The 72089-nt window shown below is 42.3% G+C and overlaps 1 protein-coding gene across 1 annotated transcript; it reads right to left on the reverse strand.

The window, feature by feature from the left end:
- Positions 1-7648: 7648 nt before the first annotated feature.
- LOC145399659 (uncharacterized) lies at positions 7649-34988 on the reverse strand. Its single transcript, XM_080272199.1, has 2 exons — positions 34821-34988; positions 7649-10737 (listed from the first exon to the last, which is right to left on the reverse strand). The coding sequence occupies exons 1-2, from the start codon at positions 34919-34921 to the stop codon at positions 9183-9185; spliced, it is 1656 nt and encodes a 551-aa protein (XP_080128325.1). The 5' UTR covers positions 34922-34988; the 3' UTR covers positions 7649-9182.
- Between the last annotated feature and the right edge of the window lie 37101 nt (positions 34989-72089).

A 72089-nucleotide genomic window follows, 5' to 3' on the forward strand; every position in this document is an offset into this window, starting at 1 on the left:
AAATGAGGATATAAAGGATCATTGTGGTGTGGATTTCGTTCATTTTCGTTTTTAAAGGCTCCAACATGCTTGCATGTGTCGGCCCTGGTCACCTAATGGCGGCTCTCCACGCTGAACGATCCATTGCAGCCTCCCTGTTCAGTCCCTTAACCCTAAGGTCACACTTAATGACCTCGTCCCATGTCTTTCTCGGTCTACCCCTCATAACCCCACCCCCAATATTAACACTTCTCACCTTCCCCACCCAATTATCATCCCCCATCCTCTCCACATGTCCAAACCACTTCAATCTACCTCTCCTCATCACAACACCAATACACTCCAGTCCCATCCTACCTCTCAACTCTTCCATTGTAAACCCAGCCCCTCCAGGCCTTGGACGCAGGGACGTACTGCACATCCACCTAATCATTGTCATTTCTGTACGTCTGAGCTGGCGAACATCTTCCTCCCTCACTGCCCAGGTCTCACTGCCATACAGCATTACACTCCTAACACATGCTGCATACAAAGACCCCTTAGCACGTAGGGAGAGCCCTCTCAATGTCAGGAGAGGCAAGAGCTCCCTGAACTTCTTCCAACCACTTCTCACCCTAGCCACAGAACTAGCTCCAGCCCCACCTCAAGCACACAACATGTCTCCCAAATAACAAAACTCTTCCACACACTCAAGAGATTCACCTGCAAGTGGATGTCATAGGAAGCGTTAGGAGGAACACACTGAGGTGGTTTGGCCATGTGGAGAGGATGGAGGGTGAGAGACTGACGAGGAGTGTATGTGAGTGAGGTGGAGGGGGGGGAGAGGGAGGGGGAGGCCGAGGATGAGATGGAGGGATGGAGTGGAGAGGTATGTGAGAGAGGGGGGTGTGAGTTGGAAGCAGGGCAGTGAAATGGCAGGGGACAGGGTGCGTGGAGGCGATTTGTTTGGCCACCCCATGCGGAATTGGGGCGTTTAGCAATAGATAGATAGATTATTATTATTATTATTATACTGTGGTAGGTGGGGGAAGGAACATGTACACACTGCTTGCTAATATGAGGGTAGCATTCACATATATAAATGAAGACATGCTGAGAAAGATAATATCATTCATCAGACCAACTCTGGAGTATGCATCAGTAGTCTGGAATCCACATCTCAAAGAACACATAGGTAAGACTGAAAAGGTACAAAGGACTGCTACAAGATGGGCACCAAGTTTAAGGGACCTAAGCTATGAAGAAAGACTCGAAAAATTAAACCTACCAACAGTGCAGGAGAGAAGGAAAAGAGGAGACATGATTATGTTATAAAAATGAATCACAGGAAATGAAAAAAATAGACATAAATGAGTATAACCTATGGGGAAGCAACATTAAGAGGACAATGCAGAAAACTGTACAAAAAGAGGTGAAAAAGACATAAGGAAATTCAGGTTCCAAAACAGCAGCTGATCAGTGGAATGCACTACCGAATGAAATAGTGTGTGCCATCACAATTCATAAATTTAGAGATATGTATGATAAAAATGGTTCAAAACATGGGACAGTACAAGCTGGACTCATTCTTGCAAAAATACAATTAGGTAAGAACACACACCAATACACATAGCAGACAAGCTGTGGTGGGGGAGGGTGGGGGTATGGAGAGGGAGATAACCAGGGGGGAGGGGAGGGCAGGGGAAGAGGGAGGGAGACATGCCTGGCAGTGTTGAGTGTGGTGGGTGATGGAGGAGGGGCAGGGTGGGGAGAAATGAGGGGATGGAGGGAGGGCGGGAGGACTGGGAGAGCATCGTTTCAAACCTAGGGGAAGGCAGGGTGTCGGACTAATGTGACAGACATTCAAAATGCTCAGCTTCTGGGAATGTTCCCCTATTTCCTGTGTTCGGTCTAGCGAAACACTGGTTATCGATGCGCTGGATAAAGAGGTATGGGTGTAGTACTGTATAAAAAAGTCAATTAGTAAATCCTGCATAAGTCGAACTATATGGGGCTCTAGGGTAGTTTGACTTACCAAATTTTCTGACTAACTGGAAATAATTGCATAAAAACATATATTACCCCCTCAATTGTCAGAAATTATAAGTGATTACTGTACTTGTTTATTAACACTAAACTATCTATCTATCTATTGCCAGACGCCTCAATCCCGTTTGGGGTGGCCACAAACAAATTGCCTCCAAGTCGCCCTGTCCCCCGCCATTTCACTGCCCTGCTCCCAACTCACCCCCCTCTCTCATATACCTCTCCACCCCATCCCTCCATCTCATCCTCGGCCTCCCCCTCCCTCTTCCCCCCTCCACCTCACTCACATACACTCTCTTCGTCAGTCTTTCACCCTCCATCCTCTCCACATGGCCAAACCACCTCAGTGTGTTCCTCATAACGCTTCCTATCACATCCACATCCACACCACAACGCTCCTTTATATCCTCATTCGTCAGCCTGTCTCTCCACGTGACTCCACAGGCTCCTCTTAAATAACTCATTTCCACTGCTCTCACTCTTGACTTGTGTCCTTCCAACAATGTCCAAGCTTCACTTCCGTACGTTAGAGTTGGTATCACAATACAGTAATCACTCCAATATCCGGATTAATAGAGCCATAGGTAGGTCCGGATATTGGTTCTGTCCGGATATTGGGCCCCAGCTTATGGACTTGTACTTATGGACCCTAACTCAGAGAAACACCTATACAACTCCCTCTGGACATGCATAGCACCTATTTAAGACCCAAATCACACCAATAAGGCACATAAATGACTGAAATAAATGCAAAAGAAACATAGAATGAGCGTTTAGAAGTAGGTTCATACAGTAATAAACATTCTGGTGACTGGCTCCTGGACTGGTACTTATGGACCCTAACCTAGCCTAACTCAGAAAAACACCTTCCTACTGCACATGCATAGCTCCTAACACCCTATTCACACCAATAAAGGACATTAAAGAGTGAAATGAGGTAAGTATAGTATGGAAAAAAGTACAGTATGAAATATTCTTATGTCCGGATAGTGGGGATGTTCGGATATTGGGTGTCCGGATATTAGAGTGATTACTGTACTGTCATGTAGTAACTTTTTCACTTCCATGCTCACTTCCCTGTTTCTTATCACTGCTTTCAAGGAACCAGCAACCTTTCTTCCCTGCTGTACCCTTTCCAGCACTTCACCCTCCAAACCTCCATCCTTACTCATCACACTACCCAAATACTTAAACGTACTCACATTTTCCAATTCCTCACCATCTAACCTCGCTGTACATTCACTAACTTCACCTCTCTCAAAGACCATCACTTTACTCTTCCCTACATTCACCTTTAGGTTCCGTTTCTTACACACTCTCTCAAACTCATCCACCAAGCCTTGCAGCTCCCCTTCGTCTTCACTCAACAACACAGTATCATCTGCAAACAATAGTACAGGGAGTTTCCAAACACTATCCTCTCTCACCAGGGCCACTCCAACATCCACTACCCTACCTTGTACCTCTTTTATTACCCCATCCATGTACAGACTGAACAACCATGGAGACTAAAGAAGCATTTATAAAGCAATACTGTAAAAATAAACAATAAAAACAATTCGGTGCAAGTCATAGGCTAGGATAGGATAGGTTGCATAGATGGTGGGGTGCAAGTCACTTAATTATGTTAAGTTCTGCAACTATTTACTTCACTTTACACTAACATTTGGAATATAATAAACTAAAATGCAGCACTTGGAATATAAGAAACTAAAACATAACCCTAAGAAACTAATATGTAACTCTCTGAATAAATACTAAGTCACACCTTGGTCAGAAATCGACATTTCAAAATGTCCGCCTTCTGAAGGGTCGACTTATCGAGGTTTTATTGTACCCCTGTTTACACTGTCTGGGCCACCTGAGTCTCTTTACCCCTAATTAAGTCTAATTGCCCCAGGTGAGTAGAATAGCCCCATCTAATGGTGTGTGTGTGTATATTTATATATATATCATCAGCCGTTTGAGTGTCCACTGCAGGACCGGCCTATCCCAACCGAAGTGGGGACAATACAGCCAATGTATCTACCAAGTGGCATAGGCTGTCTGGTAGAGATTGTATGTAGGGTAAGAAGTGCTTGTAAGTGTAACTGTAATGTTGGAATGGCTTTGGATATGTGTGTAGTCCGTGAACCAAGTGTAATTGGCCCGTGCAAGCCGACTGGGTGCAAGCATACTTTATATTATGCGACACTAGTTTGACCACAGCACCCCTTATGTCCGCCAAGCAGTACGTGGCCAGAAGAACGCTCCCAAAGGTTATTACCCTGGTGGGGCGCAAACCCTCGTTCTTCAGTGTATGAAAATGCACACTTTTACCACTGTACCACAGAGGCACCATATATATATATATATATATATGAGCCTCTGTGGTACAGTGGTAGAGTGTGCGTTTTGTACATGGGTGAACCAGGGTTCGCGCCCCTCCAGGGTAATAAACTTTGGGAGTGTTCACCCGGCCACATACTGCATTGGCAGACAAAATGGGTGCTGTGGTTGAACCAGTATCGCTTACTATATAGTATGCTTGCACCCAGTCGGCTTGTGCAGGCCGATTACACTTGGTTCATGGACTACACACACATCCAGAGCCACTCCAACACTACAATTACACTTACAAGCACTTCTCACCCTACATACAATCTATACCAGACAGCCTAAGCCACTTGGTAGAGATACATTGGCTGTATCATTCTGACTTCAGTCGGGATAGGCTGGTCCTGCAGTGGATACTCAAAAAGCTGATGATGATGATGATGATGATAAATATATATATATATATATATATATATATATATATATATATATATTCAATAATTCATTCATTCATCATCCAATCCTACGTTGCCCCATGAGAAGCATAGGAGCCCAGGGCTAGGCAAGTTGGTTCTGACATTTAAGATGAGAGTGACCAGCCTCACTCATCCCTGAGTGGCATTACATGAGCAATAAACCTCAACCACCCCTTGGATATAAACCTACACAGGCTCAATCCGACTGGAGCGCCGTAATTACCCACTAAACCACCAGGCGCCAAAATTTGGTTATATGGTTACCACCCAGCATAGTAAATGGTTTCCTGGTGTACAGGAAACCATTTGGCTTGCCACTCTTTTATATATATATATATATATATATATATACACATATTTTTCAAAAAAGTCTCATGGAGATTTTAGTATTTCCTCTCTAAGTACAGTACAGTAACCTCTCAACTAATGTGAGTTTAAACAGCGCATTTTCGTTTTAACATGAGCAAATATTTAAGGAGATATGTTTAACTAACAAGGGTTTCTCGATTTAACGCGACTTTACACATACATCATGTTTTCAATTAGCCGCGTGCGCCTTGGACAGTCCTGAGCTGAGACTGTCTCTGGGAGGGTTTAATTTATTCAGTTGCAAAGATATATATATATATATATATATATATACTGTATCTGTTTCATTATGGTAAATTAAGTCTTTACATATCAGGACAGCAGAGCAAGGAGGGGGAGCGGTGGGAAGTGGGGGAACGGGTGAGGAGGGACAGCAGCAAACGACGAGTGATGCGTAGATGAAGTGATGCTGTGTTGTTATTGTTTGTGACCTACTGACTGTAATGAAAATGTTGTTTTTACTGTATTGTTTCTATGACCTACTAATGCATTAATAATGTTGATGAATTTTCACAATGCCGTGAAAGAAGCAAAATTGAAAGAAAATCCAAGTAAAAAGCGAAAACTGTACTGTATGTACAGTATTTGGGGAGAAGTGAACAACGTTTCGGCCCAACTAGGGCTCAAATGTTGTTTACTTCTCCCCAAATACTGTACAGTTTTTGTTTTCTACATGGATTTGTTTCAAATTACAGTAAGACCTCACTATAACGGACTAATTGGGGCCGAAACCATTCCGAAAATTGCGAAATTCCGATAAAAGTGACATCCGGACTCTCCCCTGCTAACCCGGACTTTTTCCGATTTATCAGACATTAGTCCAGATTGCATGAATGGTTTTTAAACTGTTTTGACTACCATTGCGCTACTGTACTGTGTTATAACTTGACTACATTAATCAAATGGTATAATATATATAATAATACTGTACTGTACACTGATAAACATGTCTTTTATTTACCAATTGTGGTGAACATAGCTGAAGTGGTTAGGCAGTCCGGACTGCTTCTGGCTCTATCGGACATTTTCTGATATACAGGAATTTAGTCCGGTAGATCCTGGAGTCCGATAAAAGTGAATTCCGGTCTATTGAAGACCGTTATATCGAGGTTTTACTGTAATATTGTTGCTTTTAAGTTTGGAGTAGCATAACTTCCCAAATGGGTTTTCCCAGAGTCCAGGAACGTAACCCCCAATATTACCATTGTTTCTTATGGGAAAATTATGTGTAAATAACGCATTTTTAGGTAACGTGACCTCTCCAGGAACATAACCCTCACGTTATTTGAGAAGTTACTGTATAAGTAAAGCTAAATGATACAAATACAGTATTGAGTACATGAGAGAGTGAGAAAGAGGTATGAGAACAAAGTAACCTGGAGGTGGTTCTGTCATGGTTAACCCCTGCCAATGAGGTTCCCAGAAGGAAGCAAGGCATCAGATGATGTTCTAAAGCCATTACAGTACTACAGTGACAATGAACATCCCAAATTAGTTAATATATATAAGGTTTTACAGAATTCCCCAATTATCTTAAAGTGCTAAATTTGTGATATATAATTAACAGCATTATAAGAGTAACAGATCATTTTTGGATCATGCAATACTTTGTGCTCTCCATTAGAAAGACACGTGACACTAAACATGGTCTGACTAATGTGATAGCAGCTAAAGTTTAAGGTATACCAGCAAAGATGGTGTAAGATGCTCAGATGACAACTGTGTTCTGAGGTCTGGTGACATAACAGATACTGTTGTCTACTATGATGTGCATATGGTGACAAATGTCCCAAATGCAGTAAGCCCTCTTCAATAAATTTGCATCAGCACTGACTTACTGCTTTTTTCTTTCCTGAGTACCTTTACCATGTGCTTCATATATGAGGACTTGCTCTGAATCCTATTACAATATTAATGCACAGTCAAAGTTAGTGATACATTTTCAAGAAATGTTAGTTTTCCTTCCAGACCAGTGGGTTTATTGTAATCAAATCACGCTGATGGCTGACTGGTTATTGTACAGGCATCTTATGAAGCCACAATAGTGGCATGCCTGTCAGCCGGACTCCATGTTTTACAGTAGAATTGTGCATATACTGTACACAAGTACAATGGCAAAACAGCTCATATTCAATCATCTGTATAATACTACAAGGCAAGATCAACAAAACACAGAATTCTGCTCTCATGTAAGACCATTACTAACTTTGATACGGACACTGTCTGCGTATCATAGATACAAACATGTCTGGTGGTGGTTCTCTCAGACATTCCCTGTTTAGGGGAGATATGGGATTGGTGATGACAAGGCACTGGATATGATGGTGATAATAATGAGGCTACAAAATACACAGAGTCTTATCTTCTGATATTTCCCACACTTTGTAAGGGAAATTAAAAATCTACAAAGATCACTGGTAAATGTTTGCTCAATGTATTGGAAGTTCAATAATACAGTGCAAGTACTTACATAAACCGGGTATACTGTTTGTGTACTACACAATATACCTGAGCCTTCACCTCTGTATGCGGGTTCCATGTTATCATTTTCTTATTTACACTGGGTAGGGAAAGATTTTGAGAGGTATTGTAATATTATCAATAACACTGCTACCCTTCTACAAATATGTATATGGGACATGATGTTTGCATCTGAACAAGACTCTGAGCAGTGGGAAACACATGGCAAGGATTCATAAATGAATCAACACTGTTTTATATATAATTTTAGCCTTCCAAGTGTTCCATATAAAGTAAACAGAAGGGATGTAATGCTACGAATAAAATGATTTATCATCCACCCCTGAATATGAGACTGGACTGTTTACATGAACTGATCAAACAATGTTATCCCATGTGCTGTACCAACGTCTGAGAGAATATCCAGTACAGTACCAGTACTTCCATTGTACTGTACATATTCCCTATGTCTATAACTGTTCGATCTACTAATATTTACCATTACCAACAGCTGTTCTTTGTCAGACACTAGTGACAGGGAGCTTAAAATTGGTGCTAGATGGGCGGAAGTGAGTCAACGGGGAAAATCCCTAAGCATGCTTACAATACCTTGTTTTCCCTGCAAGTTACAAACATATGTGTGAGTGATTTCCAGACCTGACTCATTTCCCACACACCATATCCTTGTATTCAAAGGGAGCTGAATATAGCATATACATCCTTTTGCAACTGGGAGGATATTATGACACTGGCCGGGCATTTCTATAAGTATCCTGACACATTTCTGATCAATTACCTGTACTGCACTGTTTAGTCAAACGAATGTTGAAATTTGAAACAATAAGGTTTACAAAAACCATTTTAACATTTTATTTCACTGTTACAGTACTGTACAGTGGTAATGTTTTTGTGATCAGGGTTTTGAAGTCTGTTATTCATTGGATAACTATTGGCATAAGAGGGGGATACAAGTTTTTAATGCATATTTACAGTACCAGTAATCAGCTTACTGAATGACGGCACTATGCACTAGATATAAATACTTCGACAACATAAAACATTTAACTCTTACATTAACTAGCATACATAAATACTTTTTAAAATATCCATTAAGTTGAAATGCATTCAGTAATCAAAGGTCTAAAGTCTCTACAGACATCATAATAACTGCTCTTGCAGAGCTTTTAAGTCTTTCCAGTATACTGACTACTGACATACTGCCACTCCTTAATACCACTGAACCATTACAATTCTAAATTTAGTGGACAAATATAGTGCTTACAGTATATCATAACAGCTCATCTAAATTTCATTGTCAGGTGTAACATTTAATAGATACTGTAGCTAATGTTTAACTCAGTTATGTGTCGTTAACAATCTTGCAGTCACAACCTACCATCTCAACAACTTTCGAAAATGCTTCAAGGTACTCAATCCCAACACCTCGCCCAGCTTCATAATAGCACTGCTGCTTTTTAAACAAAACAGCAGGCAGCATGAGATGACTTGACTGCATTACATCTGGAACTGTTGTAACTACTTATATCCAAATCAACATCATCTGTTGTTGTGGTGGCGGGTGACTCTGGTGCCACCACCGAGTATAACACAATCTGGTCGTGCCACCCTGGCTTCTTGCACAGCTTTGCTTGTCACTTTGGTGTTAGTGACATCCAGGAGGCGTAGGGATGGTACTAGTTGGATGATCTGCTGCAAACCATGGTCAGATATAGCACAGCCAGCTACTACAAGGGTGTGGAGGTGTGGTGTATTCTTCCCAAATGCACGGATCATTGTATCTGACAGGAACTCATCAGGAGGCTGGTAGGCCTGACACTGAAGACCCTCATCACTGTCACTGTCTTCCATATCTTGACTGTATGGGCCAAATTCCTCCTCTTCAGCCTCTACTTCATCATCTTCATTTTCCTGGTTTCTTTTGTGTTCACTGTCTTTCTTCCCCTCACTCACCATCTCAGCTTCAACTGCTTGAACTAGTTTGTTCTCCACAGGGTCTCTTGCTTCCTGTATGTAATGTTTTTGTCTCTTTGCTGTTGGGTCAGCTCTGTGATTTGAGAGTGGCCTCTTCTTTGCTGCAGCCATTGCAGTCTCATCAGAACTTTCAGCAGAGTCTTCATTTTCACTGTCAACAAAGTCATCTTCATCATTTTCTTCTTGTATGGGTCTCCCATCTTTGTCAATGAAGTAATGCCTATCCTCGTCCTCCTGCTCTTCCTTCTGCTGATGAGCCACAGGTGCATTCCTTACCCACTGGAGCCCCATTCCATCCAGCTCCTCATCATTCACCTGTCGCCACTGAGGTCCATTAGGTCCTACATTAATGACCACCACCTGCTGCTTTTCCTCCTGCCATCTGGGATCTGGCATGATGAGATTGCGACCTCTTAGGGGGTCCTCTGTGGGTCGCTTGACTGGACCCAGGGGACCAAGGTACAACGCTCGTAGCTTCCCATTTTGCACAACTGAAAGCACCTCATTATCCTGCAAACTTGTCCCTCTCATGTCAAGCTCCTCTAGATTTTGGAACCCAAACCTAAAGCTGAGGGCAATATAAGCCATGGCACTACCAACTTTCGGCAAGTTTCTCAGCACTAGTTTTTTCAGGGAATCAACCTTACTAAGCACCATGATATCATAATCTTCTACCCATCCACATTTTGATATTACCAAGCATTCTAGGTTAGGGAGAATTTTATGAGTTTTTTTGAAATATGAACCATCTCTGAAAGGTGATGGAAGATTTACAAATTCACAGTCAATCAAAGAAAACTTGCAAAGTTTCTGAAGAGGTGAAAAGTCTGAAACCTTGAGTTTACTGGCATCAACGTAAGTTTCACTTAGGGTAAATTCTTCAAGATTTGGGCATTTCTCACCTATAAGCTTCAAGACATTTTCACTAAGGAGGGGTGTTTTCCACTTTGGGGTCCTTGCATACTTCTTTTTGTGGCCTCGCAGAACCAGCCTCCGTGTTGTTGTTCGCAAGAAGCAAAGACAACGTTTCAACTGTTGCAATGACAATACACCATCACTAAGGTCCACATCAACCCAAAGTGACTTGTCACTGGCAACTTTGCTGAACCGCTCACAAGTTCTGAAAGTGAAATAATACATCATGTAATTATGCAGATGGTACATGGGTGGCTACCAATGACCCTATGTGGTATTATCACGGGAGTGAAATGTAGCTATAAGCTTGGTACAGTACCTGGCTACACAATCATCACTCTTACACAGGAAACTCAGCCAGCAGTCAAAGTCCAAGCTGAGACACATATTGTTATAAGGCATATTACACATCTGAAGCAGATATTTCTTCTTACAGTTTCCAGCATCTGTATGGAAGTAAGTAGCTGATTTTAACACTTGGACTAGCTTCCAGTCAACAGAACACATCAGCTGTATCAACGCCAACCTCAACATGGGAATTCCTCTTCTATCTATATCTATCCATCTATCCCTATTTGTCTCTACCAATATCTATATCTATCTATCTATATATGCTGATGACTTTATGTCTATTTATCAGTATCTATAATTATCTCTGTCTATCTATACATGCAGATGACTTGGGCATTATTCTCATCAGTTAAGGAAGCTGCCTACCACCTCTTCTTTTGCAGTTTATTCTGCATACAGCTCACTTAGAGCCACTTTTGTGCTGTTTATGTAACATGTTTTGGAAATGAAAAGGTATAAACAGCATACAAGAGCACAGCAAGGTGTAATAAGCAAAGTAAATCACTAAGGAAACATTGCTAGGAAGCCTCTTTAACCCCTAACTGCCAGGTGTTGGTATAGACCGACAGTAAATAGGCACCATGTTCCCGCCATGTGTTGGTAGGAACCACAATTGTTTTCGTGCCACAGTTTGAAGTGGCCACCACTTGATCTTGTCACCAAAAGGTAAGGAGAGAGTCCCGCCAGCCGAGCCAACCATACTTCAGTCGTCTCTGTGAGGTTGCCAGGTGTAAGATGATATTTTCTTACATCTCATCTGATTCCGTTCCTGCCTCACAAGGACTTTTACGTCATCCACTCCTGCCAAGCATATTTCCAAGGATACTAAGAATGAGCTCAGTGATAGTGCCATAGGGTGTGCCTTGGACATCACTGTGTCTAGAACTTATCAAGCTGAGAGCAAAGCCACTGTCAGTGCCGCGGGCACACACGAACACATCCTGTTCTGGCGCCGAAAACTAATTCTCTTCCTAACGTCATTACTCATCAACGCAACAACCTACAGACCTGGGGACACTTTCATTCACAAGAAGATGAATTGGTGAATAATATGGTCTTTAAATTTCCCCCCTAAATGCTACACTTCCTGAGATATTAAGGTCTGAAAACAAGCAATTTTCGGGAGATTGCCCATCCTAAGAGGACGGCCATGGTAATACAGCCCGGCGTGGAGGGGTTAACGAGTAAGATTATGAGCCTTCAGTTGACAGCTGAGAATGAAAAGGTAGTGAAGGAAAGATTTAGGAAATGGAGATGGAATGGGGCACAAGGGTTTGAGAGTAAATGCAGATAAAATGAATGCAATATGATACTGTAACTGGGGCTGGTGGCAGTACTGTCAAAGCAGAGGATGTGTGGCGATGTGCAGTTTGCCACAAGTGTGTGGGAGGTAACTCCATCATAAGCAGTGTTTATCATAAATCGGTGCATAAGAGATGTAGAGGTGTTAGAGGAAGGCTGTGAAATTGATGCTGATTTTGTGTGCATGGTGTGTCGGGGAGAGCATGCAGAGGAGAAGGTTGTGAAATTGATGCCGATTTTGTGTGCATGGTGTGTTGGGGAGAGCATGCAGGGGAAGAGAAGTGGGAAAAGATTATTCTTGCTGGAAAGTCTCGAGTGTGTGGAGAATTTTGTTTTTTTGGGGACACCATATGTGCTAGAGGTGGGGCTGGAGCTAGCTCAGTGGCAAGGGTAAAGAGTTTTTAGTTGGAAATAGTTCAGAGAGTTGTTGCCCCTCCTGACATTGAGAGGGCTCCATCTCCTTGCTAAGTTCTTTTATGTGGCATGAGTTAGGAGTGTAATGCTGTATGTTAGTAAGACTTGGGCAGTAAAGAAAGAGGATATTTGCGGGCTCAAATATGCACGGATGAGAATGGTTATATGGATGAACAGTGCATCCTTAAATAACAAGCCTGGATTGTGAATGATGGGTTGAGAAGAGGAATGGGACATTAATGTATTAGTGTTGTGATAAGAAGGGATAGATTGAGATGGTTTGGGTGTTCAAAGGATGGAGGATGACAACTGCATACAAGTGGTGAGACGTGTGAATGCTGAGGGCTGAGTTACAACAGGTGGACCAAAAGAGACAGGGGATGAGATCATGGAGTACATGTATGGCTTCTGGGATAGGGAAATGAATTGTGAAGCTGCTAGAGACCAAGTAAGTGACCAAGGCCAACACATACAAGCAAGCTGGAGCCTTTATAAATATGTGCACACCTGACAAACAAATAGGACAGTATGGGACACTACAAGCACAAATTAACACCTAGATTTCAGAGTCTTTTTTGGATGTACATATTCACTTTAATGAGGGCAAAAAATTAACAAGGTATAGTTACAATTCCTTGTCATTACATGGAAAACATGCAAAGAAAAAGATTTTGTGCTACAAAGAAGGCCTTGATGCAAAAATTTGTCGTTACAAACATTCATTTGCTATGAATTTCTTCACATGCTACACATAATGGATCAGTCAGTTTTAAGGTAACTTGAAATACAGCTGCTAAAGCTAATTACTAGAAAGTAAAATAAATTTTACTTCATTCATTGTCCAGCACAGCTGTGTGGCAGATTTTGCTACTTCATATCCAATCTAAAGTGAGTGGTTGCTGCAGGATTTCATACTGCCTGTTTTAGGTAGTATATCCTTATTAACTGACACAAATTTGACAGATTATTAATAAAATCCCCATCTTTAATAGTTTACAAATCTATAGACTTGAACTAAGTAATCATGGACTGTTCTGGAGACAACACTCAGCCAGCATGGCTTGCCCAACATGCCTACCTGACACAGTAGTCCCTCATTTATTCGGATGTTGGTCCTTGGTTCTATTAAACCATTATCCGAATTTACTTGCTATTATCTGGATGCAAAAGTCCCCGAGAACTATAGCTGGCCAGCTGACATGTTCACACATTCGGCATTGTGGCCGTTGTGCTCGAGCCGTGAGCGTAAAGTAGGCCATAACCAACAACCAGAGCTAAAATGTCTGTCCGCCCCTGTACTGGATGGTCAAAGTCGCACATTCGTCTGATCACTCCCAACGAATCTCTAGCACCCGAGTAATACGACTGTAACCCATAAGCAGTGTCAAAACATCCGTACGCATCCCCATTCGCTGTCCAAAGTTACACAACCACCAGGCTAAGTCTTTCCTAACTGCCCCTGAGATTGTAACACAGACCACAAGTCACGCGGACATGTTCGGTGACAGTGGCCGCCCACCTCTCTACCGAACGTTGAAAGTTCCCCGGTCACCGTGAGTTGTGTTTCCACACGACCATTCGGCATCTAACAGACTGCAAGCCATGAGTAAATGTATGATAAAAGTGCCCGTCCGCCTTGTGACAGAATGGGGAGAATCCTGCCCACGGCCTCACTACTCCCACCCTCCTGTCCCTCCTCCATACCCTCCTGGCTCCCCCCTCACTCCATCAGTCCCTACCCTCCTCCGAGGTGATAACACTGACTCATGAGTTTTTAAATTTTATGATTTATTCGACTACTATTGGTCATATCGAAATTCCGCAAAATCCAAGAGAAAGCTCATGAAATTCTGCACCTGGACATATGCTTACCTCTTGGAAGGTGCTGGCAAAATTTTGCACTAGGATGGTGGGAAGTTATATGAAGTAAGTTTTACTCCTGAACACTTTATTCACTCCACTTCTATACTTTTACTTATCAGTTTTATGTGTTTGTATTAGCTTAAATTATAGTACAAATACTGTACCAGCAAAGATGATGGTATACCATTTATACCAATATAACCAATATCCGTTGGCATATTTGGCCGAGGAATGTTTTTTGAGCCCCAGGAGCAATCACTCGTCACAGATAACTGATTTTCAAACCGTCTCCAAGTTTTTTGTGGATTTTTGTTTATGCATTGTGTTCTTGATGATTAGCATTAATATGGATAATCCTATGTGAGTTTTGATGTCTGAATATGGAAGAATGACTGGAACAAGTAACAAAATTAGGAGGGGTACTGTACATATAGTAGTGTATAGGTTGGGTGTTCTTTGGCTATCAATGTACAGCAGGTATGCACAGTAAGCGAGTTTATGAGCGGCAGAGGAGATCACTTACTAGGAATTAGCGTACTGTGAAAACATAAACTTATGGGAAAAATTACATATGGGCGGCACCCCCTTCATCAGTAACCCATGAGACTCCTTTCAGACCTAAGTATTGTACTGTACAGGGAAATTATCTAAGACCTATTACCTAAGATAAAGTAAACCAACAAGATTGTGGCTTTACTTAATCAAGGATATGGCTTAACTAAACCAACAAGAATATGGCTGCTCACCTTAACCTAAGAGGACAACAGGCTTGATGGACGTAAGAAGGGGATCCAAGGCAGGGTGAGGCACCTAGCGTGCTCCTCCAGCACTACCTGCCACATCACCCAACACACCACCTTCCTCACCACTCTCGTCACCAGCACTTTTCGACACTTTCACTAGCTAATGCACTCACTTCGTTCATAAACCTTTCAGTCTATTTCTGACACCTCAGACATCGCATCATCCTCTTGATCCTCCCCAGGAAATGGCTCTTCTGATGATGAAAGGAGTGATTCCTCACTTTCTTGAGGCTGCAGGTAATGGGTGATGAGAGTTTACTTCCTTCTGTTAACCTCCTGGTTGTGCCTGTCTGTGTAGTAGCCGAAGCTTCTGTCCAGTGAAGTCATCACTTCCTCCACTCGCAACTGAAAGTGTTCGATGTCCTTGAATTCTTCCTTGATTTTATCGAGGGCACACAGTACCCAGCTGATCTCCATCATCGACAAGTCTCCATTCTCCATCACTGGTGGTGCTGGCTGTTCTGCAGCGGTCTCCTGCTCTGCGTTGGCCTTGGGGTAACCCCGGATTTGGGCAACTCTTCGCTGCCGTCTCACCTATTACGAGTTCAATTCGTGTACTATTAAAAAATACACTAAACGTCAATAAAAAATAGGTCCTCACGTACAATGAAATTTGTGTACTGTGAGCTCACGTTCTTTGTGTACCTATTGTTTTTTTTTTTTCACTGTTTTCTTGGTGTTTAGCATTGCTTTGGATATTCCTGTGTGTGTTTTGATGTCTAAATATGGCAGACTGACCTGAAAACAGTGCCAAAATTAGGAAGGGTACTGTATATACAGCAGTGTATAGGTGGGGTGTTTTTTGGTTTTCAGTGTTTTTTTTTTTCCTTCGTTTTCTTGGTGTTGAAAATTATTTTGGATAATCAAATGTATGTTTAGATGTCAAAGTATGGCAGAATGACTGGAAAACACTGCAAAAATAAGGAGGGGTACTGTACATACAGCGGTGTTTAGGTAGGGTGTTTTTTGGTTTTCAGTGTTTTTTTTTGCATGGTTTTCTTGGTGTTTAGCATTACTTTGGATATTCCTAAGTGTGTTCTGATGTCTAAATATGCCTGAATGACCAGAAAACACTGCCAAACTAAGCACAGGTATAGGTTGGAGGTTGGGTATAGGTAGGGGAACAGTGTTCATTATCCGGATGTTGCCATTACCCGGATATGCCACTGGCTCTACTATATCTGGATAAATGAGGGATTACTTTTTATTAAAATTCCTCTTATTTTCCACAATCTGAACCTTCTCAGATTTGTGTTCTCTTATTTTCAGATGAAAATCTATGAGGTAAAACATTGCCTTAAATGCTTCTATTCCTATAAAGAGGCATTCAACACTTCATCTCCATTGTTTTTAATATGCACTACTGGATTCAGTGTGGTGTGTTGTTGTCTGGTGCTCATGTGCATCCAATCTATTGTGATCCCCACTCTACCATTTACAACTGAAGCCTGGACCTTGCTGAAACGACACAAATCAAGAGTGTGAGCTATGGAAATGACTTATCTGAGTGAAGCATGTAGAGTTATCCAGTGAGACTAACAGACAAATGAGGAAATAAGTCTTATGGTTATGATGTGGATGTACTAAAATGCGTTAGGAGAAATACTCTGAGACGGTTTGGCCATGTGGAGAGGTTAGAGAATAAGACTGACAAGAAGAGTGCACAAGGTCTGTTCAGAAAGAATCTGCCCTTAGGTTCTAAAAAAATATATGCAATGGTCCTTCATTTACTCAAACGTGCAGTATCCGGATGTGTTCATCATCCAGACGCTGGACCTTGGATCTATTAACCCGTGGATTGCAAGCCACAGCTCAGGCTGTGCTGGCCGTGCATCACCACTAACTGCTCTACCCCAAGTAAACTTACGCATGGTGCTTGGCAAAGACGGAGAGAGATTTTTTTCTTTTCACCAGATGATGCCCTGGATCTTCTAGTTCATTATAAACAAAATAAATTTTTTTTTAAATTCATTTTTTCTCTGCTCCCCTACGTAAACTTACGCATGGCCCTACGCAAAGACAGAGAGAGGGAGAGATTGTTTTTTTCACCAGATGATGCCCTGGATGTTTATCTTCAAATTAAAAAAAAAAAAAAAAAAAAAAAAAAAAAAAAAATCTTCAATTTCTGCACACCACGGGGCGAGATAAAAAAAAGGTAATTGAGCAATCCATGGGTTAAACCATTATCTGAATTTACTTGCTATTATCTGGACATAAAAGTCCCAGAGAACTTTGGCCGGCCAGCTGACATGTTCAAACATTCAGTATTGTGACCGTTGGGTTTGAGCCGTGAGCGGGATGTAGACCATAACCTACAACCAGAGCTAAAAGGTGTCTGCCCCTGTACTGAATGGTTAAAGTCGTGTGCTTGTCTGATCACTCCCAATGAACCTCCAGCACCCGAATAAAACAACTGTATCCCACAAGAGGTGCCAAAATGTCAGTATGCATCCCCACCCAATGTCCAAAGTCACATGGCCACCAAGTCTTTCCTAACTGCCCCTGAGATTGTAACACAGACCGCAAGCCACGAGTACATGTTCGGTGACAGCAGCGGTCCGTCTCTCTACCGAACATCGCAAGTCTCCCGGTCACCGTGAATTGTGTTTCCGCATTGCCACTTGACGTATAACAGACTGCAAGCCATGAGCAAATGTATAGTAAAAGCACCCACCTGCTTCATGACAGAAAGCGGAGCATCCTGCCCACAGCCTCGCTTCTCCCCCTCTCCTGTCCCTCCTCCATACCCTCCCGACTCCCCCCTCACTCCCTACCCTCCTCTGTGGTGATAACACTGACTTGTGAGTTTTTACAGTTTTTGAATTTATTCGGCTATTGCTGGTAGTATTGAAATTCTGCAAAATCCATGAGAAAGCTCATGAAATTCTGCATCTAGACATATGCTTAACTCTTGGAAGGATCTGGCAAAAGTGTGCACTAGGATGGTGGGAAGTTATATGAAGGTAAGTTTTACTCCTGAACACTTTATTCTCATTGTAATTCTGTACTTTTACTCATCAGTTTTATGTGTTTTTATCAGCTTATCTTATAGTACAAACACCAATGAGGCTGATGATATACCACTTATATAAATATAACCAATTTCCGTTGGCATATTTGGCTGTGTAATTTTTTTTTTACCCCCAGAAGCAATTGGTCACAGGTAACTGATTTTCAAATAGTCTTCAGTTTTTTTGTGGATTTCTGTTGTTTATGCATTGGTTTCCTGATTTTTGGTATTAATATGGATAATCTTATGCATGTTTTTATGTCTAAATATGGCAGATTGACTTGAAAACAGTGCCAATATTAGGAGAGGTACTGTACATAGTGTACAGGTAGGGTGTTTTATGGTTTTCAGTGTTCTTTTTTTTTCATGGTTTTCTTAGTGCTGAAAATGATTTTGGACAATCCTATGTATGTTTTAATGTCAAAATATGGCAGAATGACTGGAAAACACTGCTGAAATAAGGAGGTGTACTGTGCATACAGTAGTGTATAGGCAGGACGTTTTTTGGTTTTCTGTGGTTTTTCTGCATGGTTTTCTTGGTGTTTAACATTACTCTGGATATTCCTGTGTGTGTTTTGATGTCTAAATATGCCTGAACAACTAGAAAACACTGACAAATTAGGCATAGGTACTATACAAATGGGTTAGGTATAGGTTGGAGGTTGGGTATAGGTAGGGTCTGGGTATGGTAGGGGAATAGTGTTCATTATCCAGATGTTGCCACTACCCAGACATGCATTTGGCACTATTATGCTTGGATAAATGAGGGATTACTGTGTAGCTAACCTGTTGAGCTAAGACACTAATCCCCCCTCAAAGGTCTCTCTCATTTGACACATGTAGCCCAGTGTTCTTTCCATGCCTTGAAACATTTTACAAAGTCAGTTTTCAGTATCCCCTGCAAGTACTTCGTCGCATTCATGGTCTCTTCTCTCATCTCAGATTGGGAACCCTTCAGTGGAGTTTTGAGCTTGGGGAATAACCAAAACTTGCACAGAACTATGTCTGGTAAGCAAGGAGCCTGCCGAACCTGCAGGATGCTGTGCTTGGCCAAAAATTCCTGAATCAGTTGAGAAGAATGGGCAAGGGCATTGTCATGGTGCAGCTTTCCAAACTGCCACTTTCCAAAGCTCTGGTATCTTCCACTGAACTGCATAAAGAAGACAAAGGATAATGTCGAGGTAGTAATGTTTGTTGACAGTCTGAACTTCTGGTGCATATTCATAAAGTACACCATCATCATGGTAAAAAAAAAAAAAAAAAAAAAAAAAAAAAAAAAAAAAGTCAACATGCGAGTGCACTCCACTTTGCTGCGAAATGCTTCCACTGGGACGACTGTGCTTTGGTTTCTCGGTCATATCCGTACACCCAAGTCTCAAATCCAGTGCTAACAGTCTTCAGAAAGTTTGGATTACGATCTGCACACTCCAACATGTCTTGAGCAAGGTTCATTCGAGAGAAGTGATCATGATGAATGCAACAAAGGACCTGAAGGAGATACTTCTGAAAAATGTTTCAGGCAGTGGAAAGAACACTGGGCTAGCCTATGTGTCATGTCAGAAGAGACCTACTTTGAGGGGGATTAGTGTCCTTGCTCAACAGGTTAGCTATTTATTTTTTTACAGCCTAAGGTCAGATACTTTCCGAATAGACCTCATATGTGAGTGAGGTGGATGGACAGACTGAGAATGAGATGGATGGATGAGGTGGAGAGGTATATGAGGGATGAGGGTGAGCTGGAGAGGGCAGCCAGATCACAGAGGGCAAGGTGACATGAAGGCAATTTATGGCTACCTCTTACAAGATTAAGGTGTCTGTCAATAGACAGACAGATGGATAGGTAAGGACAATAACAGCTCTCCTTATCTGAAAGATTGCAGAATGGATTAAATTCACTGACGAATCAAACAACACTTCACCACACTAAACAACACACCCATCACAACAAAGACCCCACATTACCTTCCTCACACCGCCCCATCACACTCCTCTGCACCCCCTCTAAAGTCACTGAATGACTGGTACTACAACTAGTCACACCTCACATTCCCCTAGTCCAATCACAACATGGTTTTAGGCCACTACACTCCACAAACACCCCTCTTACAGACCTTACATAGAGAGTTTTCGATGGCATGAATTCAGCTAGGCCACCACACAGAACACTCCTATTCACACTAGACATCAGCAAAGCTTTTGATGTCATCCCCTGCCACAACCTCACAAACAAAATACTCAACACAAACATGCACAATACAGTAACACAAAAAGATGGCTGGCAAACTACTTAGCAGGCAGATGTGCACACGTAACATTTGCCGGTCAGACTTCTAACGCCAGAAACTTTACAAATGGTATCCCCCAAGGATCTGTTTTGTCCCCTACACTGTTTAACCTATACATGCATGACATACCCACACCCCACACACCACAGATACACATAGCTTCCTATGCAGATGATTTAACACTTACTTATACGCACCAAAACGCAAACACAGCTGCACACATCCTCGAGCCTTACCTCAACACACTACATGAATGATTCACCACAAACAGGCTCAAAATAGCCTCAGTCAAATCTACAGTGACCCTTTTCACAAACTGGACAGCAGAACACAGTCACATCCCACACCTCACTCCCGTAACACACACATACACACATAAAATCCTTGGTGTAACATACAATACATCAGTGTTATTTAAACAACACATCACAAACATTAAAAACAAAATAATACCAAGACTCAATGCCTTGAGGTCACTTGCCCATACAACATTTGGACACAACAAAGAAACCACCACCATAGTACACAAACAATACATATGTTCAGTGATGAATTATGCAAGCCCTGCCTGGGCTCCTAACCTCACCAAAACACACTACAACACTATACAGACCATACAGAACAACACCCTAAAAATAATCACAGGCTGCACAGCCACTAAACCCACAGACCATCTACATCAAGAAACCAAAGTCCTCAAAGTCAAGGATCACCTAGACATGAGAGGCACCCAGATTCTTGCTGAAGCCTCCACAAACCCACAGCATCCACTACATTACATGGTAGCACATCCACCCACATCAAGGAACATCAAAACAACACCCAGCACATGATATCATACACAAATACAGTACTGTCATCTCTTCCCCCTCAGACCAGCTTCCAGAAACATATCCACACTCAAATCACACGCCGCTCCATTCAGTCACTAAAAGACAACACATAGCTACATGCACGGCCTCCTGACATCCACCCTTCTGAATCCTATCTCCCTCGTGAGGACAGGGTCCACCTGGCCTGGCTGATGTGGGCACCATCTAGCCCTCTTAGGCTACCAGAAAAGGCTGGATGACTCCGTTGCTGATGCCTGTCCAGGATGTAACACAGCACCCCATACTATTAAGCACATAATGGAAGTCTGCATTGCACACAATCACCTATGCCAACAACACAATGTACACTCCTTTAGAGCTCTGTGGGAAAGCCCGGTCTTGGCCATGGCCTTCCTAAGGTACTCGGGGCTGTTCGGCCAGACTGCTTAGGGAACAACTACTACTACACACCCATCACCTACATAAAAAGGCACATTACAAGATTCAACAAAATTATATTTAACACAGACAAACACCACATATGATAAGGGAACAGATGACACTACAACCCAAACTTTACACCAGAGATTGCTCGCCTCCTAAGACAATGTGACAGACTTAAACATAACTTCTCTCTTCTTCATACTCAAGACATCATCACAAGGCTCCAAGAACTAAACAAACGAGATCAACAACACAAATTAGTACAATAAGAATGGAAAACTGGAAGGCCTTTATATCAACACGCTCATTCCAAAGACACCTCTTGGCTCTACAAAACTCCAAAAAGTAACACTACATCAAATACACACACCTCCAAAACCCTTGCTGCTATCACCTCCAACACTCAACACACCCCTTCCTACAGAGAACAAGCAAACATACTTGTGAACCACTGCACAAAAATAAGGTACTTAATGTCAACACAGTCTATTAAAAGGGGGGGGGGGGGGGGCAGTTATTTCTACTCGATCACAACGCAGCTCCCTAAACTCCTGAACAGACACATCATATTATCAAGAAAACAAAGAACCGTACAAGCGTGGGGAAAGATCTACAACTGAAACATTTAGGACCTCAAGGCATCCAGGCCCTCACAAATATCAGCAACTACCAATATGCACACAGTAGTATTCCTAATATTTGGAAACCTGGAACAATCAAATACTTAAACCATACAAAAACCCAACACTCCCCTCCCACAGAAACCCATTAACACTAATTAGTATACTATCCTAAATAAATGAACACCTCATTCTCAACAAAGTCACACCCCATGTTCCCCTTGCTTCTACACAACACAGATTTAGAGCACTGCACCCTATAAACAACTTGCTGACTAATCTCACACAATGAGCATGGAACAGCATCAACTCCATGACACCCACTCGGCATACACTTCTCACAACAACAGACATTAGTAAAGCCTTTGATGCCATCCCTTAGTGCAAACTAATCACTACAATACAAGACACCAATATGGAGAACACCTCCAAATGCTTGCCTGTCAACTATTTATCTGGTAGACAAGCCCAAGACAAATCATCACAAACATGAAATTTTCCTAATGGAGTTCCACAAGGCTCCATTCTCTCACCCACACTCCAACCTATGCATGCATGATATTCTCACACCCAATCCACCCACAAACATTGCTACAGATACAGATGACATCGCCAAAATGACCACACACCACACTGTGGACACAGCTTGCACGTTGCAACAGAACTACCTCAACACATTGCAGACCTGGGTTGTGGACACCAAGCTGACATGTGCCCATCAAAATCCACCCCCACACTCATCACCAGCAGTAATGTGAACACAGGCGCTACCCCATCACACTTAAACAATGTATGTGTGCCACATCCCACCTCTGTTAAGATTCTTGGAGTGAAATATAATACTGGATTAACCTTCACGGACCATGTACAAGGCATCAAGGGCAGCACACCCCCAGATTCAATGCAGCCAAGGTGATTACAGGGCCAGATTTTGGGCAACAAAAAGAAACACTCCTAGTATACTACAAACAATACATAATATCAGTGACGTTCTATGCCTCCCCATCCTGACTAATACTACAACACCTTGCAAACCATTCAGAACGATGCTCTATGCATCACCACTGGCTGCACCAGAACCACTCCCACCCTTACACTTTGAAACTAAAGCCGTCCCTGTCTGAGACTACCTTGATATAAGAGGCTCACAATTCTATGTAGTAGCCAGTGAAAAGGCACAACACCCATCATTACATGACAGACACAAAACACACTTAAGCACAAAACAATCACCAAACATTATCAAACCCTTTTCAGCAATATTCCACCTCTATTATAATTCAACACCAGCAACAAAGAAACACCTACATACTCACTTCACATGCAAGGCAATATGACACCTTGATCAGAACACAGTATTACAAGCCCCACCTCCAGACATTCAACCATCGAATATGTCCTTCAACAGAATGGATCAAGTTCATTTAGCCAGGCTTAGAGCAGGACACCACCCAACCCTCCTCAGCCACCAGCTGACTTGGGTTGGGTGCAATCACAGATGACAAGAGCCCAGCTTGAAGATTTGACTCACACAATATAACACACATAATGAAGCACTGCACTGCACATGCCACATCATGATACAGACATGTCATCAATGGTGCAGGGTAGCTGTGGAACAACCTCTTATGGGGAGTTGCTTCCCTGTGGTTGACAGGTCTACTCGATCAGATAGGCTGGGGTTAAGCAACAAGAACAACTACAACACCCAATTCTGAGGGGTTGTGTGTTTTGATAGATTAGATCTGGTTAAGTTGGGTTAGGTTAGGCTGGGTCTGGTTAAGCTAGGTTAGGTTAGGTTAGGTTAAGTTAGGCTAGTACATTTATGTTAAGAAATTCATTTTTTTTTTTCTTTTTTCTTTAGAACTCTGTGTGTGTGTATTTACCTAGTTGCAATACACAGGAAATGAGATATGCTTGTGGGGTCTCATCTCTGTTTCTCAGTAAGTCAAATTTTGCTTTGAACTCGTTAATAAAAAGACTGGATGATCTCTTTGACCAGGGTATTCCACAGGTCTATGCATCTATATGGAAAACTATATTTCTTGATACACTTCAAGCAACTTGTCTTTTTCAGGTTCAATCCATGTCCTCTTGTTACTCTCCCATCCCATGCAAACAGATCTATTCTGTCAATTTTATCTACTCCCATCATGGCCCTGAACACTGCAATCATGTCACCCCTCTCTCTCCTTTCTTCTAAGGAAGGCAGATCCAGCTTTTCCAGCCTCTCTCTGCATGACAGATCTACCAGGCTAAGGACCATCTTGGTTGCTGTTCTTTGCGTTCTCGTGATCTTGTTTCTATCTTTCTTTTTGTTTGGGGACCACACTACTGCCGCATATTCCAACCTGGGGTGGACCATGGCCACCATAAATTTTTTCATCATCTCCTCATCCATGTAATGAAATGCCACTCTTATGTTAGTCAAGAGATTGTATGTCTATCTTGTTAATGTGTTATTCAGGTGACAAACTACCCTGGACCAGCACTCCCAAGTCTTTCTCTTCTCTTGCTTTTGTGATTGGTTCATTACCCATCAAATAATTCAGTGATGGCCTCCTGGCACTTTTACCCATATCCAATACCAGTATTTTACCCCCCCCCCCACATCTGGCTCCAATCATGAATCCTATCCAGGTCCTCCTGCAGCATTTTACAGACTTCCTCAAATTCTACTCTCTTCAAGATCTTTGCATTATCAGCAAACAGACTTGCATAACTGTTCATTCCATCTACCACATCGTTTACGTAACTCAGGAACATTACTGGCGCTAACACCAAGCCCTGTGGGACTCCACTTGTTACTTCCCTCCATCCAGAGATCTTGTCCTTTATTACTGAACTCATTTGTCTGTCTTTCCAGAAGTCTCTCATCCATTCTAGGAGGTTTCCCTTCAGTCCTGCTATGTGCTCCAATTTAAACATTAATTGCTTGTTGGGTACCTTGTCAAAGGCTTTCTCCAAATCTCAATACACACAATCCACCCAACTCTCTCTCTCCTGTAGCATGTCAATCACTCTCGAGTAAAAGCTCAACATGTTGGAAACACACGACTTTCAACTTCTGAAACTAAACTGACTTTCAGCCAAAATGTTCATCTCCTCCAGATATTTTATCCATCTGTCTTTCAGGATTCTCTCGCACAATTTTGCGACTATGCTGGTCAAGGACACTGGTGTATAATTCAGGTTTTTTTCCTTGTTTCCTCCCTTATAAATTGGTACCACACTGGCCCTCTAACATTCCCGAGGCACTTTCCCTTCTTCCCAAGAACAAGCAATTAAACCATGAATCTTATCTGCCAGTTGTTCTATGCATTCCTTCAGTACCCAATTAGAGATTCCATCCAGTCCTGGGGCTTTCCTTCCATCTTGAGTTTCCAGTAATTTATACACTTCCTGCACTTCCACTTTTATACCTTTTATCACTAGTCACTCCCTCCCCCTCCACAAAATTCCTTTCTTTAAAGAAAATTGATTACAAACACTTGTTCATTATTTCAGTTTGCATTGCTAAATCTTTATAGACCTCTCCTACTTTCAGTTTGGTGATTCCTTCCTTTTGTTTCAATTTGCCATTAACAAATCTATAAAACAATTTGGGTTCTTCCTTACGTTTGTCAATTATACCTTTTTCAAAGTTCCTTTCTTCCTTTCCATGTATTCTTGTATATTCATTTCTAGTTCTCCTATATTTTTCCACTGTTCTATTATTACCTCTCTTTCTCCAGTTGTTCCATGCCAAGTCCCTCTCTTTTTTGCTATCATACATCGTCTGTTAAACCAATCCTTCATCCTGTTTTCTTTCCCACTTACCCTTGGAACATATTTTCCACTCACGAATTATAGAGGTCTAGAAAGATGTCACACTTCTCTGTATCTCTCTTGTTTCTCTTAATTTTTTCAAATCTGCATTTTCGAAAAATTTCCTCAATCCTGTAAAGTTTGCTTTCCCAAAGTTGTATCTTCCCTGCCTATAATGCTCAACTCTTGGCACCATGTTCCCTTTTATCATCTGGAACTCACTGACCCCATGATCATCTTTTTCCTATAGGACACAGATATTTCAAAGATTCAATTACGTCAGGTTCTTTGGCTAGAAGTAAATCTAGTCTAGCTGGTATGTCATCACCTCTGAATCTTGTCTCTTCTTTGACTCACTGGGTCATTACATTATTCATTGCCATATTTAACAATATAGTGCCCCACGAATGTTCACTGTCTCCTGAGTCCCATTCCTCCCAGTTCACCTCTTTAAAAATAAAATCACCCATCAGAATTATGTTGTTGCTTTCTCAGTCACTTTCTGTAGACACCTAACCATGTCTGACAACATCTCCTGGTATTCATCGTCATTCCATGCCCTTGTCTTACGGCGAACATATACTACTGTGATGTCTCTCTTGCCACTGTCTCCAGTTTCCAATTTCATATTTATCACTTCAGCCCTACCCTCTCCCAGTTCCACATGATCCACACTGATGTTGTTCTTCGCTGCTATCATCACTCCTCCCCTTATTTTTTCTTTTCTGTCTCTTCTCCACAGTTGTATTTACCATCTCCCATATGAATATCCATATCCTCTCTTAACTTGGTTTCTACAAAGCATATAATATCTGGTTCATGTACCCTCAAGAAATCGTTGATTTCTAACCATGCCGATATTAAACCATCAACATTAGTATATGCCACTTTCCAATTTTTTTCATTGTTCTTTATTCCCTCTTCTCTCCCTCTCTCCGTCGGTACCATTTCTTCAATTTCTGATCCATAACAACAGAATACTGTCTTCTCTTCCTCCATTCTCTGTTCGTTTTTTGCCTTTGCTTCCTTTACTAACTCTTTTATTTTGGCTTTCTTTCTAATTTGCATCTCTCCTTATCCAAACATTCCTGAATTCCTCTTTGTCAGATAATTTCCAAGTTCTGCTGATAATTTCATTTACCATTACCTGAGACTTAAACTTTAAGTGGCCTTGCCCCTCCTTCCTTATACTTTCCTAGCCTAAACACTTCTTCAATCTCTTCTTGAGCTTCGTTGTTACCCTTCATAACTACTGATACTATCTCTTTAGTCTTACTCAGTTCTTCTTTCCCTTTCTGATCTTACTGTCATACGTTTTTCTTTTACTCCTGAAATTATCGCGCATATTTTCTTGTCTGCTACATCCCTGATTAAAGATTCTCTACTTCTTAGTGCTCTAACCATTTCCTTCTCCACCTTTTCCCTGCTTTGTTGTTCTACAATCTCTTTCAAATTTATATTTCCTTCCTCTTGAATATTCTTCCACCCCTCGTGTTGCTCCCTGATTTCCTTAATGTGTTCATCTTGCAACCTTGATTTTGATTCATCCTCATCTACCGTAGTTTACTTTTCATCCAGTCTCTCTCTTCTTCCAGCCTCTTATCTTCCCTCTTGAGTTGTTCTATTTCATTTGAGGAAGATTCGTTACTCACTTTTAATTCTGTAACTTGTCTTTCTTGTTCAGCACAGCATGTGCTGACACTTTCCAACTTGCTCTGCATTGTATTAATCTCTTTCTCCTTGTTCTAAGGTCTGTTCCTGCAACTCTCTAATTATTGTCCATATCTTTTTTAACTCCTCGACATTCCTCTCTGCCATTGTCTCCACTCATGCTACTCTTGTCTGGTTCAATTTAGTATTTCCTTTACCCTTATCCTCATAGGAGAAGCCCGCAAATTCACCGCCACCAAATGTAAACAATGAACTATTCCTTTCCGCCATGATGCAACCTATGAAAACCTTCTATTTCCACTGTGTCTTGTACTCTTGTTTGACCGAAATCTGAGTTTTTTCATCAATATCAGACGGGACCACCACTCACGTATTCATTCACATAATCACAATAGGCTGGTCTCCTTTTCGCTGCTGATTTGGTGATAATTTCCCCAAGATTCAAAAAGAGCTCCGCCTCTGTCGGCGACCTGTGTGTGTGTGTGTGTGTGTGTGTGTGTGTATGTTTCTTGCCGTTTTGGCATTTGTTTCTTTCCTCAAACACCTGTTTTTGTAACTCTCCCACCCCCAAATATCCAATTTCCACAGTTCCCCAATTATTCATATGAGTCATGTGTGTGGGCATGCTGCAAAAACCTGCAACTTGTGACAAGTGAATTTATATACTGAATTAACTGCACTAAAAACAAATGGGAAAAAGACATCTGAGATGATACTTGGCAGAAGGAACAAATTGACTTCAAGATTTTAAAAGTGTCATATATTTATTCTGCAATATTTGGAGACACTTTTGTTGACCCTGTTGGACAGACACAAGTCAAGAGTGAAAGCAGTGGAAATGAGTTATCTGAGAGGAGCATGTGCAGTTACATGGAGATACAGACTGAGAAATGAGGATGTGAAGAAGCACTGTGGTGTGGATGTGGATGTGACAGAAAGTGTTAGGAGAAAATCACTGAGGTGGTCTGGCCATGTGGTGAGGATGGTGAGTGTGATACTAACTATAAGTGTGTCTGTGAGTGACGTGGAGGGAGGGGGGAGAGGGATAATGAGAATGAGATGGAGGGATGGAGTAGGGAGGTACAGCACATGAGAGACAGGGATGTAAGTTTGGAGGAGGGTAGTGAAATGGCAGGGGACATGAAGGCGAATTGTCTGTGGCCACCCCTTACAGGATTAAGGCATCTGGCTATGGACAGATAGACAGAATAGGAAACACCTTTCTTCTATAACATGTCTGTTGCAAATGAATAACAAAGCAATAATTATTTAATGTGCTACTTTACATGTGCTGACCTCCTGCGCCCCTCACCTCCATCTGCTCTTCCTCTAGTGGCCTTCTAGTACCTGACAGAACCAATCAGAGTTTGACTTTTGCATTTACAAGCAATCAGCACTCAACATCTGTAATTTACAACCAATCAATGCGTTCTGACTCTCGCGGCAAAGTACACTGAGGATCTGAAGTAGAGTAGCTATGGCTGCCATGCATTGCGCTGTTACTGGAATCCTCACCAAACAATGTTTTATGAGCACCTGGAGGTTAATTTACTACTTCTCAAATATGAAGTGAAATATAAATGTTAAGGGGGGGAGGTCTGGGAGGAGAAAGCTCCCTCTAAATAGGCTTACATGTATGCACAGTGTAAGCTTTCACTTGACTACTTAAATCTACATTTGGCTGAATGGGATCTGAGCAGGTTAATGCCTAAAACATTCTGTCATAAATCCCTGGAAACTTATTAGTTCAGCAATGAAATTTTACTTTTCTAATTTTTAAAAATGTACTTGTCCAATTTTTATAAATATTCATACCATATTGCAAATCACTTGTTTTCCCACCACCACCACTCCTAGGATAAGAGGGATCATACTTTTGAGAACTGATTATTTCCGAGGAAAATCCTTCAAAACTGATTGACAAAAAAGCATCACATAAGCATAGCTTAAATGCTGAAATCTGCTACATATTAACCAATAAAATGCTAAGATGAGTGAGTCTACTTCTAAAACACAACCATAATTCCAACAGCAGTTATATACTGTAAAGGCACATTACAATAATTAAGAGCGTAACTTCAAAACTGTGATTATATTGGGTAAATGTACACTTTACTTGAGGCAGTAGAAGGACCTTACCAATTCAAGTAATGTTCCTCAAGTTTGTTTCCTTTAGCTGTTTTTCTGATGTTTCAGGATGGTAAACTACCTTTTCCTGCCAAAAAATTTCCAACTGTTTTTACCCTGTTTCTTTAGCCGTAACAGTATCTCTGGTTGACTGTTTCCATCGTAACGTAAGAATCTTACTCAACATACTCAAAGGTAGATTTTGTTTCCCTAATTCCCAACTGGATGCTAGAGTAGGTTGGGTAAGGTTAGGTTAGATAAAATTATTAGGTGTTAAGCTAGTTAGGTTAGGTTTTGTTAAACACTTAGGTTAGGACAGTCCCTTCTGCCATTACACTGACAAATCATGTGAGCTGACACAGTGTAACATAGCTAAAAACAACAGGGAAACAGACTTTGCATGAAACATTTACTTACTACCCCACATATAATCAGAAAAATATAAAAGATTATAAGGAAGAAGAAGAAGAACTGATTTAGTAAGGTGCTCCGGTCAATTTTTGGTAGTTCACATTACACGAATTTGAAACAAAAAATATTTTTTCTGGTCAATTTTTGTGTGAATTGAATGAATTTGAGTTTCATTTTTTTTTGGAAATGCTCGTTTTGGAGATCAGGCTTACCCAAGGCAAAATATATGGTACACTCATGATTACTAATCTCTGACCAGACAGTCAGCCAAAGTCATGGCCAGGCGTAGGCTACACAATCAGATATGCTCAACCTTTGTTCCAGAAAGGTTTAGTGCTTCAATGAACAATTTTCTATGCATCATTGAAACACTTTCGCTTCATATATTAGGGGAGACCGGGTTTAGCTGCGACATTTTTTTTTTTTTTTCCTCATTGCATCATAAGTTAATGGTATAACACAGTATAATGATTTTTTTTGTGTGTGGAAGCAGGAAAATATGTCCTTTTATATACACAAAATAAACAAAGGCTTTTTTGTCAAATGGTTATTTAAAGGTTTATGGTGGCATGTCATTCACCACAATTTACCCCAGACACGTAGCAACTTGTTACACACCCTAGAGTAGATTGATATGCATGTTATAGAACCCAAATATGTCCATAATTATTCTATTGTCATTAACATGAGAATACAAGCGTAGTGGCATACTGGATGCAGTGTTAATAAAATCAAATTATATCACCATCATGCATTCTGTTACTCATCACAACCTCTGTCAGCAACTGAAGCAATCAACTGTGCAACTGTTATCATTCAATTACTCCCCCATCGTCACCAGCACTCACTGAATCACTCACTTGTTCCATTTTTACTATTTATAGGTAGACAGAGAGATAAACAGCTTGATTTATATAGACAGACTGATTGACTGATATATAGATGAAGGAATAAATTGATAGTCTGAGACAGACAGATAGACATGGATAGATATATTTGGTAGACAGATATATATGGATAGATATATTACGTAGACAGATAGATAGACTGACTGACAGATAAACATAGATACCACCAAGATCTACATAAGATTACCTTTACCAACACCATTCATTAACCAATATGTTACTTTTACATTACACTGTAAACTGATCTGCAACACTTTTATATGATTATTATCCATAACTTGTTTGACTACTGCCTCCATGACATTCTGTTTTCCATGGGTAATTCCAGGCATGGTTGAAGGGATTACCTGAAAATATTGGGATAATTTAGTACAGTTGTTCTCGAATGGGGTAAATTGATACTGTAACAACTAACTTGTAACAACAAAACCCAACACTGGTGTTCTGCACACTTGGCCATTTTATATTTATAAAAATGACACCACCACCATAAACCTTTGCTGATTTCATAGCCTTTTCACATACAGTGGAACCTCGGACCTCGAACGTCTCACATGTCGAACAAATCGGACCTCGACCAAAAAATTCAAGAAATGTTTGCTCCAGAGGTCGACCAAAATATCGGACCTCAACCAACCCGAATGTAGCCGAACGAAGGGAAGCTGGCCAACGGAGGACCAGAGCGACAAGCCGACCAACAGTCACGCGTCCACCTTTGTTGTTCATCAATGTGGTCGTCCTGCTGTGCTTCACATTTTTCTTGATTCAGTGCAGTATTAGCCCCTAATAATGGCTCCAAAGAAAGCAAGTTCATCCAGTACTGCTACTGGCAGTGAAAAGAGGAAAGTAGTGCGGAAAATAACTGAAGAAGTGGAAAAATTATTGCTTATCTTCATTAATGAGAAACAGTTAGCAGGAGACAGTGTTAGTGAGGATATAATTTGTGAAAAGGCAAGAGAAATACACAGTCACCTCGTAAAGGAAAGCCCTGGTACCAGTGCTGAAACTTAAATAGGTAAGCATCTGGGGTCTTGGAACGGATTAAAATGATTTACATTATTTCTTATGGGGAAAATTAGCTCGGTCCTCGACCAATTTGGTCCTGGAACAGCCTTCCAGAACGATTGTGTTCGAGGACCAAGGTTCTACTGTATATGGTTCCACACACCAGGTGATTCAGCTGCATCGACATGTGACTTTGGTACTGTATATCAAAATAACTTTGAGCATGGAAAAAAACTCTGACAGTTAAAATATATATTTTTTCCCTTAGCTCCTACTCAAGCAACGCCTTCAAGTTGCCACTTCTGGCTCTACCTGTGCATGAAAGCTGCATAACATGGCAACGACCACTCCCTCATCTAGACTAATTATGGAGATACTGAGGGTATAACAAATTGGACGTGTGACAACTAGATCTGGTCTCCCCTACTATTTCAAGCAATAAACATGCATTTTAAGAAATATACCAGTACATGAAAGTTGGTCATAGCTGTTATTTTTAGTGTGTAATGAGTGCGTGATGCTATTTGACATTCATACTGCTTTTTGTCAATCTGTTTATTTCAGTGACCTATTTCTTAAGGCAGGCCTTTAATCGAGCTGTTGATGGGTGATAGCGGAGAAATATCCATGACTACCGCAGCAGCCAGCATCTACACGACATATTCTAGATATAATTTATAATACTCGTATCATCGACTGAAATTTACCATTACTTGCTACATTTTTTTTTTTTTTTTTTTTTTTTTTAATAGTCATAACAGGCCTTGTTACCATCCAGTGGGAATGGTTGCTCTATTCCGACACGACACTTTTGCTGCATGCCCCCTCTGGTCAAAATGTGTACCAGTTAATGTCGTTAATTCATAAATAATTAATATACCGTATATGATGCCAGTACACACATAGCACAGGTCTATTTACTTGAGGGAAATTGCCCAATTGCAGACTGAAGAAATGTCGGCCCCTGTCAATATATGCGGACTGCTTATTATGGAAGAAAAACCATAAAAATATGGCAATATCTGAGATATGAGGAGTAGAACGCTTCAAATCATGGTTACAGTCCTTTGCCCCGCCCAGTAGTGTAGAGGCTGTGTTCGAATGCGTGGCTCGTGTGTGTGGTCATATCAATGACCGCCACGCCACTCTGGCCAGAGATTAGTAATCATGAGTGTACCTGTTTTAGGTTACAATATTTAAGGAAGCAGCCAGGTCCCCCAGGCACTATTTGCCGAGTCTCTCCGACTGGCCATGTTGTTTATCAACCATCACTCCAACTGGGTGAATCGTGTACAGTATCTTGTATCAAAGCAACGGGAAACTTAAATGATTTAACCAAATCTAACCTAACCAAACGGAGCCTAATCCAACTTAACATCACTTGCGTTTGACAACCAGTTTTCAAATTTAAAAAAATGTGCATTAGGAACGTTAAATATGGCCGTTTACTAACAGACGTTGGTGGAGGTCCGAAGTAATTAAATACTGTATAGGATTTTCACATTAAATATACATTTCAAACAGTTTTATTGTGGAATAGATTCAAAATAATGTCGTCTACAAAGTGGTTATGTCAGATTTCCCTGACTGAGTGATGTGAACATCTGAAAACTGACTGGTGCTTCTACGGTAATTTTTTACAAGTGCACAGGGACGTCTTTTTTGGTGAAACCAAGGTATTTCTGATGGTTTTTGATGTGTTTTGAACGAATCTGACCTTCATTTCTGCCACAAATCAGTATATTTCAAGATATCCCCCACCCCCCCACAAGAATGGGAGAGATAGGCAAACCCAGGGTTTTTGGGTGGGGGAAATCACATAATGTATTGATTTGCGATAGAAATGAAGGTCAGAATAATTCACAGCACTAACCTAACCTACATTAAACTAACCTAACCTAACTTAACCTAAACCTAACCTAACCTACCAAGCCCAAAGTGAGACCACATAAACAGAAAAACTGGTAATTTTTCAGAAAAATTTCAAGAATCATTTTTTGCGTTAATATTAATTTGCAGAAGTTGTTTCTGGGGTTCAAAATGTTCGCAATGGTGAGATCTAGATATCTGTAAGAGTAAAACAGAGATTCCAAATCTCTGTGCACTTGTATAATAATATCGCTTCTACGGCCTCAAATAGTGTTTGTTTACCTTATACTGGACCCACACTTTGGACAAAAAAAAAAAAAAAAAGCACCGACTATATAATGCAAACTCACCACCTACTATGATGACTATTTATCTGATGTTTGAAACATTCAGACAATAATGGTATATCCAATATAGGAGCTCATACTACAAAAATAATTAAACTCTTGCAAAACTAACCAGTTCCCATCAGAACTTCTCTCTTATATAAAATGTTTCATTTTACTAAATGTTTCATGTAAGAACAGTGACCATACTAAGATAATTACAGTCATACATTGATTATAACAAAGTAAAGGCTTCTTACTGTGAAAGATTTAGGAGGTCCCAGGACCTCAAGTTGGAGAATATAAGGAGCAAAACATCATCCGATAGGTCAGTAATGGTAGCTGTTACAAAACGGGACATTTTATGCTTTCCTGAGAGAAGAAATAGCGGGAGACAACTAGCCACCAGTCACAAAGCTTCTGCCATTGGCGCGTTCCATTCCCCCATTCTATGTTTAATTGTTTTGTAAATAAGTTTACTTACATTACAAAGTTTCGGAATCTGACAGTTGACCTGGATGTACTGCTAGCTATGTGTGGTGACCAGATATTAATATAATGAAGAGTAAAGGCGTGTGTTAAATAATAATGAATCCTATGCCTGAGTCTAAATATAGAAAACGGACGAAATCCATGGTGTAAACTTGCAGCGTTCGAATAAATAGTGAGAAAATTTTCAGAGTTTGTAATATACATTAATTTTAGTGGAGCCAAATATCATTGCATCATTCGAACTCGCTATTACGAAGTATGGAAGCTTAGGTGTTGTAGAGAGTTATGCTTAATGCAACATGAATGTGTACGCCAGTATACCGGGAAATTTAAAGTTTTTTTTTTTTTTCTCCCAGTCTTCATCGCTCAGTTCACTTTCTCGCAGTATCTCTTTTCTACCTTACTGATATGTCTCTAACATCTCTTCTTCAGTTCACTTCGTAGAATCACTACTCTTTGTACATTGCCTATTTAGGCTACCTTCCGTATTTAGGTATTCTCAAAACTGACATTACATAGTGTTATACTGCGTATTCTGGGTTCAACTTCTTGAACTCAGCATACGGGCATGGACTTGGGTTCTTTGTTCAGGACCGGGCCAGAGCATGCAACAAAGGAATAGGGCTCAAACATAGGCTAACCAGTCACAGTTCGTAAGCCGGTCAGATGCAGTCCAGCCGCCCACCGGGCGTGCCACGACATCAGTGGTCGCAGGGAGGTTTTTTGTGCAGCATGAAAAACCTTGCGACAATTTTTTGGTCGCCATGGTGGCCCGTGGCTAGGCCAAGACATATGAAGACCGGTCGTAAACCTCACCAAAACCACCCACGACTTGCAGGTTGCAGGTGTTTTGAGGTAAGTTGTACCTGCAGTGTGACTAGGGCCTCACAAAAATACAGTGGACCTGCACAATACATAGAACACAATACAACACTATATGGTATACACAAGTGAAACACAGAGTCTAGATCACAGGTAGGTGCAGGTTTGGGAGGGGGGCCATCAGGGATGTGCTCCTGGGAGAGGTGCTGGTCTTGGGCTGCATAGTCGGGCTTCTGGTGTAAGTTGAAGGGCGGCAGCGTGGGAGGCCCTTTCCTAGTGGGGGGCCTTAGGGGTGTGGTGGCCCTTGGGACTGGGGCCAAATAGGGCCAGTAGGCGCACTGCTCGGCGCCTACCCTTGGCTGTGGTGGGAGTCCTGGTGGAGGGTCCAGGCTGGTCCGGGCCCGGGGTTGTTGGGGCGCCCCTCGAGGGTTGGGGGCTGCAGTCTCGTCGGGAAGGGGAGGCCATCAGGAGTCGTCTGTGGCTGCTCACCCCTGGGGAGTCCGACAGCTGCTGGGGGTGTTGAGGGCTTGGCTGCAGGGACAGGACACCCAGGCTCACAACAGGTCCGTTCCAGACATTCTCCAGCAGGAACTCTGTAGGGGAGCAATCGCCACCCTTAATGGTACAGGGGAAGCGTGAGGGGCGTATCGCTCAGCCTCTGGAGCAGCGAGCCAAGCCAGGGACGTTGCCCTCAGCAGGAGCTTCCGGAATAGTGGAGGAGGAAAGACCGGTGGTCTTTCCCTTGGCTTGGCAGTTCCGGTGGACTCTGCCAGAACTCCACTCCAGGACAGTGGAAGGAGATCCAGTGGATTCTCTTTCTGCCTGGTAAGTACAGTGGACTTTACCAAGGCTCCCTCCCGAGGTAGTGGAGGAAGGAAGTCTGGTGGACTTTCCTCCCTCCCGGCAAGTCTGATGGACGTTGCCAGGACACCATCCGTCCTGGGGACAGCAGGAGGAGGAAGTCCGATGGATATTCCAACTCCTGTGGCAGGTCTGGTGGACTCTACCGTGGTCCTGCTGCCAGAGGAAAGTCGCACCCGAGGGGTATCCGGTGGATTCCCCCTCTACAGCAGGTCCGGTGGACTCTACCAAGGCTCTGCTCCCTTCCCTGGGACTACAGGTGGGGGAAGTCTGATGGATTTTCCAGTGCCCCTGCTCCCAAAGGTGGGTGGCAGAAGAGGGAGATTCGATGGACTCTCCCCCTACAGTAGGTCTGGTGGACTCTACTGTGCCACTGCTCCCCTTGGGGTACTTAGGACTGGGAAGACCAGTGGTCATTCCTCCTCTTCTAGTGGCAGGTCCGGTGGACTCTACCATCGAGGGCCTACGTGGGACTGTATGAGAACAAGTCCCACCCCGAGTCTGGTGAGTGCTGTCCTGGTCAGAGAGTAATGCACCTGGGCGATGCACTTCCCGTTGGTCTGGCTGGGTGGAACAGGGGCATATGGTAGCGGGGGACGTGGGCCGATGTGGCTTGGGGCCCCGGTGTACCTCCCCGTGGCCTCCTCTTGGGGTGGGTGTCGCACCCTCCCCGAGGTCACTTCTTCGGGTGGGTATTTCACATAGTACTGTGGTCGAACAGTGTGTGCACAGTCCTATGGACCTATCCAAGTTCGTTTAACTCCCTTTTTGTTACATTTTCTCATTTTCCCACTAATACACGGTAGATATAAATGAACAGAGCAGAGGATTTGTGGTGATGTCTGTTATTTTCCAGACCTATATGATTACTTCACAGTTACTTCTGGTAGGTAAGAGTGCTCATTGTCTACTCATACTATGTAGTGCTGCCCTCAGGTGACTCTGCACTGAGTGATAAACCAAACAGTTTCCTATAACCCAGGAAACCATTTATTTCACTTGATTGGTAACTATATGTTGAGAAATGAGATTTTCTAGTTAGGTAGTCTGGATGTTTCTCATTGTTTCCCGATGTTTCTCGTACCGTGGTTCCATTACGAGTCAGAACTGCCAGCTAGCTTGCTTTGTAAGCGTAGTTATTTTGTAAGTTATGCATGAATTTTTGTGCTCTTTTTCTCAGCAATGTTTTATTTATATGATTGCTTGTTAAATTATGTAATTTAATTTAAGTTTGTATGCTAAATAATTTACAGTGTTATGTAAAGTAAGAAAACTCTGGCATGTTTTGGATGCCTCCGAGTTGGTAACTGTTGTAACCGTGCTCTCTCGAGAATATACCAGAACTGTGGAGAAATGTAGATCATTCTAGAACAATACCAACTTATATAAGGTTGGGGATGGGACCAGAGCAAGTTCAGTCAGTTTTCAGTTCAGTCTGAGTGTAGTACAGTGTCAGTACAGTTTGTATATTTTTCGGTACTTGGGAAAATAGTGTTCTTGGCAAACAGAGGAGTGTTATTGCATTTTGTATCTTCAGTGCTTGTGAAAATTGTGAAGTGAAGTTGGAAAGCATTAAGTGTAATTATTTGAAAAATACTGTACAGACAGTGAACTTAAGAAGCCACTGTTTATTTAGGATGCCTGAGCTGATCCTGTGTACTGTTCACAGAAAGACTGACCATAGGAAGAACAACTCACTGGGCAACTTTCTTCCTACAGTATACTGAACTACTGCTGTTGGAGCTTAGGCAGTGTGGGACGGGGATGTAACACTGGTGTCAGGAGTGGGATTTTTAGAAAGTGCAGTGAGCCTAATATTCGACATGGAGCAAGGCGGTGTGCAGACAAGGAGCCGAGCTGGGTAGGAGGAGGAAGTGTCCCTGTTACAAGCTTCAAAGAAAGAACTCAAAGAACCGTTACAGGCACAGAATGAAGGACAGAAATAACTCAAAGAACAATTACAGGTACAAAGTGTACAGCAACAGACACATAATGAAGGACAGAAAGAACTCAAAGAACAATAACAGGCACAGAACGAAGGCCAGAAAGAACTCAAAGAACAATTTCAGGCACAGAATGAAGAACAGAAAGAACTATATGAACAGCTTCAAGAGGCATTACAGGAGCAACACAGGGAATTACAACTGAGGATGCAAGGAAAGCTAGACGATTTCATGGGGGAAATGAAGGAAGAACAACAGCAGCTGATGGAGGATGTATACGCTGAGCTACGGCAGCAGAAGTATGAGGTAATCAGTAATGTGTTGAAGTGCAGACATCATGTAGACAACCAGCTGAAGATTAGTGATGGAATTGTGACGGAGTGCAAACAGCATGTAGACGACCAGCTGAAGACAGTTACTGAGGAAATTGTGATGGAGTGAAGACAGCATGTAGATAGCCAGTTGAAGCATGTAGTTGACCATGTGAAGATAATTAGTGAGAAAAGTGAGGCTGTAGAGAAAATTAATATTGCATTGCAGAGCCTCAGGCTAGTGTACGGGAACCATATGAAAAGAATGGACATCATATGGTGAATCTTGACGGATCCCAAGCATCTAAAGGTAGCATTACAGGGCTGACTAATCAGAATGCAGAAATTTAAAGTCGTGGACTTAATTATGGTGACCCAGTTTTTAGGCCCCAAACCAATGAAGTGCATGGCTATAATGGGGATACAATTAAAAAGAAACCCTAGGAATTTGATGGCAGAGTATCTTGGGAAGCTCACCGTGCGCAAGTTGACTTGCTTGCAGATCAGAATGGTTGGGATGACAGACAGAAGTTAGTGCAGCTTGCTACAAGCCTCAAGCGCGCTGCAATGGAGATTCTTGGCCACATATCAGTGGAAAATAGGAACGGTTATCAGTCCCTAGTAAAAGTACTGGCGCTCAGATATGGGACCATGTACCAGACTGGGGTTTACAGAGCACAATTCAGGAGCCGTGTATGGGTTCGAGGCGAATCCCTATAGCAGCTTGCTCATGACCTGGAGAGTATGGCATACAAGGTGTACCCTGGAGCTGCACCTAACCTATTGGCTATTCTTCTGAGTGACCAGTTCATCGATGCTCTTGATAGTGCAGAGTTAAAAGTGCAAGTGAAGCAGGCACAACCCAGAAGCATGCAAGAAGCACTATCCAGGGCTCTAGAATTTGAGTCCTACATCAGGTCCAGTACGGCCACTTTTCAGGCCGGTCGTAGAGCAGGATTCAAGGCAAGAAAGGGGGCAGGTACGTGAAGTGGAAGAATTCGAAGGAAGTTGCTGATACTGTGAAATGCCAGGACATAAGAAAGAGGACTGCTACAAGTGGAAGAGGGAACAGTAGATCAGAGGAGGTTGCTGGTTCTGCGGGAGGCTAGGACACAAAAAAGGTGGACTGTTACAAATGGAAGAAGGAGCAAGAATGGAGCCGTGTAAGGAAATACCCGATTGCAACAAATGGGTGTTGGACATGAGGGAAGGTGGGACACATCAGCAATGAGTGTCCAAATGAGAAGGATGAGGGTAATTTATAAGTGAAGGCTGGTGATGAGAGGCAACAACCAGCCGGATTTTCCCAAGAAACCCCACCACTGTGGAAATGCAGGGGAACCTTGATGAATAGTGTGCGGGAAGACAGAAGAACAGACGGCAAGCAATGTAGCAGGAATGGGAATTTTGACAAGAAATGCTGCCGTACTGTTGTGACAAGGCCAGAGTCAGATGAAGAAGACCTGAAGAGGATGCAGATGGAGTATGCAGATTTACAACCAGTGCTAGTGAATGGCTGCAGCGGAGTACAGTGCGACCATCTTGGGAAGAGGTTTCTAGGTTCAACCCTGCGACCAAGAGCTACTGATGTCAATGGGGCCTTCTTCGTTTAAACAACGGACTGGTGGAGCGTCAGTGGGTGACACACGATGGCCTCAGCACGTATTGATAACTGGTGGTTCCGAAGAAAACGAGGTCCGAGATCTTGGATGGGTCCCATAACCAGATTGTTAGTGGACACCTAGGAGTGAAGAACACTCTAAGCTGGCTGCCATAGAGGTTCCACTGGACTGGCATGCATCAGGTTGTTGAAGAGTGGTGTCGGCCCTGATGTATATTGAGCCAAGAAGGGACCCAAGAAACGTGGCTGAGCCCCTCTTCAGCTGTACCAAGTGGGTGCACCAATGGAAGGAGTCACGAAGGACATTACTGGACCTCTGCCACTCACTTAAAGAGGAAACCGGTATATATGTGTTGCCATGGACTACTTCATAAAGTGGCCAGAAGCCTATGCCATCCCTGATCAAGAGGCTGCAACTGTTGCTCAGGTGTTCGTTGACCAGTTTTTCTTCTTAGGATGCCACAGGAGCTACATTCAGACCAGGGTAGAAACTTCGAGTCTGCTGTGTTCCGTGAGTGCTGCAAGTTACTAGAGATCAAGAAGACCAGGATGACCCCACGAAGGCCACAGTCAGATGGGATGGTGGAGAAATTCATCAGTACCCTGGGAAAAGAAGTGGCAGAGTACTGCATGGAGAGAAAAATGGAATGGGACTAGAAATTGCCTGCATTGTTGAAGGCATATCGGTCTGCATCCCATGAGTCAACCGGCTACACCCTGCAAAACTGATGGGCCACAAGCCACGCTTACCCATTGACTTATTAATGGGAAGACCACCTGGTAAAGAACTGCCTACAGACACCTCCAGCTATGCGAAGCATTTTCAGGAAAGGCTGGTTGAGGTATTGTACTTCCAACTGTACTATTAGTGTTGGAGTCTGTGGCAGTGTGGGACTGGGACGTAACATTATTTATCGATATGTCTGAAAGTTTTATTTGATTAAAACTACGGTATAATAAAAAACATGGCTGGGATTTATGTTTTCCTCATTTTATTGAGTAAATATGTTCATAAAGTTATGCTTATAGTATGAACGAATTGATAAAGGAAACATTTACGAAACAGTAGTTTAGTCGACCGCCTTTTTATTTTTCAAACTAAGTCACCAGGTGAAAATTGGCAACGTTTGGGAATTTGTGAACGCTTCTATTGCCACTGGTTTGGGCTACAACTGGTGGCAGATTGTTACAGTTAAAACTGTTTTACAATGCTTTAGACACAGCTATGTTTCCAACAAAACGTTTGTAGCGCCCATTATTGATAATCTCTGCCAGGAATTTTTACAGCAGTGCCTCTATCCCTGTTTCCCTGTTCTGAGCTCGACTCTCAGCTTTGATGATAATTGCCACCAATGTATGTTAAATGTTTCTGCTTGGTGTGTACGCCCCCTTAAGTGCCATAACCATTTGCCAATGATACTATGGCCAATGTCTCTTCCTTAACCCCATTCGTACGAAGATTTTTTTTTTTTTTTTAGTTCATGTCATTGTCAAATTTAGTTCAGCTTGGGGGCACGTTGCATGGGGAAAAGGTCAAGACTAATCAGCATTAGCCCCTCCAGTATTTTCGTATTTTCGTTATCATACACTTTCTACATTTGTGTGTGTGTGTGTGTGATGTAGTGAAGGAGTTAAGGTGCGTGTTGTTGACTAAGGAAACTTTGGGACACCTATTCCTTGTCGATTCGTTGTGCTTTTCACATCCTCTCTTGTATGTACAGTACATCATGTCATATCCAAACTGACATAGGTTAGATCAGTGGCAATCAAGATGATATAAGTGTGCTATATGCAGTAATAAGCTGATAGGGAAAAGGTACTGATGTAGCCTCCCAAACCTACGAGAATAAGGACAAATAAGTAGATCAAAAATAACTTACATTACGTTTGATATAATTTTGACCCATTTATCACGATTTTTTTTTTTTTTTTTTATAATTTTTTACTGACAAACACTATCATTCATGAAAGGGAGGCATTGGAGTGAAGTGCTGGAAACAAAAGCCATTAACCCCTTCACTAAGACATTTTATTGACTCATTCTTGCCATCCCTGGACGATTTTAGTTAGAATAGGGGAGACAGCGTTGTGAAGGGGTTAACTGTGGTGAAATATAGGACTGTATTCTAAGGTGGCATCATTCTCCAGCAAAAGCATATTTCGGTGTAACGTGCAGAGTAAATCGCTAAGGAAGAGATGTTACGGAATCTCCAGATCCTGCTAGAACAGCGTTTCCCAACCTGGGGGGCGCGCCCCCCTGGGGGGGCGTTTGAGATTGCCAGGGGGGGCGTGGGGTAATCAGAGTTCAACATAGCGCTAGGCCATTCAAATGCATACGGGGTATTCCCAAAGATATGTAGGAATAAGAAACTTTGATAGGAAAATTTCACAATCGTCATTTCAAGCAACCACATGTAGTGTTGCCATCTAGCGTCTTTAGCATCCATATGGAACAGATAAAAGCATCGTTGTTTAGGTGTCAGAGGGGTGGCCCGGGTGGGGGGCATCATGAATGCAGTGCTATAAAGGTTGGGAACCCCTGTTCTAGAATAAGACCCATTGACTTAACTCCAACACAATCTTTTATTTTCATGTAATTCTTGCTACCGTCAGACAATTTTATTCAGTTTTAAGAAGGACCTCTTTTGTAGTAAAGCGGGTGAGGAAGGTTGTACTCGTATCTAAGGTCCGCATTCTCGTCGGTTAAGGATGCTCGCAAACACCTCTTCTTTGACGTTTTTTTTTTTTTTTCCAGATTACTTATTAATATCTCCTAGTTTTGTTTCTTATGTCTTTTCAGTATTGATGGATTGTATGAAAAACACACAAGAATAAGGTAACGGAGAAGAATCGGAAAAAAATCGGTAAAGAGATGTTATTAGGCTTTGTAACCGTACCAGAATACCGCCCCAAGTCCTGCAGTTCGAAAAACCTCTCCTAAGCTGAGTAAAATCATCTGGAGACCTCAAGAACAAGATGGCGATTTTTAAAAACTTTGTTACTGCCAATTCTCAGTGGCTTCGGAGATTTCGCAATACCCATCCCTTTGCGTTGCACCTCAGTATCCTTTTTTGACATTGACATATACCGTGTTGGTAATAAAACACGAATGACATACAAGGCAATATTTAGGGGTAATTGAATAAATACATCGCTAAGGGAGAGGCGTTGCGAAACCTACAATGCTACTTAGAATACGCCTCATAGCGAAGGGGTTAACAACTTACTCCATTAACCCCGTCACTACGAATGCATCCTAATATGTTGTTCTTGCTACTGCCTCTCTCTCTCTCTCTCTCTCTCTCTCTCCACTGTCGAGTATAGACGTTAATAACCTCCTCAGTCTGATGACGTAATTTTTCACTTTGTTCTTGCTATGTACAGACGATTTTACTCCCTCCCTATCCCTCCAAAAGGGAGGATGATGGGCTGTAGGAGAGGGGTATAACTTCAGCATACAATCCACTGGACTCACATGCAGATGAACCTGGGGTTGCAACCACTTCTACTACTACTACTACTACTACTACTTCTTCTTCTTGTACTACTACTACTACTACTACTACTACAGACAATTTTATTAAGGAAAGATTTTTTGAACTGAAGGAGTCAGGTATAAGCCCATTATTTCTCCCTACAAGGGTGCTCTCACAAGCTGAGGAAAATCGTTTGGAGATATTATGCCCAGAAATAATGATTAAATAAGAATATAAATATACTGTGAACACGTCAAAGGATTGAAGAGGTTTCAATATCGCATACAGCCGGTACCGGTTACAGTGTCGAATGTAACTGTTGTACTGGTAACAAAGCCAAATACTGCCGTAACCATCAGTCATGTTATGAGGGTGTCGAATATTACTGTCACTACCGCTGACATTATCGAGTATGGGAAGCAGTCCTTTGCTGGTCCTATGATAGTGTCAAATATAGCCGTCCTTGCCGGTCAAATGACAGTGTTATATAGCAGTCATTACTAGTCAGAGGGCGTTTTTTGTTTCTGTATTATTAGAGAACATTTTTATGTTCTGTGACTTATTTCAGGACATTTTCATTTTCTGTGACTTATTATAGGACATTTTCATTTTCTGTGAGTGTTATTAATGAACTCGCCTATTTCGTGCAGCCTTTTATTTATTTATTTATTTATTTGCATGCCGGAACCGAAACATTCGGCAAGCATGTTTGTCAGTTCCGTATGTTTGTCTGTCAGCCTGTCTGTTTGCTCTCTGCAGGCCACAATTTGCTTTAATCGTTCTTAAAAAAAAAAAAAAAAAAAAAAAATCGGAATGTGGATATCCATAAAAATTGGGAGCCTATTGTTTTTCATCAAAATCGGTCAAAGGCTTTGGGCTGGGTGGGGGGTTTGAAACCCTTCAATGGCCGTGGGTCTGGAAATCGTCGGGACCCAGTGACTGGCCAGCCCCGGCATCATTTTTTCAAATTTCGAAAAGCGATTGTATTTCTTACCAAACTGAAGAGGAGCATCCTGTGCTTGGTAATGAAGTGTGAAAAATTTTGACAAATGACTGCCTACACGGCAGTGAAAACTAAGCAGATACAATCGGATTCATCTGGCAAGTACTCTACTGCCCACAAGCCGGTAAAAAACTAAGCAGACAGTTGGATCTATCTGGCAAGCACTCTGCCTATGGCAGCTTCATTATGTTTTTTGAGGGTCTGGCAGATGCAGGCTCCAAACGGTCTAGTTACTTCTTGACTGAGAGTTTAGGCTAGTCTCACGATCTTGAGTAAAATTTAGAATATTCTTAGGATATGCATGTATAGATTTTGGGGGCATTATTGAGATCTACTTGGCCAAAATTTTAGGATATTTTCATAACCTTTATGAAAAATTTTTGGAGATAATCTCAGGATATGCTAACCTAAAATTCTGGGATATTTTGGGTATATGCTTGTTAAAATTTTCTTAGATAACCTTGAGATGAACTTGATGAAACCTGGGGTATTTTCGTGATCTGACTGACTAAAATTGAGCCATATTCTCAGGACATGCTTGACTAAAATTTTGGGATACTCTCAGGATCCTCGGTGAAAATTCCGGCCATTTATATTCCACCACTGGCCAGACTGACTAGAGGACTTCAGTACCGAACAAGACAAACAGGGTCAAGTGCATACTGAAGGCGGCCATGAGGATCACTTTGCAGAAGGTGTTGTATTTCTTGGCGTTCTTGCTCCCGTCTTGATCCTCCTGCTTGGTTTGCTTCTTGTGACCGTTCATCATAGGCTCGACTTCCATGCGAAGGTCCCTCAGGCGCAAGGAGTTCATGACGGAGTTGGCAATGATGACCAGGAAGCAGAGAGTTAGCAGAACGGCGTACCAGACATCCATCACCTTGAAATAGGGGGTCTTGATGTATGAGGAACTAGCTTGGGCGAAAAGTCCCGCCAAAACGAGCATAGCTGTCAGAGAGACCATGATCCGCTCGTTGAAGTAGGTGAGGGGGAAGAAGAAGGTAGAGTATGAGACTACGAACATGAGGGCACTAGGGGTGAAGCTGTTGAGAAGGTGATATGCATACTGCTGGCCCTTGAGGTGGAGAGAGAGAGTGATAAAGGGACGGTGGTGGTAGGCAGTTATTTTTGTAAGGTGGTAATCGAGTAGGTCATGGTCTCCTTTGTAGCTGATCTCGTAATAGCGTTCATTACTCGCATCAGCCGCCCTAAGCGTGATCTCATTGTAGGCCTCGAGGATGTGGAAGGTGACATTACAGCGGTAGGTTCCGAATGGGTAGCGGTGCACGAGTAGCTGGCAAGGGAAACGGAAACTGATGTGCTCCGCCATGGTGACGTTGATGTTGCCATGGGGGATGTAGGTACCTGTTGATGGAAAGTAGTACATGGTTTAGCCCTTGACAGAGAGAGAGAGAGAGAGAGAGAGAGAGAGAGAGACTTTATTCTTTCGTTTTTATACTTTTACCTCTTGATTAAGTGTTGAGGAAATCTGTTACAAAAGCTCCTCGTATTTTATTTCTGACCATCTTTCTAAACTTTTGGCTACTTTTGATCCTAGCCGTAATAGGGAACCTCTGCTCCCTTTGATGAATGCCAAGCGGTAGTAGATGTGGTAAGAAATATGAAGAGGAGTACACTGAGGTAATCTGGCCCTGAGGAATAAATGGAGAGAGAGGGATTAGCTAGGAGGGTGTACAAGAGTGAGTTGGCTGGCACAATAGTAACAGTAGGCCAAGAATCAAGACGCAGAGGCACAAGATAATAAAGTAGGCTGTATAAGAGGCAATGGTATGTTGAGGGAGCAGGGTTCTTTGCTGAGCGAGGAGAGAAATGCTTGGAGTTTTGTTCTTGTCAGCCCCAATCCTTACAGGACGTCGCATTAGACAATAAACCTATAGACAGATGGACGGATATTACTTCATTATGGAGTCATTAATGAACAGTTTTACTGTACGGCTGAAACAATTTTAGATTTTGAATGTCTTATTTTTTAATTCAATACAACGACTGTTTCCTGATGGTTTTGTCTCATGGATGATTTTACACTTCCATTGTTCCATTCCGCTTGCATGAGAGCTACTGTCTCGTGCGTAATGGCTGTCTTACTGAAATTCACCCAAGCCTTAGGTAACTAACAGTGATGTAGTCCCAGTAAAAAAAGAAAAAAAAAACAATGTTACCAAGCTCATAACGACTCTTACCTCCTCCAATCTCTTCTTTTAAAGGTGGGCGTAAGGAGAACGCCTTGAGGACACATCACCTGGGCCCTTCAGATTCCTTGTACAGGTCACATTGAAATATTTGGATTTGTTTTTTACCTTCCAGTATATATATATATATATATATATATATATATATATATATATATATATATATATATATATATATATATATATATATATATATATATATATATATATACTTATGACACAGCATTCTACCTATCAAAAGACACCAGTTCACTATAAGACACATAACCACGTGAAAATTCATAACTATAGTGAATACTTTCTCAGTTCTGGCCCGGAAACGAAATCTCTATGCCCGGCCAGCCGCCCTGCCGTCCAGCTCTACGGACGGACACCTATTGACCTCAGTGATAACAACACCCTCCTCTGACTTTGTCAGATGGAGGGTAAAAAGCGGGAATACGGTTCATCAGATCTTAGAGTTCTGTTTTGAATCAAGTATCTTATTCTCCTAGGCTTGTCACGCACTTTGACAATAACTGCCTATCACTGGCTGACCGACCCATTAATAATGATAATGATAATAATAATGATAATAATAATAATAATAATAATAATAATAATAATAATAATAATAATAACCATTATGATGGTACTACTCCGACTACAACAACAACAACATCAACAAATACAACTAAAACTATTACTACTACTACTAATTTCTTCTTCTTATTATTAATATAATTATTATTATTATTATTTCACTCTCATCTTAAATGTCAGGACCAACTTGCCTAGCCTCGGGCTCCTACGCTCCTCATGGGACAACGTAGAATTGGATGATGGATGGATGGATGGATTATTATTATTACTGCCTTCCAGAAAACCTTTACACAAGCAGTTGTACTGTATACCATATACACTGTTGTGCTCCTCTGATGATGGCATAGATTATTTCCACACACACACACACACACACACACAAATCAAGTTGACCACTTCCGTGGATATGGCTCGAGCACGGTGTATTTAACATCACAGAAGAATGTAGAAAATTATGATTTTTTTTTTTTTTTTCAATGAAAATAGTCGTACCCCCTTTCAAAACAGTGAGGGAATCCCCCTCCGCTACACCACTGTTAGCAAAGCTAAGTTAGATTTACCCAAGGCATATTCTGCTATGTGGTAGGTGGTGACCATCATTCACTCACTTGATGTAGTGCTGCCTACTTCTTTCTTCACCTTTATCATTCTATTTTTGTCTGCCCTCCTCTCTTCTGTTTCGTCCGTCTTTCTTGTCACTTTTTATTACTCTTCTTTCCTTTTCAGGTGGCTTTACATTGAGCCTAATGGTTTCTTGTAAGCCGTGAAACCATTTATAACGCCGGATTGTAGCCATGTAACCAACACATATGTGTTCCCTACGTGTCAGCAAGTGGGTTGGCGGAGGGTTAGTGCTCCTCTCCGTAAAACAACTAACTCAAAGACAAACTGCCACCACTTACGGGATTATGGAGTCTGACTATAGATAGATGGATAGATAAACAGGCAGACATTCTAACCGAACCCGGGCATAAATCAACCTACGCTGAGTTAGTTTGGTTAGGTTGGGTCGTCGACTCTTGGGTAGGTTTTGGTAGGACTCCAACTCAACGCATGAGAAAAACTGCATCCTAGAGGAAAGGGGACGTAAACTGGGAAGCAGTAGCTAACATTAGGAAACATTCGTCGTATTGAGAAACTGAATTAGAAAAAAAAAAGTAGGAAAGCCGTATGAAATATGATCTTAGTTGAAAAGATCCCTCTGGTGGTGCCCCTGAAGTGGTATTCAACACATTAATGTATTGGTCTTGTGTAATAAGCTGAAGGATATTGTTGGTATCGTGACCCTAGGCTCACTTGAACTTGAACCCGGTGGATTGCTGGCTGAAGTTGCCTTTTATCTGAGGTCCATCGCTTCCTTTCAGGGAATTAGGAAGGAATTATGGGACGTTTATATAAGCGGGCATGTCTGCAGCCCAATTATGCTGGTGTCACCATGTGAAGGCGTCCCTCTTCAGTGCCACACTGCACATGAAACGGTTAAATGAACTTACCCATGAAAGGATCATTCATGTTCAGTTCCTCTAAAGGTTTTGTATGATACCAGTTAACAGAGCAATAAGAATAGAACAACTTGGAAATATCTACTTCTTCTCCAGAATCATAGCCAGCGAAAAGTCCATATCTAGGTTTCCAGATGGTGTCACAGGGGAAAATGTTTCGAGTCATCTTGGTATCGACAAATTGCAAACGATGGTCCATCCATTTGAATACGACCCCCAGTTCAACTCCAGCAGTACCTTTCTCGGTTGTTATTTTGTCAATACTTCCCACCATTACTTGAAAGTACATCTGTAGTGTTTGTTTATTTCCATGCTGAGGACTTTTTTTAGAGTTGTAATCGGGTTGTCTTTGAACCAGTCTTCTTTGACAGTCTTTTTCATCGCTGCCGTCAGGAGAGTCTTGGATGCCGTCACAGCGCTGGCTCTTGAGTAAGCAAACACCGTCATCTGAGGAGAACTGTAGGATGCCACAGGGTGTGAGCGTCAGTGTGATGTTGGAATGCAGGGTATGCCAGAGACGACGTCCCAGAGGCCAGGACCTGTTTTGCAACTGAATATGCTTCTTGTGTAAGCGAGACTGCAGTATCCAGTTTCCGTTTTGTCTGGCGATGTTGCTGGTCCTGTCACCCTCAAAATAGAAGCTTTCGTTAGGTAATACTTTCAAGGTGTAGTGTCTGTCATACTCAGTGATGGCACCATAAAGAGTGTATTTGAGAGAGGTGGGCACGCGACACAGACTGCAGGCCAGTTCGCTGAGGCAGGGCCGCCAACCCAGGGTGAGATTAGACGTGAGAACCGGGCACTTGGATGTTACCCCCACACCCGTCATGGCCTCATCTCCCACCCACCACACCTGACTCCCAGATATTTCACATGGCCGTGCCTTTACTCCCACTTCCTCCATCGCCACCTCCTGTAGGTAAGGTAGGCGGCCTCTCAGGCTGCGACACAGCTTGAAGAAGCCATTGTAGTCCAGTGTGTCGTTGAGCAGCAGGTCGTGGTAGGTCTGAGAACATAAGTGATCGTCTGAAGCCTGGATTAAAGATACAGGACCACTGAGTTCCCAGAATACCGTGGTCAATAACAAAGGACGCTGGGTGACATTATAGCAATCGGGGGCGGTGTCTGGCGTGTTTCGGAGGAGGGAGACGTCTCCGACTTGTCCGGTGAAGGCGTCTTCCGGCCCCTGACCATCGTGGCCGAGACACAACAAATCATCCCCGTCTTTTTTGTCTGTGGCTTCGTCTTCCACCGGCAGGATGAATTGGCCTCGTAAAGCTGCCCATACCTGTAATTATTGGCATGTGAGATAAGGCACTCCGGCCGGATATGCTCCATAAAGGTTTACATTTGAGGAATGACTAGGGTTTATTACTCACATGATGCCACTCGGGGACAAACCACTAATCGCTCTCGCCTTGGATACCTGGAATAAGTAACTTGACTCCGGGTCCATACGGTCTTGATGAAGCAATAAAGGACTGCATGATAGACAGAGAGACAGACAAAGAGACATATTAACACTACGCACATCACACATTTAGGACCTGCTTTCTCGTCCAATAAGGAGGATTTTTAGCACCCCTTTCTTACGTGCTTATTTTCTCAAATGACACGTTAATATTTTCTTGAATGAAATTATATATTTAAACACGTCGATATTTATGACAAATAAACATCCAATATAACATCAAGCTTTAATATGCAAAACATCGTTAAGAAAGAGGTGTTACAGAGGTTGCAGGAAGAGGTATTAGAGAGGTTGCAGGAAGAGGTATTAGAGAGCTTGCAGGAAGAGGTATTGGAGAGCCTGTAGGAAGAGGTATTAGAGAGCTTGCAGGAAGAGGTATTAGGAAGCTTGCAGAAAGAGGTATTAGGGAGCTTGCAGGAAGAAGTGTTAGAGAGCTTGCGGGAAGGGATGTTAGAGAGCTTGCGGGAAGGGATGTTAGAGAGCTTGCAAGAAAAGGTGTTAGAGAGCTTGCAGGAAAAGGTGTTAGAGAGCTTGCAGGAAGGGGTGTTAGAGAGCTTGCAGGAAGAGAGGTGTTAGAGAGCTTGCAGGAAGAGGTGTTAAAGAGCTTGCAGGAAGAGAGGTGTTAGAGAGTTTGCAGGAAGAGGTATTAGAGAGCTTGCAGGAAGAGAGGTGTTAGAGAGCTTGCGGGAAGAGAAGTGTTAGAGAGCTTGCAGGAAGAGAGGTGTTAGAGAGCTTGCAGGAAGGGATGTTAGAGAGCTTGCAGGAAGAGGTGTTAGAGAGCTTGCAGGAAGAGGTGTTAGAGAGCTTGCAGGAAGAGGTGTTAGAGAGCTTGCAGGAAGAGGTGTTAGAGAGCTTGCAGGAAGGGGTGTTGAGAGCTTGCAGGTAAAGGCGTTAAACCAGGACACACCACACCACACCATACCCTACTCCACCACACCATACAATACCCCACCACACCATATCACACAGCACCACACTGCATTGCATTAGACCATAACACACCACACCATACCTCATGACACAACACCTCAGTCACCCCACCACAGCACTACACACCTCACCACCAGGCGACAGTCACACCACAGTTCTGCCACCCCACCGCACTCCACCACCTCATCAGCATGCCCTCACCCCACATTACCACACCTCACCACTAGACCCCACCTTAGTAGTGTTGGGGAGGGGTCCGAAACACAGGTAGTTCCACGCCTCCGCCTCGATGGTGTGGTTGTAGTGGTACCTCCTCTGGTCCACCTCCACCCACAGCTGCAGCGGGTCACTTATACCTGCACAGAGACGACCCTATCTTTGTCACCTTCATAGATTGGGCAACATCTATAATTCATTAATTTTTAAATATATTCTTTTTATTGTAACTTGGCGCAAGATTGCCAACTCTCCATCTTGAATGTTGAGTTGTAACAAGAGATTAACACTTGAATGTGGCAGAAGTCTCGAAGAAGTGCTGTTACATTTTTTTTTTTTCTGCCACTGAGCTGTTGCGTGAAATAAGCTGCTAAAGAACGAAAATCTGGGCCAACTCAAGGTAAAAAGAGCATAGGCGGAGATGTTCGTACTTTTGCAGCTCCGTAGTTCAGTGGCAGAGTAAGTAGCTACTACTGCTGAGCATCCTATTCACTGAACTTCGTGACTAGCACCGTATGTTGGTGTTAATCTTCCGTGACTGGTCAGCAGTCACAATGGTGACTGCAGTTTTACGCCTAACTAAACTGAACACAGTCTTGGAGAAGCCCAACTTGTCGTACCTCGTAGTACCTAAGCCCGTCTAGTTGTCGGTTTGGTGGATTTCATAGTACATAAACCCGTCTTGTACTTTGACTTTTAAATTTCATAGTATTTAAGCCCGTCTTGTAGTGGGTTTGATGAATTTCGTAGTGCTTATGCCCGTCTTGTTGTGAGTTTGCAGTTTCTTAACATTTAAGCCAGTCATGTGAGTTTAGCTTCGAGGATTTTTAGAAAGTTTAGTAAACAGGTCAGGGTGTACGAGAAAATATGAGGTCACCTGAGGAAGAGGACATAATTATGAGGTCAGATGAAGACATACGAGGTTAGGTGAATGCGTTCGAGGTCAGGTCAAGATATATGAATAAATTATTAGATATTTGAAAGACCACTTCAAAGTGTGTTAAGTAATTACAGAGTTCATTCATATTTAACTAGGGGGAAATTTTTGTCCTATTGCAGCCTATTTCCCGCAGTTCAGTAGCACAGTGAGACATTGCTACGGCACTCTTTCCATAGAACTTCTTCGCAGCTGCCTGTAGCATCGTATTCTATACCCATTTTTTTTTTTTTTTTTTTTTAATTAAGTCGAAGATGCACTTGACAGGTTGGTGATGATTGGCTGAATGCAACATGTCCGAATAACATTTCCTAACCCACATTTCCCCCTCAGATATATGTTGTCAATTAATAATGCTAACAAATAAAGAGATTATGAAGTAATGTTGCAATCAGCCAATCATCACCAACCTGTCAAGTACATCTTCGCCTCGATAAAAAAAATAAAATAAGTATAGTGTTAATCTCTCGTTACAACTCAACATTCATGATAGAGAGATACCATTTTTACGGCCAGTCAAAGCGAATATAGTACTCGTATACAGTAGATGAGAAGGTGTGTTAGGTGGGGTGAAATGAGAGCACTCACCAGCAGCCAGGAAGGTGTTGTTGTGTCGAAGGGCAACTATGGTGGAGTGATTCTTGGGTTGGGTTATCTCAGGCCGCACACGGACGCACACGCCTCCACCCCCATCAGTCTCCATCATACTGATGTACACCTGTCGCAGACACACTTTGGCGCGGTGGTCTTCTAGAGCAGCTACATCTATGCCATCACCTGGGGGTTTAGTAAATTTGACTTTAGTAATCGATTTTAACCTTTTATATGTATGTTCGAATATGTATCAGCACACACACACACACACACATACATTCACATAGTATAATCATTCCACATCACCTTCCACACCTCAACACTCAGCACTAGATAATTGGTCCGTGACTCCTATTGTCTCACCTTCTGACGCCACAACGAGAAGGACCAAGATGGAACCGATACCAAACCAGTCCATGGCGCTTGCTGTCTGGTACTGAGCGACCCCTCCCGGTCCGCTAAGTGCTGGGTGGTGAGGGGAACAGAGGATGAAATATGCTGATGAAGAATAATTGCCTTTTTTTACGTCTCTGGCTCTGGTGATATGTTGGAAATACTCTTCTTGCTTATTCTGGCATTTACTGCAGTACTTATTCTGGTATTTACGGTAATAATTACACTGTTATTTGCAACAGTCCTTGCTTGGGTAGGACAATATTTACTTATTTCTACTTACGGCAATATTTACACTGATGTTTACAATAGCACTTGGTGTGGTGATGCAATACTATTCTATTCTACTTACGGCGCTACTTACTCCGATACTTACGGCAGTACTTTGTTGGAGCAATACATACTTTTTTCTGCATACAGCATTACTTACTCTGGTACATACGGTATTATTTCTTTATTTATTTTTTAGCAAGGAAGAAGAATCCAAAGGCCAGAAGCCCGCAAGATTGTTCTCTTCAAGAAAAAAATTTAAACAAAATAAGGGAGCCAAATTCAAGATCCGTTCATTTTGAGATGCTTCAACACACTGCTTTTAAAAGATTGGAAGCCATAGGCGGTAGGAGATACTGAGAGAAGAAGACAGTTCCCGAGTTGACCTACTGCATACATGAAGGACTGGGAGTAACGGTTAACTCTTGGATCAGAGCGCTGGACAGAAAAGGGATGAGAGTTTACTAGTAGATGGGTGCTACGCACCCTCCATAGTGGTGGAGAGATGCAAGCAGACAGTTCAGAGGAGAGTTGTATTCTAAACAGGGACGAATAAAACCTCATGTATAAAGTCAACAAATGTGCAGGAGTAAAGAAGGCACGGAGTCGGCTTAGCGCACCTTATCTCCTGTAGGCAGATTTTACAAGAGAGGTAATATGATCTGTCGAAGATAATCCCGAGAGGATGAAACTCCAGGTATGTTCAGAGATGATGCAGGATTGAGCTGGATACTGTTAAAAACTAGGGGATATTCTTGTGGATAAATCTGAGGGGTCAAAAGACGTAAGAACTGAGTTTTTGATGCGTTAAAAACAAAATTATTTTTGCCCCTATCAGATATATGAGCCATGTCAGACATTAAATATGGAATAGCCTCCTTCCTTATTTATTGAAGTAACTGCTGAGATGAACGCTGTGAGAAGCGAATGGAAAGGTGAAGGGTGGAGTCATCAGCATATGTGTGGAAAGGGTTAGATGTACAGCTTAGGTTATTGATGGATAGATAGAAGCGAGTTGGTGATAGGGCAAAGCCCTGCTCTAGGAGAAGAACGGGGACCGTCTACAGCTGCAGCTATAGAACAGCCAGAAAGGAAGCTTCAGATGAAGGCACAGATAAAAGGATAGAAACCACATGAAGACAGTTTGGAAATTAAAGATTTACGCCAAACACAATCGAAAGCCTTTGAGATGTCAAGTGCAATGGCGAAGCTTTCGCCAAAGTCCCGAAACGAGGATGACCAAGAGTCTAAAAGGAAGGTGAGAAGATCGCCAGTGGAGTGTCCCTGGAGGAACCCATACCGGCAGTCAGAAGGTTATGATAGGGAAGGTGCTTATTTTTTTCAATAGATTCAAAAACTTTAGAAATACAGGATGTTAATGCAACTGAGCAATAGTTAGAGGGTTTGGGATTGGACACCCTTCTTAAGGACAGGCTGAATGACAGCGAACTTCCAGCAAGAAGGAAAGGTACAAGTCAGCAGACCAAGGCGAGAGAGTTTACCTAGGTGGGGTGTACACACAGAAGTACTATTCTTGAGGGGAACAGGAGGGCCCCCGTCAGACCCATATACCTTGTTAATAGCAACGCCAGTGAGGGGAGAATGTACATCAATTGAAAAAATATTAATGTCAGTCATGAGGAAGTGAGACGAAGGAAGTGATGGAAGAACAGCACCGGAATTGTCCAAGGTGGAATTGGCGGTGAAAGTCTGAGCAGAGAGATCTGCTTTTTTCAGTAGAAGAAACAGCTACAGAGCTACCAGAGTGGAAAAGAGGAGGTAGGATTGATGATGTAAAGCTGTTAGAGAGATTTTTGCCAAGGTTATAGAAAGAGCAGGAAGAATTTGGTCAGAGAGGTCGGAGCATTCAATACGAAAATGAAATTATTCTTATCAGAGCGGAGAACAGGCTTAGCACGGTTCTGAGCAGAGACATACTGAGGCGAGATTCAGGGGTGGGTAGGTTCTGGTACTCTGCCTTTTGTAGGTCTTCTCTTTGTTGTGGACAGCATTAGAACATACGTGATTAAGCAATTTTTTTTTTAATTAGTCACAGGATACGAGAAAGGAATGCGTGCTTCCATGCCTGAGAGAATAATAATTTCTGTAATGCGCGATGCACACTCAAATGGCTCTCGGCCATGAAAACAATAATAATTCCAGAGATGATCGAAGTGCCACACCTGCTGCTTCTTGGGAGGGTTCACAGGCCGTACTGGAGAGACAGGACAGGTTAAGGCGATAAGGTTGTGCTCGGAGGGGCCCAATGGAGAAAGAAGATTAACGGTATAAGCAGAAAAATTGATTGTAAAGAAGAGGTCAGGTATGTTGGAACTCTCCCCAGGAAGGTCAGGGATACAGGAAGTTTGTTGTACCAACTGCTCTAGGTCATAAGGGTAGAAAAAATGTAAACTTGTTCACCAGGTGAATCAGTGAAAGGAGAGAAGAGCCAAAGGTGGTGGTGAACATTGAAATCACCTAGAATGAAGATTTATGAGCATGGAGAAATAGGTAGGATGTGTTCCATCTTAGAAGTAAGATAGTCAAAGAATTTTTCATAGTCGCCAGAATTAAAGGATAAGTACACAAGGCAGACATATTTAGTCAGAGACTGACAGGATAGCCGGAGCCAGAGGGCAAAGAATTCAGAATTTTCAAGTTCAGAACACGAGAGCAAGATATGTAGTTGCATTCATATATACAACAGCCACCTTTGGCTTTGAAATGAGTATAGTGAAAGTACGAAGATATACAGTAGAGAAGGGTTTGTAATCAATTGCCTCAGAGAGCTGAGTCTCAGCGAGGAATGTAAGATGAGGGTTAGAGGAAGAGAGATGTTGTTCAACTGCGAGAAAATTAAAGGAAAGGCCACGAATGCTGCAGAATTGAAAATAGAGTGAGTCAGACAGTGGTTCTGTACACCTCAGTTGTCTGCCACCGGCAGAGGGGGGGATTGTGGGTCCCCCGGGGATTCCGAGGGTGGGTGTTGAGATGCCATTTTTATTCCGATTGTAGAATAGGAAGTGTGGTGTGTAATGTGCATGTAGTTTGGTGTTGACAGTTAGAGGAAACTACAGGATAGTATGCTGGCCTACTTTCTGTGCTACTGAAACGGTGAAAAAGTTCGGCAAAAAGGGTTGGTCAGAATCTAGTCCCGAGGGCTGATGAAACGAGAGCTCCAGCTCTCCCTGTCATCAGCTTTCCATCCGCTGGTACTTACGACAATACCTAGTTAATTTCCACTTACGAAGGTACCTACTCTGATGCTTATGGCAATACTTACACTCTTTTACGTACTTAATACTTTCTCTGGTGCATAGGGCAATAGTTATTTTCTGTTTATGGAAACTTGTAGGCTACTGTACCATACTTATGGTAATACTGACTATGGTATTTACAGCAAAAGTCACTATTTCTTATTTACGAAAATGCTTGTACCTTCCTACCTACAGCAGTACTTATTATGGTGTTTACGACAATATTTACTCATTCCTACGTACGGCAGTATTTTCTCATTCCTACTTACGGTAGTATATAGTCTGGTACTGTGACAGTACTAACCTGCTCACGGTAGTACTTACTCTTTCCTACCTACAAATGCTCTTTCTTGGGCACTTTCGACAATACTAACTCTTTCATACTTACAAAAAAATACTTTGGCACTTAGCAGTATTGACCTTCCTACTTACAAAAATATTTACTTTGGTACTTACGGCAACTTATTCTTTCCTACTTACAAAAATACTCTGGTACTTACGTCAGTACTCTTTCTTTCCTACTCACGATAGTTCATATACTTGCATACTTACGGTGCGTGCGATAATACTTACTCTGATACTTACAGGACATCTAACTGTTTTAAGGACTTTTTTTTTCTTCTTCTTCTTCTCTTTGTCTCTCCTTTTGCGTCACATAATTTTTTATATATGCTTACCTACAGCGTCCGTACTTACACCGTTCCCTGCTTACAACGATCTCGGTACTTCATCCTACTAACAACGGTATATCGGATCGTACTTGGGAATACATGCTTCCTACTTACAGCGGTAGTGTCAGTAATTATCTCGACTTATATGACCATATTTCATTCTCTAATTACATCAATAATCCTCTTACTAATAACGGCAGTGTCACTACTTACACCGAAGTACTTGTTTCCTACTTACAATGGCAAGGTTAGTAGTCTGCCTATACACTACAGTACATCACAGTATTTACATGGGAATATTTGCTTCGTACTTACAGCAACGTCAGCAACACCAGTAATATTCAAGCAAGCGATCGAAGTGAGGGAGTGAGAATATTTTCCTACTTGAAGTTTTGCTGGTATAGCTCTTGGAAATAAAACTACAGTGGATCTACGCATATCGCCGGAATCCCCTTGAATATTTAATGAGTGTTACTTAACGGGCTTTTCTCAAAATTCCCCACCATATTGCTAAAAAAAAAAAAAAAAAAAAAAAAAAAAAGCTTCTAAATGAGCACAGAAACTGGGTTATATAATTATGAAATGATTAAAGCTACAGTGAACCTACACACGTTGCTGGAAAGCTAACGAAGGAGTAATAGGCGTTACTTAGGTGGCTGTTCCCCAAATTTCAAAGTGTGCATAAACATCTGGCAAGTGTGATGGCACATTTTTCTTTTGAGCGCGCGTGTGTGTGTGTGTGTGTGTGTGTGTGTGTGTGTGTGTGTTTAGGTAAAAGAAGAACATTCCAAGCTTGCTCACTGGAATACGATCCATGCTTTGAAATGTGGATGCCTATAACTTGAGTCTTCATACTTTCAAAGGCAGCGTCTTTCCTGCTTACAACGGCACGTCGGTAATTTTCTCCCTACGCCGTCAAAGTTGGTACTCAGAAGGCAATTTTCGCTGATAATTACCCGATGTACTCTGGATGAATATGGAGAGAGAGAGAGAGAGAGAGAGAGAGAGAGAGAGAGAGAGAGAGAGAGAGAGAGAGAGAGAGAGAGAGAGAGAGAGAGAGAGAGAGAGAGAGAGAGAGAGAGAGAGAGAGAGAGAGTGTGTGTGTTATGTTGATGAATTATGAATAGGGTCTTTAGGTGAAACAACTCGGCATTACGAAGACTGAGGAAGAGTATATTTGAATAGCAATGGCGATAGTGATCTGTAGCTTGTTGGAGGATGTGTATAGGGGTGTGGGAACGTGTGGGGTGTGGGGAATGTGTGGTAGATGTGGGGATGTGTGTGGAATCTGTTAGGGTGTGAAAGATGTGTGTGGGATATGTGGGGATGTGGGAATGTGTGGGGGTTCGTGCGATGTGTGGAGTGTGGGAATATGTAGGGGTGTGGATGATATAGCCTATGGAGACTGTGTGAGGTGTGGGAATTTATGATTTTGGGGGGAGATGTCTGGGGTGTGGGGGATGTGTGGATTTGTAGGGAATGTGTGAGTGTGTGGGACATATTTGGAAAATGTGTGAGATATGGGGATATGTAAGATGGTGTGAGGATGTTGTACTTGGTGTGTGAGATGTGTGGGTTGGTATAGGATGTGTGGGGGATGTGGTAAGTGGTGTGGCGAATGTTGGGGTGGTGTGGGGAATATTGGAGAGTGGGTGTGGGAACGTGGGATGTACCAGTTAGGGCTATACTGATCTTATCTTCTCAACTACTTAATGTTTCTCCTTTGTTCTGCGTCACTCTTGTTATGTTTATTCATTGCTTCTCGAGAAAACACGCATTTATTTACCCGTATGGGTCACTCCACGGGGTATGTACTGGGTTCGGTTTTTTTGTCTGTCTGCATGTCTGTCTGTTAGCAGAAACATGAGTAAAGCACTATCTATCTCTATCTATATACCTAGGCTGCTTCCCCCAAGGAAAGGGAGGTAGCCGAGACAGGACGACTCACTCTCCATTTACTCATCCATTCAAACACATTCATTCGCATCTTAGCCCCAAAGGGGAGAACGGACAGATCCTCACCGCACCACACCGCACAAGGGTCAACTGGGCAATGCAATCAGTGACATCCGCAGCAGGGCCCGACAGCAGAACTGGTTTACCCCTGCCACATCATAACAGACCCATCCCCTTACCCGCACCTGACCTGACTAGCTGATCAGACCAAATGCGGGAGAATATCCCCTCAGGGCTGCGTCATCACTTATTCATTCACAATTTCTCTCCATTTATTTCTGTCACGCACAGCCACTCTTCCTTGCTCAACAGACATCCCTCTCGCATCCAGCGCTCTCTTCACACTGTCCATCCATCCTATTCGTAATTTAGAATAATGGTTGAGGTCCATCAGAGGACCAAACGAATACATTTTAGTCGAAAAAGGTCACTGGTCATGGGTCAAGGGCAAAACCAACCCAAACACTCTGATTCTATTAAGACCAAATTTGATGAAAGTGTCGAAAGTCAGGAAAGGATGAAGGTACTTAATTCTGAGAACAGCTGATCAAAAGTAAAGGTCACGGAACAAGGTCAAATATCCGACCATTTATATCGAAAAGTTTTTGTTAGATTAGGACCAACTAGACTGGAGAGTTTAGGGTCAGGAAAGAGCGAAGTGATTTGATTTTGAAAACAAGAGGTCGAAGTGCAAGGTCAGCTGAACATTTTTGGACTCAGTTTCGTTTGAACTCGGTGGAAGTGTTGAGGATAGGAAGAGAATGATATAGTTCGAGTTTCAAAACAGTCGGTTGACGGTCAAGGTCATAAGGCAGGGTCAAACGTTCGGCTTCTGACCCATTGTAGAAAGTGGGTGTTGCACTGTGTGTGCTCCTTCATGCTTACTGAACACTTCACTCTGTCTATCTATTGTCCGACACCCCATCCTGTGAAAGGTGGCCTCGACGAAAGAACCTCACATGTTTCTGTAGATACTCAGTAACATTCCTTCTCACGACGCACAACTCCTTATTTCTGTGTATCGTTCTTGGTCTCCCTTTCTTTCTTCCACCTATCTCAGTCTCATATGCTCTCCTAGTCAGTCTCTCACTTTCAAGTCGCTCCAGAGGGCCAGACATCTCCTAGTGTTTCTTTTTAGTTGTTTTGTACCATTATTCACTGCACCGCATTTTTCACGAGTTAATTTCGTTTGTCACTTCACGGCTACTTCTGAGGTAGCTTATTTCAGCAGTTTACTCTTGGTTTATGTCTCTTAAACATCATCCACCATTCTTTACCGTACAGTACATTAGTGCTGGAAATACTATACTGCCACGCAATGCTTTCTTCATATCTACGCATTCATTGCTATTTCCAATCTCATCACTGCTCTTAATGCCACTGACACCGAGTTTACCTGCAATATCCATTCCTTCAACTCATCTTCCATACGGCAATCTTTGTGGGGTATACGGCCGGAAAATGTGTCCGGCTCAGGGAAGATGGATGCCCCTGTCCTGCATAGTCCCTCATCACCCTTGGGCAAGATGTAGCATCCGTTAATCCGAAAAAAAAAAAAAAAGTAACGGATGGATGGTTGCCATCATTCCAGGACGTACTACCGTGGGAGCTGGTGTTGCTCAGCACTCCCAGGCGGGGAACTCAATCACATTTACCATGTAAACAAAGTCCTGGCTGATTCTACTGCTCACACGTACCTCATATATACAGCTCATCCTCTTGGAGGATATGCCTCCTTCATTTTCCATGCACCTCGCTGTTTGGAAGGACCCTGTTTCGTCCCTGGTGAGACGCTGTCTGCAGCACGAAGACGGCTGCTTGCTTGCGGTCGAGAGGCTGCTTGGCTAGACAGACCAGGGTACAGCAACAACAACAACCATCTTTGTTCACAACTGAGCCTCTCTGAACTTTACGTTTATTGATGTATTTCATGTATCTTACTATTTTTCTAAGGAACAAAAAGAAAATAATCACTCTATTGGAAGAATGAACAAGAAATTTTCTCAGGGCCAAGAGTGACCTTGAATCTACCCTTTCCCAATTTGTTGAGTTAGCCCTGAAACAGGAACACGACAGCTCACCACGGGCCAGGCAGCTAAGTTGCACAGCACGGCGTCCTTCCCTACATTAGCACCCACTCAGGGAACTCCAGCAACTCCGACTCATCCTCTTTATCCATCAGCATTGTTATAGGCTTAGACAAGAGCGAATCGAGCAAAAACTGAAGAAGCTGGGAATACATGGGTAGGCACGGATTTGGGTGGGGGCGTGATGGGCATATGCCCCCTATTTTCGGCAAACTAATGATAACTTATAATAAAACCATTGATATTTACCAGAATATATTCAGTAAATATCATATAGCCTGTATTATTGTATTACTGTACTATGGTTAAAACAGGCAAAATAACAGTGAATTTTAACATTTTGATTGCTTACATGCATTAAGTAGTTATTTTGTTAGGAATCACTTCCTCCACCCCCCCTCCCCCGTTTTTTTATATGCTGGATTCGGTTCTAATGGGAACTCCCAACAACACACTTACCCAGCAAAATTATAATTTTGTTTGGAGGAAGCAGGCTTCTGTTCAGAAGTACCTTACCAGAGCCCTCTTGGGTACACTTTCGGAACAGATAACCTTTGCTATACTACTAGCTCAAGGGCAGAAAGAACGAGAGCTTCACAGTAATGTTCGTTGTGATCCTTCGGACTGCGCACATAGCAACCCATAGCGTTACAACTCATTGGGTTGCTGCAGTCTATCGGGTTACTGGTGACTCATTACGGTGAATGAGCTTTTTCCCAGCAGCTCATCAAACTACTGCAACTCATCAATTGTTGCAAACCATTGCGTTGTGATACGTCTATGAGTCCTGCAGCTGCCCCTTCACTTTAATGTTTGCACATGAAGTCCGTCTGTGGCTTGGGTCATCTCCAGCTCTCTGGCACATCACAGGGAGTTGCAATCTGATAGATTCCCATGGCCCCTGATGTCACTGCTCTTGAGCAAGAGCAAATTCCTTTGACACCTTTTCCCGAAGCGATTCCAGATACAGTGGTGGATAGTAGCACAGACACCTATGTGTACATACGCGACCCAGACCAAGACATGTCCTCAGGTAGCATACATCATATGTGTTGTTACGTATACATTCCTGTACTACCACACCCACAACCATCCACATAATGCACTGGCCCTCAGGCAGCGTACATCGTGCACACTTGACTCTTACAGGGCCAGCTTTCCTTGACTTCTCAATGTACTTTACATATTAGCTGCTCTCCGTGCGTGGAAATTCATACAGGTGATCATTTATGAAAATAACCCATTAGCTCCCAGAGTTCTTGTGCGAGGGATTTTGCTGGAAGGGTACTAAGCGTACCGCCCTACTCCTATCGGCTCATAGTCGCAAAGCCCATAGGTCCCTAAACGGGGGTTCTCTTTGTTCAGTTTCGAAAATGCCCTCCTCTGTCCTATATTGAGGACACTGGGCGCCAGTGGGTTAAATACTCCCACTTAGGATAGGCTACTTATCAGAGGAACGCAAATTGCACTCTGTATATAGCTACCATCTGTTTGTCTTTCCTTTTCTTAACGGGAATGTCATTAGTGCATAACTTAGGTGTACTAAAAAATAAAAAAAAACATGCATTTACCATTATCAGTAGCCGCAAGAGCTTAGTATTTCAACATTACTTATCCATTCTCCTATATGTATGCTATACGTCATGAGTATTTCTGTGGGCTAAATCTGTGTACTAAATGCTTTATCAACATGAGGTTAGTTCTCAGTCGTTACGCAACTATAGTTAATGACATCTCCATGGGTGAATTATAAGAGGGACTATTTTCACTCATTAGGATACCGGTAATTGTAGAGCTGTAGCATCTGAGAACTGGACCCACGTAAACATAACATTTTTATTCAAATAAACCCATGGAAAAACACATAATGTTTGTCACACTTCTCTCTGGACACCCTGTATTTATGTATCCTTTATGTTCACATCTGGATCAAAGTCCTCTCTCTCTCTCTCTCTCTCTCTCTCTCTCTCTCTCTGCCAGCCTACTGTGTCTTGGTTCACATTCCCTCCCCACTGACCTTCACAACCACTCAGCGGGACCGACATGACCGATGCCTTCCGTTCCATGCTCACTCAGGTGCTACTGCGTCACCTTTCATTTGGTCAGTTTTGCCCCCCCCCCTCTCTCTCTCCCTATCTCTCTCTCTCTTTGTGTGTGTGTGTGTGTGTGTGTGTGTGTGTGTGTGTGTGTGTGTGTGTGTGTTTATAAGTCTTTCTCCATCAGTTGCACACAGAGTCATGCATGGGATGCCTTAAAGAATGTCCTTGGAATTATTACTAATATTATCCGTTCCCGCCCCTGGAAGGGCTCGGGGACGGGTATTGTTTTCACAGTTTGTCTGTCTGTCTGTTAACAACTTTACGCGAAAACTACGGGTGCGATTTTGACTAAAATTACAGGGATGATGGGCTATGACTTTCTGATCACCTGATAAAATTTTGGGCCAAATTGGGCCAAGGCCTAGGCTGTAGGGTAAAAAAAATGTAAAAAAAAAAATCGTTTTTTCACCATAACTCCTTTCAAATTCACCATATCGACATGAAACCAAAACCTAAAGGTACCTCTTTAAATCTGCATCCTATAACATGCCTCATTACGTCAGGGGGGTCACCCCCTATTTAGCGGTAGGGGGGCCAATGTCAGGTGGGTTTGGTATAAAATCGTCAGTTTCCACTTGATTTATTCCAAATTTGATATGTGACATCTTTGACTAGATATCCTGTTTATACGTCAGCACTAAAATGACTGCCGGGGACGGGTTTGCTGTGCCTTGGCACCGCTTCTACTTCTTCTTCTTATTATTATTATTAATATTATTATAATAATTTTTATTATGCGCCTGGTGGTTTTTAGTGGGTAATTATTGCTCTCGAATCGGATTGAGCCGGTGAAGGTTTATATCCAAGGGGTGCCTGGAGTTTATTGCTCACGTAATGCCACTCAGGGATGCGTGAGGCTGGTCACTCTCACCTTAAATGTCAGGACCAACTGCCTAACCCCTGGCTCCTACGCTCCTCATGGGGCAACGTAGGATTGGATGATGGATGGATGGATGGATGGATTATTATTATTATTATTATTATTGTTATTATTATTATTATCATTATTATTATTGTTATTATTATTATATATTATTTAGTGGTAGGTGGGGGCTCTCACCATCCACTCACTCGATGTATTGCTGCACTCGGGTGTCTGTCCTTTCCTCTCTTCCATCCTTCTTTCCTTCCATCCTCTTTTGTCTCTCTATCCTTCATTCTTTCCTTGGCCTTCTGCCTACGGGTGACTTTACACTCCCTCTTCTGTCTTTCTTTCCTTCATTCTTTCCTTTTCCTTCTGCCTACGGGTGACTTTACACTCCCTCTTCTGTCTTTCTTTCCTTCATTCTTTCCTTTTCCTTCTGCCTGTGGGTGACTCTACACTGAGTGACAAGCCAAATGGTTTCCTGTACACCAGGAAACCATTTACTACGCTGGATGGTAACCATATAACCAAATTTTGGCACCTGGTGGTTTAGTGGGTAATTATTGTGCTCCAATCGGATTGAGCCGGTGAAGGTTTATATCCAAGGGGTGGTTGGGGTTGATTGCTCATGTAATGCCACTCAGGGATGAGTGAGGCTGGTCACTCTCATCTTAAATGTCAAGACCAGCTGCCTGGCCCCGGGCTCCTGCGCTCCTCTTGGGGCAGTGTGGGATTGGATGATGGATGGATGGATTATTATTATTATTATTGTTATTAATATTATCATCATCATCATTATTATTGTTATTATTATTATTTTTATTATCACTATCATTACTATTAATTTACTACTACTATTACTACAATAACTACTACTACTACTACTGTTGCTGCAACTACTACTTTTATCGTTGTTGCCGTATGTGGTTTGATTTGTGGATTTTTGTTGTTGTTGTTGTTGTTGTCTAACAATCTCTTGCATTTTCATCCATATCGTGCCTTGGCAGATTCTGACAGTTTCTTCTTCATCTTCTTCTTCTTTTTAATATCGTCGCTGCTTCCCTCGTCATTGTAATGCAGAGTTTTTTGTTGTTGATCGTACCAATTGTCTCATAATTGGGCACTTGCATTAAAATAACAGAACTAATATGCTATATCTTTTTTTTTTTTTTTTTAAAGAAATATTTACCATTATCAACCCGGAATCAAACCTTAGACCTCTTTCTTCGCCATCTGTGACACTGTACGTTTGCCCTGCCAGCTCCTAAGTACATGCTCAGCACCACTTGCCATGAAGGTAAGCCTTCCCCATGGCCGGGTTGTTAGCCAACCACGGCATCACAGACGGCAGTACCGCACATCATTTCCCTTTCAGCAAGGAATCGTTCTGAGTTAACAGAGTGGATCCTCAAGTGAAGGGTGGTGGCCTAACCTGTGTCAGAGTGAATGGCAACGGAAGGAGAGACAGGGTTGGACTAAGTCCAGCTTCAGATAGAGGAATGCATGTTCTAGTGTGGGAGGAGAGTAGAGCAGGTTAGGAAGGGAGAGTCAAGGTCTGGTCTTGACAGGGTCAAGTCTCAGTGAGGGGAATGCCTGCTCAGTGTTGACAGCCACCAACGTGAAACATGTCCCTGATATTGTCCATGATGCGGTGCATTTGGCCATGCCGATTACTTGAAGACCTGATCAGAATAACTTCACTTGAAGGCAAGCCTTCCCCATTGTTCGGTGTTTTATACATACGTCCCTCAGTCACTGGTTAGCCAAGTACGTAGTATCACAGGAGCCATATTTAGGAATAAACTGGAAAGGAAGAGTTGCTAAAAGGACGCTTAGGCTCATGGGAACATGGCTCAAGATTACCAGCATTGAAGATGATACTAATCGGATGCATATCGTCCTTATTGCTGTTGCCTTTGGATTTTATAAAACCTCTTTCCCTCTTATTTATTCCGCGTATTACATTTCAGTGATCTCTTGTATGCTGTTCATGTACATTTCAGCATCGACAGAGTTGTGAATCATTACTGGACTTTATGTATACGAGTCGGCCGGGTGATATCAGTGGTTCAACGTGATTTGTACAGAGCGCCCTTTTTTTTTTTTTTTTCTTTGTATGGTTTTGCATGCCATCTCGGGATAGTGTCAAGGTCAATACACAGTCTGTCAGTAAAGTATGGATTCATTTACCTCAGTCAGTTTGGGTGAAATAAGTTGCTCTGCGTAAGCGGCACTGGGAATATTAACGCTTTTGCAGATCACCATAATTCTCAGTATTGCTTGACCGTTTCTAAGAATGCCGTATGAGAGTATCTGGCAAGCCCGCCTACCTGTCTCCTGTTATTTTTCATGGGCAGTTGCTGGAGAGACTCAGCAGGGTTACCAGATCAGCGGTTTTATTTCTTCGCTAGACCCAGAGCAGTGGTTATAAATCTGTGATCCATGGCTCACAGGTACAATTTCAGAGGTTAGTGGCGACGTATGAAAAATTGACCTCCTCATTTCGATGGTTCATTCTTTATTTCGTTCTTGCTGGTACCGGACGGTTTTATTTGACTTAGAATAGTGTTCTAGTAGTGAAAGAGCTTATGAAGGCTTTAACTCCTGTTGTTTGAAATGTCTCCCTTGAGCTGAATAAAGTCGTCAAAGAAATACTGCATCGGTGTGAAATGGTTAAAAGAGGTAACGGACACTCCCTAAAATTTTACGTACCACGTGACTTTTTTTATTCATTGCAGTGTATGTGCAACCAGTGGATATTTCATCGACAGCTTTCACTTTCAGCAGTGCCAGTTCCCAGTTTGCGTCTTCTCATTCTAACTCAAGTTTGCAAGGAGTTAGGCTCACCTGAGATGAGAATAGGTGATTTTTGTTGTTGTTACTGTATAAATGAAAGTCATTGACTATGTTGCTAAGAGCATCATTTACTTAAGTAATTTAAATTAATTGTCAGATATTAACACGCAAGGAGGTTATGATCTGATTCTAACAAGAATAGTTGTTTTCCTTGTTATTTTTGTTTTTCTGTGCTATTTTCAAGGTGAAAAGTAATGACGACCCACGGAGAAATTAGAGATGCTCCACGGGCTGAATGAAAACAATTGTCTGGAGGTATTCACTTCCATTTCGTGTAGCTGCCATAAATGTATACACAGTATATCCTGAAGATTTATGCAAGATTTTAGCGACATCTCTGAGATTTTAACTCCGGTGAAACTTTCTGGCAACTTCTTAAATCTGGTGAAATTCTAGCGCCGTGTGAGAGCAAGTTCAGCGACCACTGTTGCCTTGGCAATTCTGTATGGTGTGGATTAACACCTTGCGGGGCCAAGTTAGTCTTAGTCGTGAGTTGACCTTCGCTGGGGGAAGTGGTATGTCCAGGATCTCCCGCCGATAGTGAGTTAATCGCTGGGAAATCAATATATTCCCTGGACAATTATGGTGTCATTTTGGACCCTAGCACTCCTCCTGGGTATCCTGACTGCCCACCTTCCCCCCTCGCAGGCGGGGGAAGAGACAGAGGCAGGGATTTTCCATCAGCACCTTGGGCTAGGCGAGGGGATAGAAGGTGAGAGATCCAGGCGTACTCATAAACCTTCTTGAGCTTACCCCCTTCAGTACGGTGACGTATTTCATGTTTTACTTTAGCTACCACTAAAGGGTTTTATTGGGCTTATGAGTGACTCCTAGTTGCAACAATGGTTAATGTAGTTTTTTTTCTAAGGCCTTCCCTACTGATCGTCAGTCCAAAGATAGAGAACATCGTCAGGAGGTAGCGAGAATAAAACAAGAAGTACGTTATCAGATTAGAGGAACTGTGCATAGGAACTTTTATTCTCCTCGTAACTCACACAGCTACCTAGAACTTCACAACCAGAGTGAAAAAGGACGTGAAAAATGTAAGTCAAGATTATTCATCACAACCAAATTAGAGTGAATAAGAACGCCAAAAATACAAAACGATTCATGCTAATATGTGCTTAATCCTCGCAGTCCGATGACATTTTTCACTAGTTTTTCTTCTTACAGACTTTCCGAGCTGGGCATGTAATATAGCTCTCATCCCTTTATCACTAGGCATGAGGTTTCTGAAGCTGAACAAAATCGTTTGTCGGCAGCAAGAATAGTACTGTATAAGAAATATGTTAAATACTTGTGAAGATATGTGTATGGCAGAAATTGGCTGGGATACTTTATAAATATGATCCTTGTCGGCGGTGGTTGTGGTGACTTGCATGCTACATCCTCTTCACCTTAATTCGGCTCAGATTTTTTCTTTTTTGCAGGCTCTTTCGCATAGCTAACTGGTAGAAAAAGACAATACTACAGCTCTACATTCTTTCTAAAGCAAATCATACTCACCTCGTACTCATATCATAGTCTGTTTCGATTCTCTTGTTATAACTCAGCATTCACGACGGGGATATGCCCATTTAAGGCCAAGTTAGAGTAAAAGGAGTAATGACTGATTTTGTCTAACCCCATATTTAACCCCTTGAATCCGATGACTTCCCTTTAGTTTATTATTATTACTATTTTCAGGTGATTTTGGTGGAACGGTCATACTGAAAGAATTAATGGAAACTATCCAACTCTTCCTCTTCTAACTCTATGCCACAGGAAATATAATCGTCTGTTACAGTAAGGACAGAATATAAATAGAGTACTTGATTTGAGAGGTGAAGTGGAGAAAAGTCTATGCTGCTGCTGCTGCTGCTTATGATGATGATGATGTATTATTATTCTGTCTTTATTTTTTTCTTTTGTTGCGCCTTCACGATGGCGTATCTTTAAAATTTTTTCTTCAATCTCTAGAAAGTTTTAATAACCTCAAGTGGTAGTAAGAAAAAAAATTATGTACTTGCACTGATTAATCTGATTAATTGGGCATGTTTAGGTGGCCGGGTGCTGGTTTGTCTGTTTATGTATCTGGCTGTGTGTATATACAGTATGGCTATCAATTTATCTCTCTGTTGACTTTTATTCATGGCTACGTACTGTATCTATCTCTCTGCGTTTTCTTTTGTCTTTCTACCTAATCTGTCTGCCTCTGCCTCCCTGTCTGTCTACCTATTTACCTTTCTGTAACAGCACTGATGCTACAATGATGGTGATGACCGTTTATATGCTTGGTGCGTTTCATTTGATACTTTTTGTTAGATTGGTGTATATTGATCACTATGAAGTATGAATGAGTTGCAGATGTTCGTCTGTGTGTGTGTGTGTGTGTGTGTGTGTGTGTGTGTGTGTGTGTCTGTCTGTCTGTCTGTCTGTCTCTCTCTCTCTCTCTCTCTCTCTCTCTCTCTCATGGCACGCAGTGGACGATAAGATTATAATGATGGTGATCATTTGTGTACCGTATCCATAGCTCTCTCTCTCCCTCCTCCCTCTCTCTCTCTCTCTCTCTCTCTCAATCATAGCCCGCAGTGGACGGTAGGATTACAGTGGTGATGGTGATCATTTGTGTACTGTATCCATACCTCTCTCTCTCTCTCTTTCTTTCTCTCTCTCTCTCTCTCTCTCCGCTGATTTCTGGGTGTTCGTCTAACTGTCCATACTTTACGAGTATATCTGCCACGTTCCTCGTGATGCTTTTTAAGACCCATCTACACCGGTGTAAGCTTTCTGCAATTCGTGGAAGTTCTTCAGAATGAATTTTAGACCGGTACCATTCTATTCTTAATGCTTCTCCTATTGGCGGAGGATCAAAAGTCAGCGGAGCCATGGAGAATCAGCTGAGTTACTCATATGTAAACAGAAGGAATGGCATGATAATAATTAATTTAAAATACGAATATCATTCTTTTTGGCAGACAGTAGCTGCTTTTATGTCATTTAAAGAACTCGTATGATAGGTAGTATATAACCATCACGATCATGGTAATGGGTTCTGCGCATGACAAGAAGTGAAAAACGTGCCTTACCCAGTCAAGTGAAAAGTGACGTGCAATTATCAGAGGCAAATGTTGCTGTACTTGTCCTTAAGGAATTATTACTGGGAATACTTGCAAGTGCATCCTTTACCTTATAATAATAATCATCATCCACAGAGATTCACAAACTTGTTACTTCTAACCAGACGTTATTCTCACTAATTCAGGCATAAATAATTGGCTTTTTTCAATTTAGCACTTTCCCATGTCAGTGCTGGCTGGGAGTTTGTGCGATATTAGATTATTAAAAATATTTGTGTTTTAATTCCTTCTGCCATCTTTGCGGTATCAGCTGCTTTACCTCCTGGCCCCGGGCACGCGACATCCATGGTTGTCCTTGCTGCCCAGTGTTAACAACCATCTTTGTGTGCAGGACCGGTCCAAAGCAGGTCTGCTTCTGGGGCAGGGACAGGACTATTTTTAACCAGTTTTGACACTATTTGCACTATTCTGACAATATTAACTATTTGTAGCGGCGGGGTTCGTTACAGGTTACATTAACCCCTTCATTAGTTGGTTTATTCTCTATGCTGAATGTAATCTTCTAAAGGTTGTAAGATTAAAATTGATATTACATCATCTTTTTTCTGTTCATGTGTCGGGTTAAGGTTGATAGCAGGTTTCCTGAGGCCCACAAATCCTCCTACTTCCTGCATGATTTCGCATGTCACCACTTCGGCACCAGATTAAAAGGGTGACAGGGTAAAACTCATGTGTGATTCTATAAGTGGTGCCCTGTCCTCCCAGCAGATGGCGTGTGGCGCGAATCAGACACCAGGCAGCCTCGTAGCCCCAACCCCCAGAACATCATCGCTTTGCCTCGGCCCCTACCCATCATCATCCAGCGATTAGGGGGCTCAACCACCACCTCCACCCCACCACCAGGAGACTAATTCGCCCATGTTAACCCCCTCAGACGGTGGCCTTACTCACTTTCTTTTGCTATCTTCAGACGATTTGATTCACCTTTAGAGAGTCCCTTAGTAGCGAAGGGGTTGACGAAGGGCAGAACTAACCCTTCCAGATC

The sequence above is a fragment of the Coenobita brevimanus genome, chromosome 50 (assembly GCF_032717465.1).
Source record: "Coenobita brevimanus isolate Jiangsu-jjx chromosome 50, ASM3271746v2, whole genome shotgun sequence".
Classification (NCBI taxonomy): Eukaryota; Metazoa; Arthropoda; class Malacostraca; order Decapoda; family Coenobitidae; genus Coenobita; species Coenobita brevimanus.

Bases quoted from the DNA above. Each gene is read 5' to 3' on its own strand.
- LOC145399659 (XM_080272199.1), bottom strand. From the start codon at position 34,921: ATGTCCCGTTTTGTAACAGCTACCATTACTGACCTATCGGATGATGTT. The intron at 10,738-34,820 runs GTAAGAAGCCTT...TTTCACTTTCAG, and splicing joins GACCTCCTAAATCTTTCACA to AACTTGTGAGCGGTTCAGCA.